The sequence below is a fragment of the Camellia sinensis genome, chromosome 8 (genome assembly GCF_055761805.1).
Source record: "Camellia sinensis isolate YWXY chromosome 8, ASM5576180v1, whole genome shotgun sequence".
NCBI classification, from domain to species: Eukaryota; Viridiplantae; Streptophyta; class Magnoliopsida; order Ericales; family Theaceae; genus Camellia; species Camellia sinensis.
In genome coordinates, this window is record NC_138968.1 from 33673800 (window position 1) to 33745888 (window position 72089).

Here is a 72089-nt window from a genome sequence, read left to right on the forward strand (position 1 = left end):
CCCCCATTGTATGCAACCATGGCCTTCCCAAGATGATATTGTATGGCGAGGGCGTGTCAATCACCATGAATTATGTCTTGATCTTCTTCTAACTGTTCTTGCATGATTCTATACTTAGAATATTTTGCATGTCTTATGTACTTTCCCTTCTTTGTGCAATCTTTCTCGGGGTGACACACCTCGGTTATGCCACCTCACATTTTACTTCGGTAACTACTTGTCCTGTAAATTGCTTACAAATTTCAACAAGGATAAACACATACTAGTTTAATCTCAACTTCGTAAACTTTTCTTAAGTTATAACAAGTGCTGAACAATGATCTACTTGTAAATTGCTACAAATTTTCACAAGTGTTAAACAATATATATCGGCTTAATTTCAACTTGTAAATTGCTACAAATTTCAACAAGCGGTAAATATCATTTCGGTTTAACCAACTTGTAAATTGCTACAAATTTCAACAAGTGAATGTAAACAATTATCTCGGCTTAACTTCAACTTGTAAATTGCTACAAATTTCAACAAGTGAATATAAACAATTATCTCGGCTTAACTTCAACTTGTAAATTGCTACAAATTTCAACAAGCGCTAAGCATTACTTTGGTTTAACTTCAACTTGTAAATTGCTACAAATTTCAACAAGTGAAGGTAAACAATTATCTTGGCTTAACTTCAATTTGTAAATTGCTACAAATTTCAACAAGTGAAGATAAATAATTATCTCGACTTAACTTCAACTTGTAAATTGCTACAAATTTCAACAAGCGTTAAGCATTACTTCGGTTTAACTTCAACTTGTAAATTGCTACAAATTTCAACAAGTGAAGATAAACAATTATCTCGGCTTAACTTCAACTTGTAAATTGCTACAAATTTCAACAAGCGTTAAGCATTACTTCAGTTTAACTTCAACTTGTAAATTGCTACAAATTTCAACAAGTGAAGATAAACAATTATCTCGACTTAACTTCAACTTGTAAATTGCTACAAATTTCAACAAGCGTTAAGCATTACTTTGGTTTAACTTCAACTTGTAAATTGCTACAAATTTCAACAAGTGAAGATAAACAATTATCTCGGCTTAACTTCAACTTGTAAATTGCTACAAATTTCAACAAGCGTTAAGCATTACTTCAGTTTAACTTCAACTTGTAAATTGCTACAAATTTCAACAAGTGATAAACGCATTCTTCTTCTCTCTGCCCCCCCAGTGTGAACTTAAAATCCACTTGGGTTCTCATCATACATGTAGCTTCGACCTTGTCGCCGAGGTTTAATTCAAGCCGAGGTTGTCGGCCTTTGGTTTCTCTATTGATCTTACTTGGCTCCAACCTGAGTTTGATTTTCGGCCTCGCATCGGCGAGCCGTTTCTCTTTTCTTGTTCCGACGCCTTTGTTCCCAGCATGTACTCCTCGGCCCTAGTATACTTCTCAATTCTGGCAAACTTTAGTCTGATCTTGTGTTTCCTTTTTATCTTCTGAGATCTGAGATCTGCTCATTGTGCTCTTCTATTCTCGGACTCAGGTGCCGAGATCTTATCTTCTAGAATCTTGGATCTGCTCATTCAGGTTGAGCTTTTCTTTTCTCGGACCTACTCATCTAGGCCGAGATCATGTCTTCTGGGATCTGGGATCCGGGATTTGCTCACTCAGGTTGAGCTCTTCTATACTTGAATGTTATCTCCTTGGGAGCGCTCATGCCCCTCTGTCTTTGCATCCCTTCTGGAAGGGTCTCCGTTTCTCCGCAGATATCTATCCTTCCATACCTGGAGGTCATCTTCGTTGTAGTATCCGCTTCGATCTGTTGTCTTTGGTGCGTTACCTTCCTGGCCGGCATCTTTCACTCCGTGACTCTGGTCACGAGTTTCTGTGTTGCGGTCGTCCCCTTCAACGTCGAGATCGATAGGTCTTCCACTCTCAGCAGGAGCATTGTCTCTAATCTGATCCTTCTGTCCGTCATTGGCCATCTATTCTTCTTTCTTTCCTACAGAATGTGCCAAATTGTGTGGGTGATTTTCTGACCACACTGCCCGCTTAGTAACCAGCTGGAGAGCACCGGCAGAATAGATGGCACCTGGCTGACCTGCAACAGAAAGAGAAGACTCCGGCGGTGGTTCGTCCACCCGGGGGCACTCCGACGATCAAGTCAGTATATTTCTCAAAGATAATCAAGTGCTAAACTCACAAGCTTGAGTACCAAAAGTATACCTTAGACCCATGAGGTGTCTCTCTTTTATAGCCAATACAATCCTAGTCCCAATAGGAGTCTAGCCCTAATGGACTTAGGATTATTGCTAATCTGGGACTCCCAGTGGGATTAGGATAAACTCTCTAAGAGTCTCATCTTTACCCAAACTGAAGTCTTCTCTCAATCTAGGACTCTTGTCCATATCCAGGTTGAGTTTCCTCTTCATTCTAGGACTCTTGTTCTTTATCTGCTTATCTCGGATTCCGATATCTTCGGAGATAACCTCGGCCTTGCCGAGATCACCTCGGCGTCACAACCAGGACACGTGGCACCTCGGCTGACACATCGGAGTCACCTTGCCACGTGTTGGTACTCAGAAAATACGTCCCCACACTTATTATATTTTTATATTATATTATATTTTATTGTGTGACTACCTTTATTTGGTTGTAATTTTAAATTATAATTTATTTGATATTTTGATAGCTTAGTTGGCTAAAAAATAGAGGCTTTTTAAACTACAATTTGTATCTCTTTTCTTTTTTTTTAAAAAAAAAAAAAACTTATCTGAAATCCCTAAATACATTTGAACATAAAAGTCTCATATATTTCGACTTAGTAATAACTTTTGAGGCATTATGAATATTTATATGTTAAAAACATTTTATGGATTATCAAAAGCTACACTGCACCTAATAGATTCACAACTTATTTTAAGTTAATAATTTAAAATTTCTCTTACAATTTATAACTATTATATGAGTCATGCCAAACATTAAACAAAGTTTAAGAAATACAAGTGCATTTAGGTTAGGGCCTAAGTTACATAAGCTTAATAATGACCATGCACATGGTACACTAACATGTGGATAGTTTTTTTTAAATAAATATTTGTCAAAATTTTGAATGAGAAAATTTTGCTTAAAAAATAGGTTGATGATTAGATTTAAAACATATTTGATAAAACTTAATTATTAATTTTTTAATATTAAAATTTTTAATAAAATATAAATTTTTTAAATTATGTAAATTTATTCATAAATATTAAATGTAAAAAATGCTAGGAGTTTTGAAAATATTAAATTTTCAAATGCGAAGTACATAATTTTTTTCAATAAAAATAGTTTATTAACAACGTCATTTCATACATATTTATAATATATCATGTCCATATTTTTTTAAAAGTTTGTGATTAAATTTATGAAATTCTTATTAGAAATGTGGATTATGCATAAATTTATTAACAAATGAGAAAAAAAAAATTATAAATCCACATATAGTCCATTCATTACCTTTTATTTAAACCATGCTAAAGTAGTCATTATAGCTCAAGCTACCCACTGTATAAATATCAAGGTTTAGGTATTATCCATCCAAATGGTCTAACACATTTTCAATCAAATACGCATAAAAAATTTAGGCCTATTCAGTTTAATTTATTCGTTTAGAGTATTAGTTTTAAGTTTTTTTTAATATAAAACAATTAAAAAATATAAAAAGTCAAAAATTAAAAATGACCTATAGTGGTGATCAAATTAAGAAAATGACTTTAGGCTTTACAAAATGTTCAATTGGTCTAACCTCTAAAAAATTAATAAATATAATTAACTAATTAATATTTAATGAGACTGTTTTAGATGTTCTACCTAACAGGCTAGTCGGATGGAGTGGATTGAAGATTAGAGTCACTGATACTTTTTTTTTTCTTTTTTTCTTTTTTATTTATTCTTCAATTTTGATTGATTGAATTTTACAAAATAGATAAGGTAATTGATTTTACATAATAGATATGATATAATTGATAAATTAAAAAACTAAAATTATGAAATTCATCAAGACGAAATATATTTATATTTTATCGTAAATGTAATTATTATATGGAAGCTAATTAATATTAAATAATTTTTCTTTTATATTATAATCAAAAATTTTGTTATAATTTAGTTTTAAAAATAAATTTTAATTATTTATTTTAATCCGTATATAATACAGATATTATGCTAGTTTTACCTAAAAACTAGACTAGAAAGGAAAGTGCAGGTGGTGAGGGGAAGGCAATAGAGGAGAGTGGAAAGATATTCATTTCTTGTTTGGTTGGGTAAAAATTAATAAAAAATAATAAAAAATCAGGGGAGGGTGGCATTCCCTCTTTTTTTTTTTTTTTTTTTTGGCTTGGTTAAATATTAGGGCTGCTCGCGGGTCAGTTTTGGCCGGGTGCGGGTCAAAACCGACCCTACCCGCACTTATGCGGTTGGGGAAAAATGGACCCGCAACCGCCCGTGATGCGGTTCGCGGTTTGTGCGGGCGGGTGCAGTTCGGTTTGCGGTTTAGTTTTTTTTTTTTTTTTTTTTTTTTTTAAACTTAAGCAAATTTGACATTTTTTGTTACTTTCTAAACACTTTTTTTTTTTTTTCAGAAGAGTTATAAATTAAATTACAAGATATACAATTCATGATCATAATAAATAGTCCACATGTTAGATCAGATGATATGGAACCATGCTTGAGGATAGTAATTAATCTTCCTCCTTAGCTTGCAAAAACAAACCCTTAAAAGTCAAACTAATAACACTAATTTAAATATGCAAAAACAAACCCTTAAAAGTCAAACTAGTAACACTAATTTTAATAGTGGATTAATCTTCACTGTTTAGTTTTTAATATGCAATAATGTGATAATAGAATGACAATTCAAAATATCACATTTAACTATGTCTACTAGACTAATGGAATATAATGATTTTTTTTATATATATATAAATAAAAGTCAAACTAGTAACACTAATTTAAATATCATTAGATCATGATAATGTATATAAGTGTCCATATAATAAATTTTACTTTCATCCAAAATGTAAAAATAAAAATAATAACTAGTTATCTCCATCCATCCAAAATGCAAAAAATAATAATAATAACTAGTTATTTTTTCTTTAAAAAAAAAAAAAAAAGATGCGGGTTGCGGACGGGTCGGGTTCGACCCGAACCTGATCTTTTGCGGATTTCTTGACCCGCACCCGCCCGCCTACTTACATCGAAACCGCCCAAAGCACTGCGGGTAGGGTAGGGTCGGGCGGTTTGTGCGGGCGGGTGGGTTTGTTGCCCAGCCCTATTAAATATTAATTATGAAGGGACAGGAGGCGTAGAAGCTAAATAATGCGGGAATGAAGGGTGGTTGCGAGTCATTATTGTTTGGGCGATGACACTACTTTGGTTTCACTTTAATGGTTTGAATAATTTATTTTTTAAGATAGAGTACGTATAATATTTTTAAAAAAATTTAAATTAATTAGATATCAATAATATTATGATCAAATCAATTTATATCGATAACACTATAATCAAATCAATTTTGAATAAGTAAAAATAAACGATAAATGTAATTTTAAGTATAAAATTGAATACAAAATTAATTTGATCATAATGGTATCAATGTTTGATGAATTTTATTTTTGTGCAGGGATGTTTTATTCGACCTATCTTAAAAAATTGAACAATTTAGATTATTGAGATAGGTCGATGTGAATTCCATCATCTAGGGATGGCAATTTGAAACCGGTTCGACGGGGACCTGACCCCGAATGAGACGGTTTTTCCCCGAAAAAAATTCCCCACGGGCCGGGGATGGTATTAAAAAATAAACCCCCGATCATTTTCGGGCCGGGGACGAGGATAGATTTTCCGGCCCCGGCCCGAGTAATCCCCGTATATATCCCCGAATATATATATATGTTTAGGTTACTTTTTAAGACTCATTTCATTTGAGCCTCTCCCACTTTCACTCTCTCTTCTCTCGGCCTCTCTCTCCCTCTCTCTGCTGCGATGCTCACGGCGATGGCGTCGGCCGCTCCTCCTCTCTCACTCACGGCATCACAGCGGCGGCTCCTCCTCCTCTCTCTCAATGGCGGCAGCTCCTCTCTCTCTCTCACGGTATGTCATCTCTCTCTCTCACTTTCATGGTATCTTCTCTCTAGTTTCTCTCTCTTTCTCTCGCTTTGTTTTTTGATTTTGTTCTTCAGATCTGGAAGTTCTGGTCACCGGTGCCAAGATCCGAGTTGAGGAGTGAACCAAACAAACCAAAGAAAATACAAAACAAAAAGTATATATGATCTGAAGAGACGAATCATGGTAAGGATTCCTTGGAGTTAGGGGTGTGCATAATACCGCTGAAACCGCCGAAATCGTCAAAACCGCACCGAACCGCACCGCACCGCACCGCCAAGGCAAATTCGTTATTATTTGTCAATCGAACCGCCGGTTTTTGGTAAGAAAAATGGCAAATTCTAGTGACACTTTCATCAATCCGCCGGTTTCTATTTTTCTTCCAAACCGCACCGACCCGCACCGCTATTAAATCATGTTTTATAGGATTCTAAAAATTCTTTTTTACTTAAGTTTGCTTGTTGTTCTATACCTTAGAATATAGTATTACATTACTGCTCGAGGGGAATTTTATGTATTGTATTTGATTATTGTAGCTTCCACAGATGCTTGTAATGAACTGATGGCATAGTCGTTGATATTATCATGTTGTTGCTACACTTGCTGCATCAGAAGAAACCTTCGCAAGATGCTTAACATCATGATATCTCTCGTCTTTTTTTTACTCTTTGATTTAAGTTTTGTAATTTGAATTATATTTTTTATAAACCGCCAATCCGCCCGAACCGCCAAGGCAAATCCGCCATTATTTGCCAACTGAACCGCCGGTTTTTGATAAGGAAAATGGCAAATTCTAGTGACACTTTTATCAATCCGCCACCCGCCATACGGTTTCTATTTTTCTCTCAAACCGCACCGACCCGCACCGCGCACACCCCTACTCGGAGTAAAGCAAACAGATTTTGTTTACTAATCATGGCAAGGATTCCTTGGAGTGAAGCAAACAGATTTTGTTTGGGTTTAGTTCACTGAAGAGACGAATCTGGGTGTGTTGAATTTGTTATTGAATATATGATCTGAAGTATTAAATCTGTTGTTAAATTTGTTATTGATCTGAAGTATATATCAGATCTGGAAGTATTAAATATGATCTGAAGTATTGTATATGATCTGAAGCTCTTTTTTATTTATTTATTGAATATATGATCTGAAGTATTATATATCAGATCTGGAAGTATTAAATATGATCTGAAGTATATATGATTTGGAAGTATTAAATCTGTTGTTGTTAAATCTGTCATTGAATATATGATCTGAAGTTTTTTTTTTTTTTGGCCGGGGACTCTTCGAGGTTGGGGAAACCCGATCCCCGTTAGGGGACGGGGGCGGGGGTAGTGACAGGTTCCCCGTCGGGGATCGGGGCCGGAGACGGGGGAATTTTCACCATCGGGGATCGAGAACGGGGAGGGTGATCCCCGGCCCCGCCCCGCCCCGCCCCGCCCCGCCCCGTTGCCATTCCTACCATCGCCCGAATGACAATTACTGTGATGTCATTGGCGCAACAGCCACCCTTTATCTATCTGGTCAAAAATATGTTATCTTCTTCTATTGTTGCTATAATTTATGCTATGAATATATCAATAATTTTTTTTTTTTTGAGAACGATGAAATCACCATAGATTAATAAGCAAGATAACAACATTACAAGTTATAGTAAACATGAGTACAAATAAAAGTAGAATAAACAAGCACCACCAAAAGAGTCCCTAGCCTGGTCCAAAAGCTCGACACCGAGGTGGCCTGAAAAGACTGGGATGAGAGTAGGAATCTTCAATTCGTGGCTCCCGTTTGCATTTACCAGCAGCAATGTCGAAGATCAATTTAGAGGATTTAGGACGACGAGGTATGGGAGCACGAATTCTTTTTGACCGACCTACACTACAAAACATAAAATTATCAGACAAAGAAGTTTTTCCAGAAGTCGGTTCTTGCTCTTCCATTTCACAATCACTAATAACCAAGGAAGGCGGTTGAAGAGTTGGCAAATTTGGTGGTGATGGTTGTAGTGGCTCTTCACAAGATTGGGAAGGAGTAGGTAGAACGTCCAGGGATGGGGCCTCCATCTCAATATCCACTACTGCAGCTTATAGAATTGGGTCAGAGTATCCACGAATGCGAACTTCAACAACCGACAAACTCTGTCGATGTAAAAACTGAAAGGGTCCACCGGATTGAAGAGCCTGACACGAGTTACGATCAATGAGGAGGAAATCCTTGCCCCAATGCACTCTTCTTGGACGCTTGACCTTCGGCGTGGGCTTATTAGCCTTGTTGAGCGAAGTACCATACACATCAACCTCACTATTCTTACTGCAACCAAACCCACTGTGAGGCCCCTATCTGATGACATTGCCATAAACCCACCCTGCTCCATTTCCTGGTCCATGATCCTTACACGGAGAATGACCACCCGGTTTAACAGCAACACAAGTATTAGAAGACCCAGGTTGTTCACGGCCTTTTGGCAGTGGAAAGATTGTATCATCCAAGCTTACTTTAGGCTGTAGATGTTCCAAAGCAACATCCCAATCAAATTGAAAATCATCACCCAGAGAATCCTGAATTAGAGCCATGTCCAACGGGTCCAAAACGGATAATAAGTTAGGGGATAAGGAACCCTGCAACTTATCCTAAGCACAAGCCCCTGACATGACAATGCCTTTCTCTTCTTTGGAAAGACGTTTGGGGACCACTTTAGAGTTAAGTAAAAAGCCTTGCTTGAGCATTGTTCCAAGCACCCAGAAAGTGTAATTGAAAGCTCACCAGAAAAATCCTTAGAAAACGAGTGGTCTCGCCATGAACCACCTGATCCACGAAGCGGAAACAAGCCGCAGAAATCGCCGGAAAACACAAAAAAGGACAGCAACTAGACCACCGGAAAACACCTATAAAAGCAGATTAAACCCAGATCTACCAACGAGACTGAGGGGAGGGGAAACCAAGTCAACGTCGAAAAAGAAACCCAGATCGACTGGATTGAAGCACTGTCGGCACAGAAATTGACCTTCAATAGGTCCCCCTCCTCCCTACGTGGAACGATCGGAAGAAAAGAAGAGAGAAAAACAAGATTTGAAGCTCGTCGAAAATCGCCGAAAACTGCAAGAGTACTAACTGATCTTAAGTATGCCTAGTTTAATATATCAATAATTATGTAAATGCAAAACCAAGCATGGAAAATTCTCTCCATATGAATGTGGTTATGCAATGGACGTACACACCATTTATTTTTATTTTTTTTGCTTAGGCTCTCAGATGTAGAGGGAGCATTCTTAGTAGGGATGAGCAGCGGATATACTGATCCGTCAAAACTAATCGAACTGAACCGATCCGCCGCATTTTGGACGGATGCGTGATAATGAGCAGGCGGTTACGGATTGATTTTCTCCAATCTGCCAATTTGGCAGACGGATGGCGGATTTGAGATTTCTTTGGCCGCAACCGAACCGCCAAACCGCGAGCACCCCTAGTAATTTATAAGATTTTGTGTTTTCAATTTGTTTAAATATTACGTTTGTGTTTTCAATTGAAAAAAAGTTTTCAACTTGAATATATTTTTTGAATTGAAAAAAATAAACGTATTATTCATCTATATTTTTTAGTTTTTAAATCTAACTTTAAAAATAATAAATAGAAAATATGATATATGTTGGTTGGTTTTTGTTTTCAAAAATATATATAGATGTAACAATACAGAGACATACAATCTCTATTACTGCTCTGTTCATGGTTCTGGTGGTTTGAATTGTTATTATATTTTAAGAACCACAGATTATAATACTTTATGTGGATGAATCATGCTGTGATTGTAATATGTGGATGAGGCATGTAGTGATCGTGATATTCTAAAGTTTTAAACTTTCTTTCTTTAGATAAGGCATACAGTGATTGTAATACTTTTTCAAGTCATTGACTGTAATTTTTTTTTCTTTTTTTTTTGAGGAAGTGCACAAGTTGAATTATGTTGAAAATTTATAAAATTTTAAACCGCCAAACTGATTCGCATCCATCCGCCAAACCGCCAATTCGCTCAATCCACATCCGCTGAATTCACGGATGGATGCGGATTGATTTTCTCCAATCCGCCAATCTGACGGACGGATGATGGATTGGAGGTTCCGTGGCCGCAACCAACCCGTGCCCACCCCTAATTCTTAGAAGCCGCTCCTAAGGCCTCGTTTGGCAAGTTAATTTTTAGTTAAAAAGTAAAAAAATTATTTAAAAAGTCAGAAATCCTATAATCTATATTAAAAAGTCAAAGATTTCATTTTCTCTCTACTTTTTACACATCTTTTCGTAAAAAGTTAAAAAGTCATCCCAAGCATACTAGCTTTTTTACCTCATATATTAGTCAAAATGTCCAAAAATTACTAAAATAACATATTCTCAAACGAGGCCTGATTATGCCCAATTCATTTTTGTTTGGCATGATCTAAAAAAGTCAAAAAGTCATTATCCTATTTAAGCCACGTCATTTTATTTAAGTTACATTACTTCAAACCCAACTCATACTCAACTCATATTTTATAAAAAATCAAAAAATATATTTATTTAGATCATACCAAGCGACCCATTAAATTGATCCATGAGATAATCGTTTTTGCTACGTGGCTGTGCCATTTGGAGGGGGAAAACAAAAAATAAAAATATGAATGGAAGATAATTATTTTTTTATTTTCCTCCTAATATCTAAACACAGCCTTTGTAATCTGCACTAGTCAACAAATTCCAACCGTGCAAAAAACTAGAAAAACAGAAAGACTGAGCTACTGCTTGGTTTAGTTTTTGTTTGGAAAGAGTTAAAATGGTCTAATTTTTGAATTTTTTTGACTATTTTAATATAGTTTTTAAGTCTTATTTGATTTTTATTTTTAATTTTTTTGACTTTTATAAGAGAAAAAATAAAATGATTATAATTTAAATATGACATTTTGTCTTATTGACATATGTAGCCAATTTTATATTTTGTACTCTTTTAACTAAAAAGCCAAAATCAAACATAGTTTTAGTTTTTAAATTAACATTTAAATTAAAAAATTGAAAAACATGTTTGATTTATCAATTTTCAAAATCCTTTTCAAAATTATTTTTTTCTCTCCTCTCCCATCTTTGTTTTTTATTAATAAATAAATCAATTATTTTTTTTCTCTCCTCTCTCTTCTCTTCTCTCTTATTCCTTCACATTCTATACATCAATCAATTAAATTTTTCCTCACATCTATCTATTTAACTAAAAATGAAAAATTATAAATCATCTCAAAAATATTTTCAAAACTCATAACTTAATAAATTTTCAAATTTTAAAACTCTTTTTAACAAATTTATCTTTCAAAATTGTAACAACCCTCATACCGTTTACCGACTTATGACTGATTGATTACCGATAACCATCGATTACCGTTAAACTGAATTGATTATGACTGATAATTGAACTGATTAAAGTACTGAACTGACTGACTGAAATTGGAAACCGAATTGATTGAGTATATGCTAGTTAAATTGCATTCTATCTGTTTGACTGTATGATTATCTGTTCATGCTTATATGTTTAAACTGCTAATTGAAGGCCATATCGGCGGCCGAATTAGAAACCGATTGATGTTCCATGACCCTCGTAATTAATGTGATTTTATGGTGTATTTACCTAAAAACTGATTAGGTATGATTAAATTAGATTAAAATAAGCCAATTAAAGAGTTGGACTTAATTACCGTTTTGCCATTGAGTGGGCCACTACCTCTATACCTTGAGCTCATTATACTTGAGCCAAAAACATTTTTCATCAGCCATTTCTCATTGTGCTTAGCCGACCTAGAGAGAGAGAGAGAGAGAGAGAGAATTGGTCTTCATCTTGAGGAATTGCTTGGAAATTGAAGAAATTGTTGAGGTTGATTGTTAATTTGAGCTCCCTTCTTGAAATACAAGACTAAAGGTAGCTCCATTGTCTTCTTGTTCATGTTTTAAGTTGACTCTTGCATGGTTCATGTCATATTGATGGAGTGTAGAGCCAAAACATGGTTTAGATGTTGAATTGAAGCTCAATCTTTACATGCATGTTAGTATTGTTGGATTTTGAGTTGAGTTCATGGCAAAAGGTTACATGCATGTTCATAATTTTGTAATGGTCCATGTTTTCACCATGTTTTGAAAAGAATTGGCTCCTTAGAGCATCACATTGGAGCTTCAAAATGGTTTGAATTCATGCATGTTGCATGTTCATATTGTTCTTGAAATTGGTTTGAAATTGGGTTTGAATAAAACACCCTTGGGCTTTGATTTTTCAAATTAAGTTTTGAACCATGTTTAACTATGAGTTTACATGTGTTTTCTGGAAATTTAGCCCAAGAGGTCGAGTTTTGATGCTTTTGAACTTGGTTTTGGAGCTTGGAGGTGCAATCTGGGTTTTCCAGATTTCGCACTTCCGCTCGAGCGGGGGAAGTGCCGCTCGAGCGTGGAATCCGAGCATCCAGCATCTCTCTGCACTGTTTTACAGTCCGCTCGAGCGGAGGATTGGGCGCTCGAGCGGAGTTTTGTCTCAAGCTCGAGCGGGCATCGAGCGGAGATTTCACCTATCCAGTACTTTTACAGTACGCTCGAGCGGGGAAGGTTACGCTCGAGCGTGTACCTTTGTTGCATGACCGCTCGAGCGGGGAAACGTGCGCTCGAGCGGGACTCTGTTTTTCTGAAAATGCTTTTAAATGTACATCTTTGCATCCTCATCCCACTCTAGGCATTCTTAGGCCTAGTTTAAGACATCTTGTTGAGGATATAGATGTAGAACACACCGAGGCATTAGGGATTAAGTTATTACCGTTCCCAATTGTGTAGCTTAGTGTGTGTTCAATCTGTTCACTGTGTAGGGTTGGCGACTGGGGAGACGCGCTCTAGCATACTGTAGCCCAGAACTCTGTGAGTAACAATTGTGTAAAGATATGTTCAACTGATATCTTTTGAATACTGAACTGAACTGTTTACTGAACTGGTATTACTGAATGAATGTATGTCCTTTATTTCTGAACTGTACTGTGGCATCCTTAGTACCTACTGTTTACTGTTACTGTTACTGTTACAGAGATCTCTGTCGGTTCCCTCGTGGAGCCACTACTGTTTACTGACTGATGGCCATCATTACTGTTCGGTCTTTTAAGACTTACTGTTACTGTTATGCTAATGGATATACCACATATGACTGTTTACTGTGCTGAACAACTGAAATACTGATTGAATTGAACTGTTTTCATTACTGTAAGGACATTCATTCTAAACCCCTTTACGCATTATGTTATTCACTGGGCTTTAGCTCACTGCTCATATATATATGTAGGTGTACAGGCACCAGATCGGAGTTAGAGGCGTCAGAGTAACTTCAGTTTTGTCCAGCCAGCCTTTGTGCCTCACTGCGAGGTTCCGAGCCTATCTGTTAAGGCTTAGGGGTGTTTTAGGAATTCCCCTTCTGTACTGTCTTACTGTTTTGTAGTAACTGAATGGTTCGTATAGACTGAATATTTTCTGTACTGTTATATAGGGATGGAGTCCCTAGTCTGAACGATTGTATATACTGTTCTGTACTGTTTGTGTATATATGCATGAAAAATCTTTTGGCATACAGACTGTCACAGCTCATTGGACATTGTTTAATTACTGTATTGGCTTCCGCCAGGCCCTGTACTCTGTTTTACTGTATTACTGTTCAGCTGGCCTTCGGTAATCTCGGATTACTGGCCGGTTACGGTGCTAAACCCATAGGGCCGGGTTTGGGTCGTGACAAAAATATAACTCAAAATTCTTTTAAAAAACTAAACTAAACGGAGCTTGAATTCGTATTTGGACGTGACTGAGGCAACTGTTTTTTACGAGTTTGGCGAGGTGATTGCGCACTATGTGCAACAGTGATTGTTGTATAGCTAATGAGATCTTTTTTGGGTTTTATCCTGACGATTCGAATCGTTCACTTTTTAGAAGATATCAAGTAGAATATGTCGGTAAAAAATTTAAATTAATCGAATATCGATATTCTTTTTATCAAGTCATTTTTATATTCATATTTATGTTTAAAATTAAATTTATCATTCAATTTTTTAGATACAAACATATTTTGATAAAAAGAAATATCAATATTTGATTAATTTAAATTTTTAAAAATATATTTGAGAGGGTAATTTTTGGTGAAAATTGGGCCGAGCTGTGAGATGGACTTTGTGGCCCCAAAGTACGAAGGACCGGGTAAAATGGGCCGAGAAGTTACTCCGGCCCATGAGAAATAAAGTTACTTCGGTCAAAAGAGATGAAGTTACTTCGGCTTAGGAATTGTAAAGCTACTTCGGTTTGGACAACTTGGAGTTAGTCCGGTCTCCGAGTTAGTCCGGTCATGGCGTATTCTGGATAGATCGGTCAAGACCTTACTACTCGGTAGCTCGGTCCCAACATATCATGGTTCATGCATGGGAGAACCGAGATGAGAAGTAAAAGGAAGGGCCGAACTAAGGATAGTTCGGCCTACCTTGTGGCTCAGCTTAGCCAGTTTACTTCGGTCAAATGGTAGTTCAGCCATGGTGAAAACCATCCCACTTGGTTTAAGCAGTGGGGGGGGTGTAAAAGGATAAGCATTATCCTTTAGGAGTATGAATCCTAGGAGGACTCTGCATGGAGAAATAAAAGTCCTACTAGGATTGTGCCACTCGAAACCTATAAAGCTCACAAGCATCACCTTGGAGGAGGTAACATAACACGATATACCAATTTTGCTTCCTGAATACATTGAGCTTTGTCTATTTATCAAGTTTGCTGACTTAGGCATCGGAGAGGTTTCCGGCACACACCCGCCGGCTAGCTCACGTTTGTGTTTTCAAGTGACAAAGCGACGTCGTACGGAGAAGCGTGGACTTAGTCAACAGGATTATACGAGGAGAATTATTTCTTCCCCGTACAATTGGCGCCGTCTGTGGGAAAAACTGACAAGAACAAAACCTCTTGATTAAAGCTTCTCCCCTTTACAATCAATGGCACACATTGAAGAATTGCCGCAGTCCGCCGTCGACGGACAAACTCCAAAAGGGGGCGCAAGGCGTTAAGGATTACCTTCTGTCCCTCCCATGGCGGATTTGGAGCCCCAACGACATACCTCAAGGAGAGATGCTAGGGGAAGGCGGAATAACAGCCCCCATCGCTCTCATTCACAAAGTCCAGACAAGCAAAGACGGAGAATTGACCCTCAAACTCTGGAAGACCGCGTGAAAGAACAAGATGAGTTGATAAGAAAGATGGCGGCGGACATGGAGGCCTTAAAACACCAGATGAAGAAAAAAGAAGTGGCGACAAGAGGGGGGCGCAAAAACAAGACGCCCCCTCGCCACTCAGAAAATCGTAGTAGGAATACTACACCCTCGCAAGGAGAGAGTAGAAGCCTCAGGACAGGCGACACTCAATCCTGGTCTTCCAGAACTCGTCACTCCAGGTCTGAGAGGACGAGATCTGAAAGGTTATACACTGAAGGAAGCACATATTGGCCCTCGCATTCGCACCAAACCAGATCTAAACAGACGGAATTACCCAGATCATCCGACTTACGAACCGTGCTCGAAGAGAAAGCACGATGCAAGGAGGATGCCAGGGCAAGGGATCCACATAGAGTCTCAACCTTGCAGCGGTTGGCTTCTCGGACGCATGGAAGCGTCGAGGTTGGAATGCCAATACCGCGCCCTGCCTATGAACCGACGGACAAAGCATTGGCACGACTACAAACTTCGCCGTTTGTTCCAGCAATCGAAAACGCGCCCCTACCATCAGGCTTCCTTCAGCCGAAATTCACCACATATGAAGGGAAGACGGACCCGTACTCACACTTGAGCCACTTTCGCCAAGTCATGGCTGTATACAGGCGAAACGAGGCCTTGATGTGCATATTCTTCCCATCAAGTCTTGGCGACCTAGGCTTGACTTGGTTCGAGAAACTTCCTGAGGGCAGCATAGCCTCTTGGGCACAATTGGCAGAGACGTTCGTAACAAGGTTCCGAACAAACACTAAAACCCCGGTGGAGATCGACCAGCTACTCTCCATCGACATGGGCGATAAAGAGACCCTAAGATCCTACAACAATCGCTACTGGGAGACATTCAATCAGATTGGGGACTGCCCCACCAATCTCGCCATTGCACAGTATAAAAGAGGCCTTCCAGTTAGGAACAGACTGAGGGACTCGATCACCATGACGCCACCCCTCACTATGGAAGCCCTGATGGAAAGAGTGCATCAGCACATCAGGGTAGAAGAGGATGGCGCACGAGCAAAAGCAAAATCTAGTGTGACCGCAGTACCAGAAAAGAAGACCTCAGCAAAGGTTAATACAGTAGATCGTCAGAACAAAAACGGGCGTGGCAGACGAGATAACGGAGAAGACCCGGATAAAAGATGGTTGAGAATCCGCACTGCCATAACCACGGTGTTCAAGAAACCGATATATCGGATTCTTAGCGAAATAAGAGATGAGCCTTTCGTCAAGTAGCCAGCCAAGCTAGGAGAAGCCCAGAAGGACTATGACGAAAAATCGCGGTGCACCTTCCACAAAGAAAAGGGACACCGCACGGAGAATTGCACACCATTGAGACAACACTTGGAAGAGTTGGTGGCAGCAGGCCACTTGGACAAATATATTGAAGGAGGGACGCAACCAGCCCCCCAAGATCACAATAACCCCAACGGAATGCCAATCGACGCCCCACCTCAAGGCATTATCAATGTAATACATGGAGTCTTTGAACCTGAGCGTGTATGCGAGCTCAGGGGATCAATCAAGAAGGCTGAGCACTTTAGAGAAGTGTTAAGTGCACAACCTGCCATCAAGAAGGGGAAGACAGAGGCAACGAATGTTATGTCTTTTTCGGATAAAGACTTGGATCGAATATACTGTCCTCACAATGATGCCCTAGTCGTCACTCTCCGAGTCAAGGATTTTGACGTCAAGCGGATTCTGATTGACCAGGGTAGTTCATGTGAAATCATGTACTACGATACATTTAAACAACTAAAGCTACAAGACAAAGACTTGGCGCCTGCAGTCTCTCCCCTAATTGGATTCAACTCCATGCCAGAGTGGCCCGTCGGCAAAATAATTCTTCCAGTCAGAGCAGGAAGCGTAACAAAACAAGTGGAGTTCTGGGTATTAAAGGTCCCCTCCACTTACAACATCATCTTGGGCAGAACATGGCTGCACGCCATGCGTTCGGTAGCGTCATCCTACCATCAGGTAATGCGGTTCCCCAACGACACCGGTATAATTGAAGAAGTATATGGAGATCAGATCATGTCAAAACAATGTTTCACCATGGTAAATGGCAGCCGCGCTGCCAAAGGATACGTTCATTCGGTGGAGGAACCTGAAAGTAATGAACTATTCGCGGACGTCGGTAAAGAAGCTGATCAGAAAGCGGTGGAGGACTTGGTGGAGGTAAAAATAGATGAGAAGAACCCGGATAAGTTCTTCTTGCTTGGCTCATCGTTGTCCAGCGCTGAGAGATTAGAGGTCTTGGAATTCTTGACCTCTAACATCGAAGTGTTTGCCTGGACGCCCTACGACATGCCAGGCATTGATCCAAACTTCATCAGTCACCAACTCAATGTCCACCCATCCGCCAGACCAGTCATTCAACGCACATGCAGATCGGCACTCCACTACGCCGAAATAGTGGCAGAAGAAGTAGGCAACCTGCTGGAGGCAGGAGCAATTAGAGAAGTGCACTACCCAAGATGGATCTCCAACACAGTCGTAGTGCCAAAGAAAAATGGCAAATGGCGAGTCTGCGTCGACTACAAAACAGTCAACAAGGCGTGCCCAAAAGACAGCTTTCCTCTACCGCGGATAGATCAACTAGTGGACCTAACGGCGGGGCACAACCGACTTAGTTTTCTGGATGTATACAGAGGCTATCACCAAATCGCCATGCATGAACCAGACCAGGAGGTCACATCTTTTACAACTCCAAGAGGATTATACTGTTACAAGGTCATGCCCTTTGGCCTAAAAAACGCAGGGGCAACATTCCAACGGATGGTCATCAAAATGTTTGAACCATTGTTAGGCAGAACAATGGAAGCTTACATCGACGACATGGTGGTCAAAAGCAAGGATGAGAATGACCATCTTAAGGACCTAGGCGAGATATTCCAGATCCTGAAGAAGCACAAGTTGCGCCTCAATGCGTCCAAGTGTGCATTCGGAGTAGGATCTGGCAAATTCCTGGGCTTCCTCGTGACCAACCGAGGTATAGAGGCACACCCCTCTCAAATCAAGGCAATCCAAGATCTGGAGAGACCGAACTCAGTAAAAGAAGTGCAGCATCTCACCGGCATGGCAGCTGCACTCAACCGGTTCATAAGCTGGTCGTCAGATAGACTACGACAATTTTTCCATGCCTTAAAGGCCAAGTTTGAGTGGGACGAAGAATGCGACCAAGCTCTGGAAAGCTTGAAGGAGTATATGTCCTCCCCACCACTGCTTGTTACCCCAGTACCTAGTGAAGAACTCTTCTTGTACCTGGCAGTCTCTCAGCACGCAGTAAGCGCAGTGTTGGTTTGTGCAGAAGGAATCCAACACTTGCCCATCTATTATGTCAGCAAGACACTGCTAGGAGCCGAAACAAGGTATTTGCCACTGGAAAAACTGGCATTAGCCTTAATGATGGCCTCCAGGAAATTGGCACACTACTTTCACGCCCACACCATAGTCGTCCTCACAGCTTTCCCACTAAAAGCTTTGTTTGAGAGGGCAAACTTTTCTGGACGAGTTTTGAAATGGGCAGTAAAGTTAGGACAATTCAATATCAAGTTCCAACCCAGAACCGCAATAAAAGCCCAATCTTTGGCGGACTTCGTCGCAGAGTTTACTCCTGGAAGTCATCATATCTGCCCGGTCGACCTAACTGACACAACCGAACTAGGGACGGAAGTTGACGCCGGAATAGCGCAACCCCTAGTAGAAGGTACTCATTCAAACTCCGAGGCAGACCAGATTAAGGACAACAAGGAAGAAACAAACAAAGGTTCACCAACAGTACAATCAGATGACGAAGGGCAGACAGCAAACATGGACCTTGAAGAAAACACCATCCTTGACCCCACGACATCATCTGACCCCTCCACATGCTGGAAGTTGTTCGTTGGAGAGATGTGGAAGCTCTTTGTGGATGGAGCATCCAACCGGTATGGTGCAGGGCTTGGCATAGTCCTCATCTCCCCAGACGGCTTGGTTGTAGAGCAAGCAATCAACCTACCTTGGCTTCCCAGCATCAAACAACGAAGCGGAATATGAAGCGCTTCTCGCAGGACTCAAATCAGCATGCTACATGAAGGCCACCGAACTAATGGTTTACAGCGACTCAAGGCTGGTGGTAAATCAAATTTCTGGCGACTATGAAGCAAAGGATGATAGGATGGCCAAGTATCAAGAGTTGGTCAGAATAGAAATCAAGAAATTTGAAGTAGTAAGGATAGAACAAATCGGCAGGGAGGAAAACAGCAGAGTAGACGAACTAGCAGGCTTCGCCTCAATGACAGATCCCTCCATACCTTATCCACTACTAATCGACTACCTACCTAGACCAAGCATAGAAGACCCCGAAGTAGAAGAAGTATGTTGCGCAGAATTAGGCCCCTCTTTGATGGATCCCATCATCCTGTTCCTAAAAGACGGCATCCTACCAGAAGAGAAAAAAGAAGCCAACAGAATAAGGGCGAAGTCACAGCGATTTTGGCTATCTCTATCTTTTGCATTATACAAGAAGTCATTCTCAGGGCCTTACCTAAAGTGCATTCATCCCAGTAAAGTAGAAGCATTCTTGTTTGAAATACACGAAGGAGTGTGCGGAAGCCATTAAGGGGGAAGGTCGCTAGCTTACAGGGCCATTTCGCAAGGTTATTGGTGGCCATATATGCAGGCAGACTCAGAGAAATATGTGAAGAAGTGTGAAAAATGCCAGAAATTCGTACATCAAATACATCAACCAGCAAGAGAACTCCTACCATTAACTAGCCCATGGCCTTTTGCAATGTGGGGCTTGGATATAGTAGGACCACTTCCAACAGCACCCGGCAACAGGAAGTTCTTCCTCGCAGCAACAGACTACTTCACAAAGTGGGTGGAAGCAGAAGCATTGGCATCAATTAAAGAAAAAGATGTGAAGAAGTTCGTTTGGCAGAATATCATCACTCGGTTTGGCATACCAAAAGCCCTAATCTCAGACAATGGTACTCAGTTCGACGGCAGAATCTTCAGAAGCTTTTGTGAAGAATACAAGATAGAGTTCTACAATTCTACACCGGCATATCCTCAAGCAAATGGCCAAGCAGAAGCATCAAATAAAGTCGTCCTGGATGGACTTAAGAAAAGACTAGAGAAGGCAAAAGGCAAGTGGGCAGACGAACTTCCTCATGTTTTATGGGCTTACCGCACCACACCTCGACGATCAACAGGGGAGACACCATTCTCCTTAGCCTATGGAATAGAAGCAGTAATCCCACTGGAAGTTGGCCTCCCCACAATCCGAAGCGAAAATTTTGATCCAGACTTAAATAAAGAAGCCATAGCGTTGGAACTCGACCTTGCGGAAGAAAGAAGAGAAAGGGCATTGGTTCACATCGCTTCATACCAACAAGAGTTAATCAGAAAATACAACAAAAAGGTACATCCAAGACAATTCAAGATCGGCGATTGGGTACTGCGCAAAGTAATGGGAAACACCTTGGTACCAAGAGATGGCAAGTTGGGGCCAAACTGGGAAGGTCCTTACAAAGTGGTTGGGTTAGCAGGCAAAGGGGCATACCACCTAGAAGACAAGGACGGCAAAGCAATCCCTAGGCCATGGAACACGGCCAATCTCAAGTTGTTTTATTTTTAGCTTTTTTTCTTTCAAACATGTAATTTCTTCTTTTTTCTCAATAAAACAACCAATTCTTTTTCAGCATGAGTTGTTCTTTGTAAAAGTCAGTTTTAGTAAAGATAGGAATATTGCAAATCTTTTGTTCTAAGTTAGCTGGGAAAAAACTAACTTAGAGGTTGGCTGGAATAAACCAACACCATTCCTAAGCCTTGGATATGGATCCAGGCTGCAGGACGTTTGGTCAGAATAACCAAACAATGTTCTAAGTTAGCTGGAAAAAACTAACTTAGAGGTTGGCTGGAATAAACCAACACCATTCCTAAGTCCAGGATATGGATCCAGGCTGCAGGACGTTTGGACGGAATAACCAAACAATGTTCTAAGTTAGCTGGAAAAAACTAACTTAGAGGTTGGCTGAAATAAACCAACTCTTAGTACTCTTCAGCCGAAGTAAGGGTGTGGCTGAAGAATGGTTGGCTGGAATAAACCAACTCTTTGTACTCTTCAGCCGAAGTAAGGGTATGGCTGAAGAGTGGTTGGCTGAAATAAACCAACTCTTAGTACTCTACAACCGAAGTAAGGGTATGGCTGAAGAGTGGTTGGCTGGAATAAACCAACTCTTTGTAATCTTCAGCCGAAGTAAGGGTATGGCTGAAGAGTGGTTGGCTGGAATAAATCAACTCTTAGTACTCTTCAGCCGAAGTAAGGATATGGCTGAAGAGTGGTTAGCTGGAATAAACCAACTCTTTGTACTCTTCAGCCGAAGTAAGGGTATGGCTGAAGAGTAGTTGGCTGGAATAAAACCAACTCTGAGTACTCCTCAGTCGAAGTAATTATTTCGGCTAAGGAGTGGTTGGCTGATAAGCGTAGTTCAACCATTTAAAACCGGAATAATAATTGGAACAATAGAAGACATTACAAGTGCAAGCACACATGAAAACCGGAATAAGAGTCCAACAAAATTTTCATTCATTGAAAATCAATTACAAAGAGGCATAGCTCGGTTACAAAGACAAAAGGTAACAAAAAAGAGAAAAAGTGCAAAATCAAGAAAAAAGATCTTCAATTTCGGCGTCAAAGGCAGCGCCGGCATCAACTTGAAGACCGGTTTCAGGTGGAAGGACGTTTTCAGTCGCAAGAGTGGTTTCGGTCGGAACCACGGTTTCACCTGGTTGTTCAATAGTTAGATCTTCCACCGTGGGCTCCGACCGAACTACCTGATCTACATTCGCAACCGGAGTATCCTCAGGGGCAGAGTCTTTATCAGAGTCTGAGCCCTCAAGAAACTACTGTTGCATAGCATTTGCATATTCTATGAGGGAGTTCGGTATGAAGTAGGCTGGAGGGTTGAAAACCTCGGTCTGAGGATCATGACCGAGCTTCTCAACGGCTCCCCTCCAGCCGCACTTAAAGAACAGCTCCTTGGCGGCCTCACACTGTTGGACATATATATCCTCTGCCTTCTTGTAGCCTTTCTTTTCGGCCTCTTTTGCGTCCTCCTTCGCCTGGGTTATTTCGGCATCTTTCTTTCTTTCTTGCTTCACCAGCTCGCGTAGGTACTTGTCTTTCAGAACAATGGCAGCCTTCTGCTTTTCGGCTTCGGCCGAACTAACCAGTCCGGTCAGTCTGCCAACCTCACCTCGTAGTTCGGCCATTTCCTTTCTGGCCTCCTCCAGCTCGGTCGCTTTTGCCTCAGCTTCTGCCGCTGCTTGCCTGGTTACTTTCCTAAGCTCCAACACTTTCCTATGAGTGATTTGGTTTTTCTGAATGGCCTGACAAAGCAAAAATTTCCCTTTAGCCGAAGTAGAAGTTGAAAAAAGAAAGTAGACAGAAAAACGACCGAAGTTGCTTACCAGAATCATGGATTTAGTCGTAGACCGAATGGCCTTCAGTTCGGTGTTTAACTGTTTGTGGTGGTGCTCTATGTCTTTGGGCAGACACACACTCTTGGCCAGATTTATGGCCAACAGGTGGTCTTTCTCAGCTACAACCGAGTCTGTATCTCGGATGTCTCGGTCGTTGAAAGTAAGTTTTGGGGCCCAGCTGCCGGTAGTTCGGTCAGAAGGTTCCGATTGGGGGCTCGGTGGCAAGCTCGGTGGGAGTGCAGGTTCTGCTTCATCAACCAAAATTTGTTCGATTTCAGCAGTCCGGGCGCGCTTGGTTCGGCGGGAAGAGGACGGCTGTTGAGAAGGGAGGGCCACAACAGCAGGTTGCGATTGGCTGGGTGGCGTTACTTCGGGCCTAGTTGTCTCGGTTAAAAGAGCCCTGACTCTGTTCTTTTTCGCCATCTCTTCTTCGGCTGTCAGTGGGACTAGTCTAATCTCGGGCAAGGATGGGTCCGGTTCTGGGGCGTCTTCAAGAAGGAAGTCAGTTACCCTGGCTTTCCGACGACCGCTGTATCGATAGGTCGGCTCGAATTGCAGCAACTTGGCCCAACTACGTTCAGGATACCGTAGTGCGGCTCGCAAAGCTGCAAGATTTGGATAACTGTACAAGGAATGAAGGTGAGCAGAATCTGCGAAAAAGAGACAACTGTTAGTTCGGTTGATAGACTAGCAAAACCGAAATAAAAAAATGCAAGGAACAAGACCGAAGTTAAATTACCGGGCTCCCCTTTTTTCCAATTTATAGGTCGGCCAGGAATTTGAGCTTGAAAATCCTCAAAGTTCCCAGAGACCCAGAAAAAGTCATCGTCATTTACGTCTTTGTCCGGTGTATATTTAATTATCTTCTCTCGGCGGCGGCGTATCCTAAGGTAATAGACCCACCCATCTTCTTTTGAGCCGATGGAGTATTGATGGAAAATTTCGGCCAAGCCAAGATTTAGTCCGGCTTGGCGGTTTAGTTCGGCTATTCCCATGATGATGCGGTAGGAGTTGGTGGACAGTTGGGTAGGGCATAATCTGGTCTGCGTAAGAAATTCACAGATCAACGGTTGAACCGGAAACCGTAGTCCGGTTTCTATGATGGATAAAAGGGTGAAGGGGACGAAGGCTTCATTGTCCCAGGGAATGACGTCTTTTTCGGCCAGGACCAGATGGACGTCGTCGGGTATTTGGTAGTCTTTCCTGAATTCGGCTACGCCGCCCGGAGTATTTACTAAATATCTATACTTCCCCATCTATCGTATAATTTAAGAATAAGTTATTTCGGTGCAAATATTGTGCTCAGTAGCTCGGTTGAGCGCACGCAGGAGTGCCTGGGCAACCTAAGTCTGCAAAATAAAAAACACAGGGGTTAAGCACAGATCATTGAACCGTGCTACAAATTAAAAGCGAGGTAAAAAAGTCCTACTTCGGCTTTATAGGCGGGTTCTATCTCGGTTCAGCAAAATGCTCGGTAGCTCGGTTTGAGCAAAGTTCTTATTGATCAAATCTTGCAAGGCATCTCAGCATGCTTGCTTTGGAGACGACTTTGTTAGGCCGGTTCGTCGTCTAGGGGCAGCTTTCTGAGTTCGGTCTAAAAAACTAAGAAAGCTGGCTTAGCCCCAAAGGCCTAAATCGGTTGAACTTCGAGTTTTGTTACTTCGGTTGAGCCTCTAGGGGCAGCTTTCTGAGTTTGGCTTAGAAGCTAAGAAAGCTGGCTTAGCCCCAAAGGCTTAGCTCGGTTGAAGACCGAGGTTCCTAGTTTAATGTCTTCAAACTTCGTTCGGTGATCTTATTTCGGCTAAGGTGAATCGGAAGTCGGTTATTTTTTGAAGCTGCTGTTATTTCTACAAGTTTTAGTTCGGTTATTTTCTATATTGATCTACCTATATAGCACAAAACAGTATCCTAGTTCGGTTGGGACAAGTTTTTGGATGAAAGACTAGTCTTCTATAGGATATTACATACACGCACGAGTTCAGTAAAGTTTTTCCAGTAAAATACAGAAGCAAAGTAGAAAATAGACTAATATGTTTCGCAAAAACATGGAAAGCAAAATACAAAAACAAACAAAGCAAGAAGGTTAGATTTGCCTACCAGAGTAAAAAGGAAGAAGCTAGAAGATGAAAACAGTAGCAGCAAATGAACACGAACTCAGGATTGGAGAAGCAGAGGCACGAAGAGAGAAGAGGGTGAAAAATGTGGGTGAATGATTCAAGGATGGAAATGATGTTTTGTGAACAGAACGAGCGGCAAAAAGGGGCGGGATTGTTCAAAAATTTCGTGGTACGAGGGCGGCGTGACAGCTACTCACAGCCTATTAGAGCCCGCCACGTGTCTTTGGAAAGGGAAGCGTTACAGTCGTGATTGAAGAGACGTTTTTGACCGGACAAAACAGAGCCCGGAGTAAAATTAGCTCGGCTTAAAAGGCTTAGGAGTTTTTAGCTCGGCTGGAGAGGCTAAAGGGTTTTTAGCTCGGCTGGAAAAACTTAAAAACTCCAACTCGGCTAGTAGACTGGTAATCCCAATCATGCTGTGCAGATGGAATTAAGGGGTAATTGAGAGGGTAATTTTTGGTGAAAATTGGACCGAGCTGTGAGATGGACTTTGTGGCCCCAAAGTACGAAGGACCGGGTAAAATGGGCCGAGAAGTTACTCCGGCCCATGAGAAATAAAGTTACTTCGGTCAAAAGAGATGAAGTTACTTCGGCTCAGGAATTGTAAAGCTACTTCGGTTTGGACAACTTGGAGTTAGTCCGGTCTCCGAGTTAGTCCGGTCATGGCGTATTCTGGATAGATCGGTCAAGACCTTGCTACTCGGTAGCTCGGTCCCAACATATCATGGTTCATGCATGGGAGAACCGAGATGAGGAGTAAAAAGAAGGGCCGAACTAAGGATAGTTCGGCCTACCTTGTGGCTCAGCTTAGCCAATTTACTTCGGTCAAATGGTAGTTCAGCCATGGTGAAAATCATCCCACTTGGTTTAAGCAGTGGGGGGTGTAAAAGGATAAGCATTATCCTTTAGGAGTATGAATCCTAGGAGGACTCTGCATGGAGAAATAAAAGTCCTACTAGGATTGTGCCACTCGAAACCTAGAAAAGCTCACAAGCATCACCTTGGAGGAGGTAACATAACACGATATACCAATTTTGCTTCCTGAATACATTGAGCTTTGTCTATTTATCAAGTTTGCTGACTTAGGCATCGGAGAGGTTTCCGGCACACACCCGCCGGCTAGCTCACGTTTGTGTTTTCAGGTGACAAAGCGACGTCGTACAGAAAAGCGTGGACTTAGTCAACAGGATTATACGAGGAGAATTATTTCTTCCCCGTACAATATTCTATTCGATATCTTCTAAAAAGTGAACTGTTCGAATCGTGGTAATAAAACCCAAAAAAAAGTTCCATCAGCCGTGCAACCTCCCCAATCCCAATTTTAGGCACACAGTACAATTTTATTTGGAAAAATGTTTGAGAGCCACAAAAAGTGTGGCTCAAATGGCTCAAAACTGTCAAAACGACGTCGTTTTGGGCAAATAAAATGTCAAATCGACGTCGTTTTGGCAGTTTTGAGCCATTTGAACCACACTTTTTGTGGCCCTCTACCATTGCTCTTTTATTTGAGTTTAGTGTATACTTGGAAAAGTAGTTACAGATGTATTGAAAAAACTTGTGTCTTTAATTATTAAAATACATCAAGTATATCATTATGTAATTATTTTTTAAAATTATACTAATTTTTTTGTTATTTGGAATATATTATATGAGTATATTTTTTTAAATTTTTAGAAAAAAAAAATGTATTTTTAAAATAATTTTTTATGAAAAGATATGTAATAAAATTAAAATGACCCTTCTATCTTCGTCGACTTTTTAATTTTTGGATTAAATTAAAAGCTCGTTTGTGAAGTGGGTTGACTTTTTAATTTTTTTTGCTATTTTAACCTGAAACTAAAAAACTTGATTTGAGAAGTGCTTTTGACTTTTTTGTGAGAGAATTAATGTAATGATTATAAGTTGAATGTGATATTTTGTTTTATTGAGTTAAAAAATTTATTTTATTTTTTATGACTATTTCAACCCAAAAAAACCCTTCAAACTAACTCCCAAATGGAATTTAATTAAGTAAGTACACTTTTTTTTCTTTCATAAGTACGTTTATTTGGATCACGTTAATCAATCATCTTTTTCTTATTTTTTACAAATCCGTTTATAAAATGTCAAAAAAATATACTTTCGCACGTCCCAAATCAATTTATTTTTTTTCCACTAACATAAAATCCATCGATCGATCGATCGAGAGAGATCTCTAGGGTTTGTAGCTTTCGTTTACAGTGGGGAGAAAGTGAAGCAGCTAGCCGCAGCTTCGCCGCCGTCACCATGGGTCGCATGCATAGTCGCGGGTATCTTTCTCCCTGTCTCCTCAATTCTCTCTCTCTCTCTCTCTCTCTCTCTCTCTCATTCTGATCCTGTGTTTGTATGTGCTCTCAGTAAGGGTATCTCCGCTTCGGCACTGCCTTACAAGAGAACTCCTCCCAGTTGGCTCAAGATCTCCTCTCCAGATGTCTCTCTCGAAACCCTAATCTCTCTCTCTCTATACGTATATGGTTTTGTACACATCTGATGATTTTCTACTGCTTTTTTTTTTTTGTATAGGTTGAAGAGAACATCTGCAAATTCGCGAAGAAAGGTATGACTCCGTCACAGATCGGAGTTATTCTTCGTGATTCTCACGGTATTGCTCAGGTCAAGAGCGTTACCGGAAGCAAGATCTTGCGTATCCTCAAAGCTCACGGTTGGTGAAATTTTCAAATCTCTGTTTGGTTCCGAGAGAATGTTGCTTTTGCATTTGTAACCATTCCTCTGCTTCTTCTCATTTTCGATAGGGCTTGCTCCGGAAATTCCTGAGGATCTGTACCACTTGATCAAGAAGGCTGTTGCAATCAGGAAGCATTTGGAGAGGAACAGGAAGGACAAAGATTCCAAGTTTAGGCTGATCCTTGTCGAGAGCAGGATTCACCGACTTGCTCGATACTACAAGAAAACAAAGAAGCTCCCTCCTGTCTGGAAATAGTAAGCCTGGTCTTCTCTAATTTTGTTGGTTTTAATTATCTTTATCTTTGAATTGTACTGTTAGTACGTAAACTATATATTTCTTTTGTGATTCGTATTATAGTGTTTGTTTGTCAGCTGCTAATCCACATTTGATTGCTTTTTAGAACTTTGGACAATCCACATTTTGGAATTGGAATTACTGTACAAATTGCTTTAATAAGACTGGATCTAGGTTTTGTAAGAGTATCTCCAACCCTTCACCAATTTTTTTGTTTAATTTGATTCTAAATTCGAGTAAAAAGCTTGATTTGATTCAGCTACACCAATTCTTTCATCAAATTTTCATCAAAATCTTTTAAAAATTGCCCTCTTATCTTATCCCAAATAATTTCCCTTTTTCGATGAAAAAAATATCTCTAATGATTTATCTTTTTAAATTTTCATCAAATTCGAATCTGACGTGTTCTCAATTTGATGAAACAAATGACTCTCATTTGATGATGTAAGGATTAGAGATGATTTTTGAGCATTTTTTCATCAAATTTAAATTTGATGAAAGAAAAGGTGAAGGATTGGGTTAAATTCTGAAAGGGAATGAAATTTCTTATACATATTTTTTTTTTTTTTTTTTTTTATGGGTAGGTAACAAAGAAAAGATTTGTTTTTGACAAATATCCGTTTATTTTCTTAGATTTTTCCTAGGAACTGAGAAAATAAATAAATTTTGCTTCTTCCACTTCATTTTCTTTCCATATATTTTCTTTTGTTTGTTTGTTTGTTTGTAATTTTCTCTCCACAATTTCAAGGTCCAAAGCATAGCAAATCTAAAACAATATGTTCTTCAATTCCAGTTTCAAAATGTTGATTCCATCCCTCCAAATGCATCATAAATTTAGGTAGCAAGTTTAAAATGTCTAGTCAAATTGTTCTAAAAGTTGTATTATACTTGAATATTCTGTTGACTGAATCGTGTTGTTCCTCACTATTTTTGCTGCGCAGACAATCTAAGCATCTCTAGCAATACTAGTCCCAATATCTAGCAAAAATCCCTCTTTATTACTTGAACTGGTCACTTTTTTAATGTACACTCCAATAGTATTCTTTATTTTAGTTATCTTTCTTTAAAATATTCATTTAATGAGAGAAAAGGAAAGAATAAATGGTTTAAGAATAAAAATTAAGTGGCTAGTGTTTAGTGGCTCAACACAATTAGCTACTGTAGCACGAAACTATTTTCTCTAGTCTTTTGACTGGTTTGTTGGAGGAATTTTTCTTGAGTTTGGCCAGCTATTTTAGCTAAATTGATGGTTTAGCTAGCCTTACTGTGGATGCTTAGAGCATCCGCAGCAGACTTGCTACTTCCTTTATTTTGCTATTTTGTCTAGCCAAAAGCTTTAAATTCATCTCCACGAGCGTTGCCTAAGCCTAGCGGAAATGACTTTGAGGTACATCATTCTGTAGCCTTACATTTTTTTAATTAGTTGATCTTCTTTCATTCATATTATCATTGCTTCAAAATATATATAATTTTTTTTGTTTTGTGCTAATTTTTGTCAATACAATAATGATATTATAATTAAATTTTTTTAATCATATTTTGTTTATTATCTCATGTGTTAATATTGTATTAGTTTAATAGGTTTCAACACTTTTTTCTATTATTAATATAGTGTTGACACATGAGATGATAAATAAAATATAATATAAAATAAACTAGTCTTTTGACGGGTTTATTGCAGAGATTTTTCTTAAATTTGGCCAGCAATTTTAGGTAAATTGATGATTTAGCTAGCCTCACTGTGGAGGCTCTAAGCATCCATAGTAAACTTGCTACTTCTTTGTTTTGCTATTTTGTCTAGTCAAAAGCTTTAAATTCATCTCCAAGAGCCTTGTCGCCTAGCGGAAATGACTTTGAGCTACAACATTGTGTAGTAGCCTTACATTTTTATAATTAGTTGATATTCTTTCATTCATATTATCATTGCTTCAAGTCAAGTTTGGCATCTCCTTAAAAAGTCAAAAAGTTACTTAAAAAGTTAAAAAGTTATCACTATTCACCAAAAAAATATTAAAAAATTAATTTTTCACACAAAAGTACAACTCAACAATCATGTATGTTCAGCGTTGTGTAGCGTTTGTTAAGAAAATTTGCACAGTTTGGGTGTAATTTTCACACACTGTTGTTTGACCCATGGGGGCCAATCATGGGTTTCGTTTTGATAATCTGAACCGCCCTCTGGCAAACTCAAACTCCGAAGCCCTCTGGCTGTTGCTCTCTAGCAAACTCAAACTCTGAAGCCCTCTGGCTGTTGCTCTCTAGCAAAATGAAGCCCTCTGGCTGAACTCAAACTCATGCCCTCTGGCAATGGGTAGCCCTCTTGCTCCCAACTTATCACTTCTGGCTAGAATTAACTCGTGCTGCCCAGTTCCTCGGCCACTGCCTTCACCCGAGTCAGCTATCTCCTCAAGCTCAATGATTTCGCCTTTCAAAGGCTCGCCGCTCCTACCACCCACAAAACTAGCCAACTCAACGAAGCTGCTCAAAACGGTGCGCTGATCCTGGCACCAACTCACGTCCTGACTTTACAAGTTGCCCCAAGGTTGCTCACTTCAAGTCCAGTTTGGACGGGGAGGTTGGTAGGCAGCACACCATACCCCCTTATAGTAGCTTGTTAAGCCCTTCTTCATCTGGCAGGAGGAAACATCATACATGTCTGAGGAGTCATAATGACTTATATGGGCTGTGGCTTTGTCTTTTGTTGGCTATTGGTGGCATACATGCCTTGGGCTACTTGGGGCCAATGTTTCGCTCGCAGTGGTGTGGCCATTTGAGTGCTCAAGAGTGGCCGTTGGAAGTGCCCCAACGTGGCCTAACATTGGCCCCAAGTAGCCCAAGGCATGTATGCCACCAATAGCCAACACAAGACAAAGCCACAGCCCATATAAGTCATTATGACTCCTCAGACATGTATGATGTTTCCTCCTGCCAGATGAAGAAGGGCTTAACAAGCTACTATAAGGGGGTATGGTGTGCTGCCTACCAACCTCCCCGTCCAAACTGGACTTGAAGTGAGCAACCTTGGGACAACTCAAGGGCGGGCTGTAGGCATCCAGAGGGGTGTCTAGAGTCTCCATGTGGGTTTGGGAGCCCCGTGGACGGTGCGAAGATGTAGGCATTGCGCGTCTCTCCTGGGTGAGAGGTCCACTATGTTGCTTCCACTATGCCACGCAATATGGTATCTTTGGGACTCGTTTTGGACCGAATGGGCTATCGAGGCACCACTAGAGGCCTCGTGTACCAACTCTAGTGCTTGGTTTGGGTTCGACCTTGCACGAGGGGATCCCGTGGCTTAAGCTAAGCGGTTCGAAGGCGACACCGCATATTTGTGGGCTATCGAATGAAGGCATCAAGCTATGCAACGACTATGTCCATTGAGGGACTACATTATGCTACGAGCAAGCTACGGATTGAGACGTCGCCTTACTCATGCTACACGTTGGTGCAACGCTAAGGTGCACAATGGCCTTAGGCGGAATCTAGCACGCGTGTTGGCACGGGGACTACGCCGTGGGCAAGAGATTGGCCCTCGGTGTCTTGTGGGCTTCGCATGACCAAGCGGCCATCCAATATGCATCTATTGAGGCATGCTAGACCCTGAGACACTTCGAGATGCTATTAAAGACCCAACGTGCAATGTTGGCTTGTCAGCTAAGTTGAGGACCTTCGCTAGCACATTGTTGTGTGGCTAGGCGCCTTGATGACATGAACCTAAGTTGGGCGAGCACCTTGCTTGAAGTAAGCTTGGCGCTATGAAGCGACTTATGCCGTGCTTGGTGCACTTGAGGCGTCAGGCCTACTTGTGGCATCCGGGTGAAGACGGAGCTTCCTTGTGAAGTTGTTTTGCTTGACAAAGCATTGGGACCTAATGTTCAAACGGGTGAGATCATCAACACTCGATTTGTCAACGAGCAATGGCGGGCTTAAACTTGGTGGAGTTTGAGCGCCACACAGGCAAAAATTGATCCGCTGCGCCTCTAAAGGAGTCGGCCTGTGACAGTTGGTATCAGAGCTAGATCACTCATTTGGGGTGAGTTCGATCTAGAGCGGACATGCAGCTATCTTGTGATATCATTCTTCCGTGGACCCCGATGCAGCTGTCTGAAGGAGTATGCATGAAACTCATCCTGGGGGACGTGCTTGACATCCTAGACTCTAAACAAGACCGCCGTTGGTTTTCTGGTCAGGTTTGAACTATGGGAGCTGATTGGTGAAGTCTTGGGGTATCCGTTCCTATTGTGCTATTCTTCAGCGATGCCTTGAATGCAGCAACCGTTCTCGAGGGTGCGAATTGAGCAGCACTGTGGCATCTAGTGTTTCCTTGCTAACTTGGTGTTTCCCTCTCGCTTTGTGGACTTGGTGAGCATTTCTACACTGTGGGCACACTGTGGCGCGAGTAAGCTACATTTGTGGACGGGTTGCTTCCTAACCAGCAGGGTTGGCATGATTGTGTTACTTTGTTGGCTACATGGGGATTTCTACTACAGTTTGGACATGTGGAATGCTTGTATCAGATTGTGGGCATGTGATCTTCAGCTATTGAGCCTTAGAGACGGATTTTCGTTGGCAGCCGTGCACGTGCTATGGCATTATCACTGGTTCGCTTCAGGGGGCCTATGTTTCGACCGGTCGTGGTGGCATTTGCAACTTGTGCTTGTCAGTGGTTTTGCATCTTCAGACGCATGGTTGTTGACTCTTAGAGGGTTCGTTCGGAAAAATTTCAGGACAAAAATTTGAGTTCTTGACTCCCGTGTGCAGAGGCACCGAGTGTACATGCTTGCTAGAGAGCGGGGTGATGGATGAAATCACCGTTGTTGGAGGACAACCGTGTAGCGGGATTGTAAAGTCAAGACATGAGTTTGGTGCCAGGATCAGCGCACCGTTTCGAGCAACTTCGTTGAGATGGCTAGTTTTGTGGGTGGCAGGAGCGGAGAGCCTTTGAAAGGCGAAATCATTGAGCTTGAGGAGATAGCTGACTCGGGTGAAGGCAGTGGCCGAGGAACTGGGCAGCACGAGTTAATTCTAGCCAGAAGTGATAAGTTGGGAGCAAGAGGGCTACCCATTGCCAGAGGGCATGAGTTTGAGTTCAGCCAGAGGGCTTCATTTTGCCAGAGGGCTTCATTTTGCTAGAGAGCAACAGCCAGAGGGCTTCAGAGTTTGAGTTTGCTAGAGAGCAACAGCCAGAGGGCTTCGAAGTTTGAGTTTGCCAGAGGGCAACAGCCAAGAGGGCTTTAGAGACTGAGTTTGCCAGAGGGCATCAGCCAGAAGGCTTCAGAGAGATGAGCTTGCTAATGAGCAGCAGCCAGAGGGCTTTTGTTTCGCCAGAGGGCACAATACAGAGATACTTCAGTTTATTGAAGATATCAGCCAGAGGGCTTTGAGCTTGCCAGAGGGCATTGTTGAATCATTTTGAGGAGCAATTGATGATTGCATTGAGTCGACGAGGGCGTCGACAACTCGAGTGGAGGAGGAAGTCGCGATGCGACAACCCACTGTGAGTTTGCTCAGAGGAGCTTGAGTTTGCTCGGAGGAGCATTGGCAGAGAGGCCATTTTGAGTTTGCTCGGAGGAGCATTGGCAGAGAGGCCATTTTGAGTTTGCTCGGAGGAGCATTGGCAGAGAGGCCATTCGAGAAGAGGGCTCAAGAGGAGCATTGCTCGGAGGAGCATTGGCAGAGAGGCCATTTTGAGTTAGCTCAGAGGAGCTTGAGTTTAGAGGAACATCGTCTAGTGGAGTCAGCTCAGAGGAGCATGAGTTAGCTCAGAGGAGCTTGAGTTTGCAGAGGAGTTTGCTCAGAGGAGCATTGGCAGAGGCCATTGGAGAAGAGGGCTTGGCATTTCAAGAGTATTGGCAAAAGGGCAGAGTTTAGAGACGCTCAGAGGAGCTTTGGCAGAGGCCATTTGAGAGAAGTCACCAGCAGAGGGTGCAACCAGCAGAGGGTGCAACAAGTGAAGTGCAGTTCAGCTGGGTTTGAGTAGAGAACAATGAGGGGAGCTTGGCTAAGAGAGTTAGACGTTGAAGGTAGGCCATCCACACAGAGGTGTTGGACTCATCAGAGGAGCCGGCACACGCACTGCAGCATCAGCTTTGTGCTACATCAACGAGGACGTTGATGGTTGAAGTGGAGGAGAGTGTCACGGGTTGCCTTGCAAGGCTAACTCCGTGACGTTTCGCTCGCAGTGGTGTGGCCATTTGAGTGCTCAAGAGTGGCCGTTGGAAGTGCCCCAACGTGGCCTAACATTGGCCCCAAGTAGCCCAAGGCATGTATGCCACCAATAGCCAACACAAGACAAAGCCACAGCCCATATAAGTCATTATGACTCCTCAGACATGTATGATGTTTCCTCTTGCCAGATGAAGAAGGGCTTAACAAGCTACTATAAGGGGGTATGGTGTGCTGCCTACCAACCTCCCCGTCCAAACTAGACTTGAAGTGAGCAACCTTGGGGCAACTCAAGGGCGGGCTGTAGGCATCCAGAGGGGTGTCTAGAGTCTCCATGTGGGTTTGGGAGCCCCGTGGACGGTGCGAAGATGTAGGCACTGCGCGTCTCTCCTGGGTGAGAGGTCCACTATGTTGCTTCCACTATGCCACGCAATATGGTATCTTTGGGACTCGTTTTGGACCGAATGGGCTATCGAGGCACCACTAGAGGCCTCGTGTACCAACTCTAGTGCTTGGTTTGGGTTCGACCTTGCACGAGGGGATCCCGTGGCTTAAGCTAAGCGGTTGGAAGGCGACACCGCATATTTGTGGGCTATCGAATGAAGGCATCAAGCTATGCAACGACTATGTCCATTGAGGGACTACATTATGCTACGAGCAAGCTACGGATTGAGACGTCGCCTTACTCATGCTACACGTTGGTGCAACGCTAAGGTGCACAATGGCCTTAGGCGGAATCTAGCACGCGTGTTGGCACGGGGACTACGCCGTGGGCAAGAGATTGGCCCTCGGTGTCTTGTGGGCTTCGCATGACCAAGCGGCCATCCAATATGCATCCATTGAGGCATGCTAGACCCTGAGACACTTCGAGATGCTATTAAAGACCCAACGTGCAATGTTGGCTTGTCAGCTAAGTTGAGGACCTTCGCTAGCACATTGTTGTGTGGCTAGGCGCCTTGATGACATGAACCTAAGTTGGGCGAGCACCTTGCTTGAAGTAAGCTTGGCGCTATGAAGCGACTTATGCCGTGCTTGGTGCACTTGAGGCGTCAGGCCTACTTGTGGCATCCGGGTGAAGACGGAGCTTCCTTGTGAAGTTGTTTTGCTTGACAAAGCATTGGGACCTAATGTTCAAACGGGTGAGATCATCAACACTCGATTTGTCAACGAGCAATGGCGGGCTTAAACTTGGTGGAGTTTGAGCGCCACACAGGCAAAAATTGATCCGCTGCGCCTCTAAAGGAGTCGGCCTGTGACAGTTGTTTGTCGAATACTATATGTTTATTAAAAATCACATTGAACGGATATCGATAACTACATGATCAAATTAATTTTGTATAAAAAAATAGATGGTGTTATAATTAACGATTGAAAAAAAACAAATCTGATCAGATAGCTATCGATATTCGATCAACGTTATATTTCATAGGCATATAGTACTCGACGAGTTCTACACATTGAATAGTTCAAATTATCAAAATGGAACCTGTGATGGCCCCCACGGGCCAAACAAAATCGTCCAGTGCAATGCCCGAAAATTAGCCAATAATTTCTTACCATCAATCACTTTTTGTCCTTTTGGACTAAAAAGTTGAGGAAAAAAATATGGATGTTTGGATTAATTTTTTGATTTTTTATGAAAAAATGTGTATTAAAAAATTGTATAAAGAAGTGTGTAGGAGAAGATTAGAGATGTGTGTTGTCCAACCGTGTAATTTGTATAGCCGGATTGATGGTAAGAAATTATTGGCTACGTTTCGGGCATTGCACTGGACGCCACTGGACGGTTTTGTTCGGCTCGTGGGGGCCATCATGGGTCCCATTTTGATAATCTGAACCGTTTAATGTGTAGAACTCGTCAAGTACTATATGTCTATAAAAAATCACGTTGATCGGATATCGATAGTTATCTGATCAGATTTGTTTTTTTTTCAATCGTTAATTATAAGACCATCTTTTTTTTTATACAAAACTGATTTGATCATGTAGTTATCGATATCCGATTAATGTGATTTTTTACAGACATATAGTACTCAACGAGGTCTACACATTAAACGGTTTAGATTATCAAAGCGGGACCAGTGATGGGCTCCCATGGGCCGAACAACAGTGTATAAAAATTGCACCCAAATTGTACAATTTTTTTGAACAAATGCTGCATCGCGCCAGCCATACATGATTGTTGAGTTCTATGGATGTGTGGAAAATTATTTTTTTAATATTTTTTTTAGTGAATAGTGATAACTTTTTGGCTTTTTGGGGAGATGCCAAACTTGGCCTAAATATATTTTTCTGTTGTTCTTGTTAATCTTTGTCAATACAATAATGATATGATAATCAAATTTTTTTATCATATTTTGTTTATCATCTCATGTGTTAATATTGTATTAGTTTAATAAAGGTCAACACTTTTGTTTAATACCAATGCAGTGTTGACACATGAGATGATAAATAAAATATAATATAAAATGGGAATATCATATCATTATTGTTATTGGAAAATGTCTTAAATGTAGCTGTTGAAAACATGACCCTTGAAAAATAATATAGTTGCAAAATTATAACTGTTAATAAATATATAGGCGCTGTTTGGGAAGAAAGGATTGAGGCTATTATAGTCTCAAATTACAAATAAGCCAAAAAGTCTCACTGTTCAAAATTTTTCAAAAAAAAAAAAAAAGGCTGCAGCTGCCGGCAGTCTAGGCACAGCCTACACTGTCAATTGACAAATTGTTACATCAGCTGGTAAATTACGATTTTACCCTTTTATATCAATTTTAAAAATTGTAATCTTAAGGACAAATTTGTCATTTTAACTTCAAACATCATCTCAACACATTTTTCAATTCAATAACTCAAATAAAAATTCGTCTCATCTTCCCAAACACAAAAATTAAAATAGCCTACTAAAATAGTCAAAAAGTCTCTAAAATAGTCACTTCCCAAACGAAGCCATAGTTGTATTTGAGAAAAGAAAGAATTTTTTTAAAGGAAGATAGTTAAAGAAGAGTCTTGTTGGAGTGTACAAATGAAACGAGACTAGCTAAAATAATAAAGTGAAATTTTGGATAGCTATTTCAGCTATCCCTGTTGGAGATGCCCTTACAAGGCATGTTCTTCTAGTTTGTAATGTTATCCCTATTTCTTCATATTCTATGACTGCTTGTTGAATTACATTGTCATATTTTAATAAATTTGTTATGATAATTTAAGGGAGTTTATATTTGCTCCCTTTTTTTTTTTTTTTTTGCAGTCAGTTTGTAAAGACTTGCCTCCTTATTTTAACTGTTTTCCTTGTTGGAAGTTTACCATGATACCAATAAATTCATAATTTGTGTGCGTCAGAATATAATATTCCAAGTAATATGAAGAGCCAAACACCTCCTAAGTCAAACCTAATTCATCAGCTCTAAGAACAAAAAAACATGTTTATATGTGTAACTGAACACTATCTATCAGTTCTAGCTGATGGGTAGTGTTTGGTTGTACCCATGTTTGGAGTTGGGTTTTGACTTTTAGGGATCTTAGGTTGGGTTTTGGGTTTTAGGTATCTTAGGTTAAGTTTAATTTAGGGGTGTTTGGCTCTACATATTGCTGGGAATGTTGTAAAGAAATTTTTTATTTTTTTATTTTTTATTTTTTTGTTTTCATTTTGTACTTCCGATATACAAAGATGTAAAGTTGTAATTATTTCATGCATGCTGTTTTTGCTTCTTCAGCTTTTAGCATTATTACTGTGTTTTTTTGAAATTTGGGCTTTTGTTTTTAACAATTTTGCTAAATCTTGGTGAGATCTTGTTGGATTGCAAAGAGGTGCTTATAGGTGCCATCTCCCAAAGTTGTTTGAGATGACCTAAATAAGTGTATTTTTGTCTTTTTATAAAAAGATATGCAGAAAAGTAAAGTGGTGATGTGATGGAAAAAAAATAAAAAGATAAAAAGATGAATTATTTTGTATATGCCAAACTTTTTAGTATTATTTTCTTGTGAGTTGCAATTATATGCATTTCTTTCTCCCCCTTGTTCTCTAATTTTATTGATGCTTCTGACCCGCATTTTATGGGGGAAGGTGAATGAACGCGTTATAATTCATGAGATGATTCTCCCTCTGCTTTCATGAAGATGATACAACTGGGAAACCAGAAGTTCACCCTGTCTTTATTTTTAGATCAGTGTCTATCAAGTTATCAGTCTCTTTTGATTTTTCTTTTCTCTGTGTCTTGTTTTATTTGGGGCAAATTACACTAGTAATCCCTATAGTTTGGGAGTTTGTGTCACTTTAGTCTCTGACTTTTCAGCATTTGACCATGAATGTTGAATCTTATTCTAAATAAGGACAATTAAACATACAATTACTTAATTTTAAGGGCAAAATCGTCAATTTGATGAAATATAAACTAATTTGACAAAAATAAATGTCAAAGAAATATTTTAAAATATTTTAAAAATTATTTCTATCCACCAAAAATAAAATTATGTAAAATTGATAAAAATTATATGATTAATTTTTAAAAATTAATTTTACATGATCATCATCTAAATACATAATAAAAATTAATTTGGTAAAAAAATAAATAAATGTCTAAAAGATTTAATAATTTTATATAATTTTATCTTTAGTATCTTTAGTAGCTAGAAATAATTTTTAAAAATTCAAAAATAATTTTTAAAAATTCAAAATTTAGGGTCAAATATGTCATGCCCTAAACTATAGGGACCGTTAGTGTAATTCACCATTTTATTTAAATAACTATTCTTTTGCTGATTGCTTATTGATTTTATGCTTACTCAAAGCTCCTCATTTGCAGTGAGTCAACCACTGCCAGCACGCTCGTTGCTTAGGTTAGCTCATACCAGCTCAGCCAAGTTTTGGGATTATTATGCGAGGCATGGGCGCCTTCTTTTTGCTCTTAATTACCCAAGATTTTTTTCTCTTAGATTGAAAATTTTGTTTAGACAAGAATGTGACTCATAATTTCTGAAGGATTTTGTTATTTTGATTGGGAATTGGATAACAGAATAGCAACTTTTGGATGTTTGAAATTAAATTATTACAGCATTTGTTCTTGTGCTTTTCAACTCCCCTTTGCTCTTGGAGAACGATGTTCTACTCGTACGTCTGCAATGTTGATTGGAATAACTCTTGCCTCATAGCCTAACTCTTTATGGTGGCTGCGGAGCTATTTGAAATTTGGTGCCTTCTCACAAAAAAATTGCTCCACACTTCGGTTTTGTTTGGTTTGTTTTATTCTTATTCTCTCCTTGTAAATTGTAGAATGTGCAAGTGAATCAACTAGTAATGGATGGATGATTTCCTTGATTTATGATGGGAACAGATTGTCTCTGGTCCAAAATTTGAATCATTACCTGAATCATTCATTTTGTAGGATTTTTGGATGTATAACCTTTGAAAAAAATTAATTGATCTGAAAATCAAAACTTGCGTACTTGATTGTGTTTGTTTTAAAAAATTTGGTAAGTATGTTTTTAAAAATATATGATTCAATTTTTTGATAAATAAACATGATAAATTGAATAATATATGATTATGAGATTGATATAATTTTTTTTTTAATGAATAATACATACAGAGATTTTTATAAAATAAGCGGTTTGAATCCATATAAAATAAGCGGTTTGAATCCATAATAGAATCACATGCCACGACAACACCTTATAGTTCAGATGGAAGCCCAGCTCTATACAAAATTATCTGTGACCACTCTTTTGAGTTATTAATCATATTACAAACTCACTTGTCAAAATTCATATCATTTAAATGCTTCGAGTTTGCATCAAATGGTGTTATATGAATGGGTTTACGTATGCTTTCAAAGAATCTTGAAACAATGATTGGAGATTTTGGGATTAAATATTGTAGAAGTCAATTATATATTGTGTGGGAGAAATTTTTTTACTTTTTAGTCACTCGCTTGTTTGGTTTAAGTTTTTTGAATTTATTTTTTAGAAAATTAAAACTTTTTATTTTTTGTAATTTTTTTTTCACTTATTTTTTTTAATATTTTAAACAATTTTTTTTAAAAATTTTTAGATATATCTACATAAATATACTCAAAAAGTATAATATTTATAAAAAAAAAAATCTTTAAAAAATTCACTAAATACCAAAAATTAAAAAATTAAAAATTCAGTATATTTTTCGTATTCTTGTGTATTTATTGATTTTTTTAAATATTTTTTTTACAAATATTTTACTTTTTAGATACACCTAAGTAGGTGCATCTAAAAAAAATAAAAATTGTTTAAAGTTTTAAAAATATTCACTAAAAACAAAAAAAATCGAAAAATTAAAAACTTAATTTTCAAAAAATTGAATCTAAAAAATTGAAACCAAACACAATGACTTGTACATTTTTCACAGAAAATCAAACACAGAATTAATTTAATTTTTTTTTTTTTTTTGATTTATAGAAATCTCTATTCATTTTCTCAGTTGTAACAAACAAAAGAAATAAATTCTCTTTTTTCTCTATCATTTTTCTTTTCTTTTCCCTTCCAAGAAAGAAAGGCTGGGCACTGCACTTAACCAAGTGCAAGGTAATGAAGCCTTTATCCCAACAAAATAATTCAGGACTCAAATCTAATCTTTTTCCATCTTAATGGGGCTTCCATCAATGGGGGATTTTGTTAGGAAAATCAAGAAAACACGTAGAAACACGTTTCGGTTTAAGGAGATAGATTCATAATTTAAATATTATGAATTCATATTTATAATACCAACGCTTAACATAAATTATTCTAAACTTATATATACTCAACTAGTTCAGCTAGTTTTTGAGATTAAGGTCAAGTTTGGGAAAAGTAAATAAGTACACTTTTTGACTTTTTATGAAATATGGGTTGGATTTGAGTTAAGTTTGAAGTGATATGTTAGAGAGGTGATGTGACTTTAATGAGATGATGTGACTTAAATAGGATAATGATTTTTTGACTTTTTGAATTTTTTAGAAGATGCCAAACTTGGCCTCAATAGAAATTGAATTGTGGGCACTTGGTGGTTGTTTAAAATTGGCTCTTCACTCCGGAATCACAGGAGTTTGAAGTTGAATCTGATGTTGGTTTTGGTGCGACGTCTCATCATGGGATACCCAATAGTAGCCAATCAATCCAGTAAATTTTTATTTATTTATTTTATTTTGAATGATTATACATGCCTTATGAATCAATCGAAAGCGATCACCATTATATATATATATATATATATATATATATATATGAGTAATGATTCATAACTCTAAAGCTATGTTTATTTGGATGGATATGAGTTTGGGATTGGACTAATAGTCCAATAAAATTATTAATCTAATGTTTGGTTAAACAATTGAAAAACGGATTAACAATCCATCCGGATATAATATCCCACATATAATGGACTATTGAATCCTACAGATGGAGGTGAGATATAAATTGGAGGACTAAGCCAAAGTGTAGACTATTAGTTCATCTCTATAATCCTAACTCAATCCAAACATAGGATAGGATACATAATCCAAAGAGATTCGTAGTCCTAAGATTATTAGTCATGGGAATGCTAATCCAACTTAATCTAATTCGTCCAAGCAAACATGGCCTAAATTTAAAACTCTAACAATGGTATTAATGATGTGGCATGGAGCAGCAAAAAAAAAAAAAAAAAAAGACACATACATAAATCAAACAAAAATGTTTGACAACTCTAAACTATCGGCAGTGATTCGTAACTCGAATCTTGTGGCTCGAGAGTGACTTGATTTTTGTTTTCAGCAGGAGAAGGAGGAGGGAGGAGGGAGGAGGAGGAGGAGGAGGAGGAGGAGGAGGAGAGAGGGGAGGGGGCCATAAAAATGGCTGGAGGAGGAGTCGGGGCCGGAGGCGGGGCTGCGACGGGCTGTGGCGGGGCTGCGACGATCGGAGCTTCTGTGACGGGCGAAGGCGGCGGAGGCACCCTCTCTCCTCTTCCCCTCTGTTCTTCTTCTGGTTTCAACGAAGAAGAAGAAGAAAAGGAAGAAAGAAAAAGAAAAAAAGAAAAAAAAAATCGAATTGCAAAACGACATCGTTTTGCAATTCGAGCCGATTTCGAGTCACGATTTTCGAGCTACCAGTCTTTATCCCTAAACTATGAGCTTTAAAGGAGCTTTTAGGGTGAACCCTACTCATTGATGTGATGTTTTAATCTTAAATTTATTTTTATTTTTTTGAATTTTTATCTCATTAGTGTTCAATTAGAGCTCTCAAATTAGAGGGATGAATCATTATTGTTCATCAAATTATCAACAATGCTACATACCACTAAATTTTTATTACTAACACCACCACTAATGATGTGGCAAGTAAAAAAAAAAAAAAACAAAAATTAAGACACAAAACACATGTAGCAGTGCCACATCCCTAGTGCAACCACTAATTAGTGGTCTGTATCATTTTTCTTTTTGTAAACATATTTATCAAGAGTGTGTAGATCTAACGGTTGAAGTGTACTCAATTTCAAATTTAATCTATGTTTTCTTTGATAAAAAAAAAAAAAGATAAAAAAAGAAAGAAAGAAAAATAGGAGACATATTTACGTTTAATATAAAAATGCTTTACATGGACATAAAATGAGAATTGATCCATGCTCAAATTGATAGGGTTTGTGTCGATTTCAAATTAGTTGACATAGTAAGGTCTCGTTTGGGAACGGATTAATTTAATAATTTTTTAATTATTTAGTTAAAATATGAACTAAAAAAAATTAGTATGTTTGAGATGATTTTTTGACTTTTTACGAATAGATGTGCAAAAAATAGAAAGAAAAAAAAATCTTTGACCTTTTGGTATGAATTGTTGACTTTTTAATTTTTTTTTAATAACTTTTTAACTTTTTAACTAAAAAATTACTTACCTAATGATTGGTCAATGAACGGACTTGACATAACCAATCCGTTCTGAACACATTAATCAATTTCAAGACGCTGATCTGAATTATTGGAATGCACGCCCCCCCTAATCGTAATTAGATTATAGATTAATGATTCAGGCCTCGAATTTGAGGCTCGAATTTGCCTCGAAATCATATATATATATATATATATATATTTTTTTTTCTTCTTCTTCTTCTTCTTCGCAGAACCAGAGGGGAGGGGAGGGAAAGAAGAGAGAGAGAGAGGAAGGGGTGGGGAGGGGGTCCGGATTCGCCGAAGACTCGCCATCGCAGCTCGTCGAGCTCGCCAGCCGTCCGATCATCGCCCGATCCAGCTCGTCGCAGCAGCTGCACCGCCGTCGCCTCCGCCTCCGCCTCCGCCTCCGCCTCCTCCTCCTCCCCCGGTGATTATGGCCCCCTCCAGTCTGGCCCACCGGCGGCTCCCTCTTCTTCTCCCTTCCTCTCTCTCTTCTTCCCCTCCCCTCTGGTTCTGTTCGAGCCAAATTCGAGGCCTCGAATTCGAGGCCTCTATCACGACTGTAGATTATAATGTATGCTGTATCTTTATATATTTGAACATGAAATCTTATTATCCTTTATACTTAAGTCACTATCCTATTTAAGTCATATCATTTTATTTAAATCACATTATTTTTTTATTACATCACTTCAAATCCAAATCATATTTCATAAAAATTCAAAAAATACACTTATTTAGAATATCTCAAACATGCTTTACTATCTTGATACATAAGTTTTATTTCCATAACCACGCGAATAATTGTCGGGTCTAGGTTGACTTAAAATTTAAAAGTATCATTTTTTAAGGATGTGTTTGTTTGGACGGACTGGATAAGGAGAATTGTGATCCATCAGACTATTAGTCTTGGGATACATTGTCCATGGACTATTTGGTTGGACTGGATTTGTATCCTATTTTTGTTTAGTTATGGGATTAGATGTCTGGATTGAACTATTTTTAGTAAATTCAATATTTTTTTGGGATATTATGGAGAAGGATAAATGTTCAAATGACTATTTTATCATTTTCAATTATTTACTAAGTAGTAGCAATATTAAACATAGTTTTAATATTTTAATTATTTTTAGCTAGATTAAATAAAAATTTATTTTATTTTATTTTTTGCACAATTAAATAATTTTTTAAAAAAATTAAATATCAATAAAAATATATGTTATTTTTTAATTAAAATTTTAAATAATAATAATAATTAAATAATGAAATAAAATAAAACATCTATTAAAATTTAAATAATGAAATTAAATAAAATATAAACAAAATTTTAAAATAAAACATCAATAAAATATTTATAAAAAATCATTTTAAAAAATTAAATAAATAAAATTAAAATTAAAATTAAAATTAAAATTAAAATTAAATTATTTTATTTTATTTTATTTTATTTTTAAATTGAGATATTTAAATTTTATTAAATTTTACTAAATATAATACATAATTAAATACCAGAGGGCAAAACTGTAATCTTATTAGCTAATCCTATGGGATGAGTTATCCTATGGTTATTATCCCACCCCCCATGGGATACCACAGTCTCACAAATATGGAACTAATAGTCTGGAGGGACTATTAGTCTGGAACAAAACTTTTGAAACAAACAACATAGTCTAATCCTATGCCCAATCCTTCCAAAACAAACACCCCCTAAACTACCAATGGGTTTTAATAATTGGGTTTAATTCCCATCAAGTTCTATTGAAAATAAGTCTTAGTAAAACTATCGTTAAAAATATTTTTTTGTGACAATCATTTGCATATGTCATTAAGAATTGACAATTAATGACTTTTTTTTTATCACGATTTTTATAAATTGTCTCTAAAATTTAAAATTAGTAATATTTTTCTCTGATGAATTTTGCAAACTATCGCTAAAAGTTAAAAATTAATGAATTTTTTATGACAATTTTTTAAAACTGTCACTAAAAATCAATAATTAGTGATATTTTTTAGTAGTATTTGATGAAAAATGCCATTAATTATCATAGGACCTATTGGACAATAAAATCCCATTCTTCTAACTTTCTTATAATTAACTTATAAATCATTTTATCTCTTCAACTATATGCAAAAACTATACTAAAATATTTTGACACAACTTTACAAAACTGATTTACATAAAAAAATAAAAATAAATTATTAATAAAAAGGGAAAATTACAACAACAAAAAGGTTTGACCCTTATAACAATTTAAAATGTGAGTTTTTAATTTTTCCAATTTAAACTCTAATATTTTGATTTATTTTCAATCTAAATCATCTATTTATTTTTGTTGGGTTAATCGACGAAAATATAGTATTTTAATCATTAAACTCAATGTAGATGTTCATGAAATGTCTAATATATATATATATATATATTGAGTTTAATGAATAAAATCTTTTTTTTAATTGATTTTACTTAATGAAATAGACAGACTGTTTAAATTGAAAACAAATCAAAATATTAAAAGTTAAATTAATTAAATTAAAAATTAAAAACTAAAAACTAAAAACTTATTTTGTTAGAATGATCAAATTTTAGGTTGCATCCTTACTATGCAATGAAACTTCAAAGGAACTTAAGTAATGCCTCTAGCTGCCATTTGTGTGGCCACCAAAGCGAAACCAGCTTCATGCTCTTAGAGATTGTCAACTTCCAAGACAGGTTTGGGAAGAGCTAATTCTCCCCTTGTGTTGGCTACACTTCTTCTCACTGTCACTTGTTAAGTGGATGGATAGTAACCTTTACCATAATGCTTGGTTTGATTCCAACCAATATAGCTGGTCTTTACTGTTTATGGCATCCCTTTCTTCCATTTGGTTTTGGCACACCAAAAAAATTCATTCTTCTGATTTTCCATGCCTCAACTTCCAGTTGCCTACATTCAAGGAACAGTCTTTGAAGTACAACAAGCTCAACTCAATCTACCTCATTCGAGTAACCGAGGTCCTGTTCATTCCCTATGGCTGTCTCCTTCTGGTTGGACCAAGATCAATGTTGATGATTCTGTTCTAACTTCGAAAGGTTTTGTTTGCCAGGGGCATTGTGTGATCGGAGAATGAGAAGTGGATTGCTAGTTTTTGGCATCAAGTAGGCAATGCTCCTATTCTCGTTGTGGAATTATGGACTATTTGGTTGGGGTTGCAATTAGGATGGAGCATAGGCTTTCGTAAAATCTTGGTTGAGTTTGATTGTGTGGATGCTATTCATATGATCAATTTAGCTAGTGCAATGAATCCACATTTTAATCTTTGTCAGGCCATTCGTGATTGGTCGCCCGTTATTGGCTTTGTAAACTTTGTCTCATCTGGCGTAAAGCGAACAAGCGTAGATTTTCTTGCTAAGAATGCTTTTCACCAGTCGACTCAGTGGGAATTTCTTGATGTAACCTCTTTGATGTTATCTAGTTTGCTTGAGAAGGATAAACAAAGATCATGTCTCCTTGAACCTCTTCGTGTTTAGTCTTGGCTTCGGTCCTCTTATAACCAAAAAAACAAATTTTAGGATTTTTTTTTCACTTCAAAAAAAAATAAAAATTCTAGTCAAACGGTTCATTTACATGAGGCTACAACCCAATCAGTATGTATAATGGGTTGTGCTCCAAGCACAACCCAATTACTTATTTGTCAGTCAACCCAACCTATTATGATCTCATACTTTGTTTCACATATCCTTAAAAAAAAATAATAAAAAAGTGGATAAATTGCACTGACAACCCCTGAGGTTTGGTCTGATAACAACTCACTCCTGATGTTATGAAAATTACATTTTTACCCTTATAGTTAATAGTCTTATTTTACAACCCTTACTTATATAAAAGTCAACAACTTTTGATAAAAAAACATAAGAAATTACATTGAAAAAAACAAGTAGAGCAAGTGAAAGGAAAAAATAAAATAAAATAAAAGAGGTAAAACAAAGCAAAAAAATAGAGGGTGTATGAATTCAATAGTTTTTGGGCAAATTACATATACACCCCTCCAAGTTTGATAAAATTACAGATACCCCCCTGAGGTTTGAAAAATTACGAATTCCCCCCTGAATGCTATATTTGCATAAGAAATTAGGGGGTAATTTGTTATGAAATATAAACCTCAGGGGGTAAATTGTTATGAAAATACAAACCTCAGGGGGCGGGATGTAATTTCCGAAACCTCAGGGGTATCTGTAATTTAACCAAACCTGGAGGGGTGTATATATAATTTGCCCATAGTTTTTTGATACCAACATTAATTTCGTTTAAATAATTACAATGATAGGGATCCTAAACATTAATAGGTGATATGTATTAAATCCAAACTTGAGGGGTGTGAGTGCAATTTACCCAAAAAGAAAAGAAATGAAAAAACCCTAACCCTAAATTGCACATATATATAAACTCCACACAGAACCTACCTAAATTGCATATATAGAACCTCCACGCAGAACCTATCACAGCTCCTATTGCTTCTGCAGAGATTCAAGCGGCTCTCAATACCCATCTCATTGCACCTCTCCTCTCACATCTTCAGGTCTCTCTCTCTCTCTCTCTGACCGAGGCGTCGATCTTGTGGTTATGCATCGAATTTTTTTAGTTTTTTTGGCTTTTATTGAACCATTTGGATCGTTGTTGTTGTTCGATCGTTATGTGGTGCAGAAAACAGAGGAACAATGGCGTACGCAGCGATGAAGCCGACGAAGCCAGGGTTGGAGGAGTCTCAGGAGCAGATTCACAAGATCAGAATCACTCTTTCCTCCAAGAACGTCAAGAACCTCGAGAAAGGTTTTGATTTCTATCAAACCTATATATTTTCTCAGGCATTTTTAAATTAGTGATTAGCTTTTATAATGATTGATTCGTGTTGTGTTTTTGCTTCAGTTAGTTAATTAGATATGAGCAGCTGAATATAGCTTGCTCTGCTGCATTCATGTTGATTCTAGTTTCTGAATTGATTATTCTTTTCCAAAAATGATCAAACATGTCCAGTGATTTGAGTTCCCAGTGGCGACGCCAGGAAAAAAAATTACAGTGGGTTCAATTTTCAAGCTTTGATCAAAGTTGTTAAATAATGCATTCTAGCAGAAATATTATGTATTCAATAAATAATAATTAAAAATGTATTAAAATTTTAATTGATGAAGTGTGAATAAAAAATGAATCCCATTCGTACATTACACATATCAATTTATGAACATTTTTTATAAATAAAAATCTTTTTAAGCTTGCACCTAAGCTAGATGACACTAATCCAACAATAAGGTAGTGTTTGGTTACTCGGAATATAGTGAAATGGAATGATCATTCTATCAAAATATTATTTTTCATATTTGATTGACTAAAAGCATAATGAAAAATACATTGCAAATAAATTATTTGATTATATTCCATCTCATTCTAGTAAATCAAATAAAACACTTTGATATTAGGCTCACAAGTTATACCTTGGCACTAAATTCAATCAATGAGATGGAAACTAATTGTAACATATTCTAGTTCCAATATTAAAATATAATAGAAAGCACAATATTTTAGAATTATTGAAGAAAAAAAAAAAACCAAACAGAAAACACAGGACGGCACTTTGGAGTCATCAAATCCAAAGTTCCAAACAGAGAGAAGAGGGTTCAGGGAGAAAAAAACAGGGGGTTCAGTTAGAGCTATCACTCCATTGAAACTTTTAAAATATTACAAATTTAATATTGATCTTCAAAGTTTAGGGGGTTCGTTTGAAGTCACTAACTTCTACTTGCCGTTGCCCTTGTATGTGCCATTTATGTGTATTTACATGGAGAATGAATCATACCTGTCTGTACCGTAGTAGTGGAGTTCTATGGATAGCCAATCTAAACATGTCACATAAGTAAATTTCAGAAACATTGGGCCACACAATAACATTTTCCCCTTCCCTGATCTATATTTTCAACTTTTTTCCCATCCCACACCTGTCATTGCCCCTACTACTCACAATTGCAAACACCACCATCCATCATTCATGCAAAAACTTGATAGTTGATTCGTATTGAATTAAACATAAGAAATAAGATTCAAGAAAACATTGTCCCAAAACACCAAATCATTCACCAAAAACCCAACACAAATTCCCATTTGATGTTCTTTGAATTGGATTCCTTTTTTGATAAAAACCACCAGCACTGCCAAAAAAAAAAATCACCTTTACTGAAACTTGTCACAAATTCAAACACCATCATACAAAGTGTTTTTGTCAAAATACGTGCACTGTGAGTATGACTATGGGTTCAATTGGAAGATATGGTGATTAACTACAATGGATTCTTCCATTTGATTGGCCAAAGAATTTGGTGGGTTGGGGTTTTAGGGAAAATGATTTGAGGTTGTGGTGGGGGATGAGCGGGTTGGTTTAGGTAAGAGGTGGTGGAAAGGGTAAACCAGAGGGAAAAATTGTTGTGGAGTCTATTAACTGGAAAATTGTTGTGGAGTCTACTAATTTTTGCTTATGTGGCAATTTTTAATTGGCTAACTGTAAAATTGGTGTTTTGCAGTGCGTCCTTGCAGAATTTAATCTCATTTATGTGTTTCTAGATGCTGAAACTTATCTGAATTTCAGAATTTTGGTGATTTTTTTTAATGGTAGTTCTGTTAGTGAAGGTTGCTTGTGAAAATTTTCCATGAGGTGTTGATATCCTGTTCTTTGTGTTTGTTTGTTTGTTTTTGACTGATAGTGTGTGCGGATTTGGTTCGTGGTGCCAAGGATAAGAGGTTGAGGGTGAAGGGACCTGTTAGGATGCCCACCAAGGTTCTTCATATCACTACCAGGAAGGCCCCGTGTGGTGAAGGTACTGATTTTAGAAATATCTTAATCTATTTCTTGAGGTTATTATAGTGCTTGATTAACAGGAAAATGCCTTGAAGATAAGTTTTTTTAATCCTTTGCCCAATTCACATGACGTTTTTTTTGGAATAACAATGTGCATTTGAGACATGTAATCATGTCGTGTCCTCGGGCTTCTTTTGTCCCTTTTTAGTAAGATGATGCATATGTGACTGGCTTGTCTTTTGTGTTTTGAAGCTTTTGAGACTATGTTATATAGTTTTTCTTTCGTATATCGCTTACCATGGATATACACAATTTTTTTCAATTTTTTGGTAATGCTTTTTTCTTATGCTTAAGGTATGTATTATTTATTTATTTTTTTGAACTAAGGTATGTATTATTTTATTCTCTTTTTAATTCATCTTTTCAGCATCCAAATAGACTCCATTAGCCTTTGGTAGAAGTTGATTGTTCTGTGAATGAATGTTTTGATTGGATTTACATTACTGGTTGCAATATTTCTTGCATCTTGTGGTTGTATGCATTTGTTTACCTAACCCAAGGAATTACAAAACTTATTGCTTATATGCGAGTTGTTTTGAACGAACTTCTCAAATTTAGTTTTTTTTAAGCACTGTTTCAAAAAAAAATTACAATAAGTTAATTGAAAACTATTTCACAAAGCAACATGAATTTGAGAAACAGGTACAAAATTGTTTGGGTTTGAAAATTTTGTTTTAAAATGACATGAGTTTGGTTAGAAAACTCTAATTTTACCAGGTTGTCGCTAGACTTGAATGTTCTCGGAATTTATCTTTTGGAAGCTTTAGGAACCGGAAGCCTTTTAAAACATGAAATAATCTTTATCTAGTAGTGTTTTGTTAAACTTTGTATTTTAGTACTATTTTTGTAGAGTTGTTACTGTAGTTGAGCATACTCGGACCAGCATTTAGATGATATTGAAATTTGCAGTGTGGCATTGACTGGAAGAGACTCGTTAACCCTTAATATTTGTGTTGACAGGAACCAACACCTGGGACAGATTTGAGCTCCGTGTCCACAAGCGAGTGATTGATCTCTTCAGCTCCCCAGATGTGGTTAAGCAAATCACCTCCATCACTATTGAACCTGGGGTTGAGGTTGAGGTCACAATTGCAGATTCTTAAAATTGTTTAGTCTGGGAACCTTTTTCTTTGATGTCCTCTAACATGGGAACAAGATTTTTTGGGAAAGTTAGTTAGTAAGAGTTTTCTAAATTACAATTTTAAAGTTTAATAGTCGAGTTTTATGTGGCATATGCCTTGTTTAAGTTTATTTTTAAGAAATTCAAATGCATGCTATTTTTTGATCTGCTAGTAATTGGAGTGGAAATTTCTCTTGCAGTATTGATGTTTGAAGATTAAGGGTTGTGAATTAGTGATTGTTGCTCTCGCTGTTTGATTTTTGCATTTTCTGTAGACGCATATTCAAAGATTAATAATAGTTGATGACAATATATGCTTTTATGTACTTATCCTGTCCATGGCGAGCTCTAACACAAGCCATGTCTGAATTGCCAGTTTATGACATTTGTTCCTGTTTGGACCAGTGATTTTGTATTTCAGTTTTATGACTTGGCATAGAGTGATTGATGTAACTTGTAGAGTGATTGATGTAACTTGTTGCTTGGCATTTGGACTATCAATGTTGAAAGAATTGCTTTCATTCAAAAATCAACTATTGAACCACTAGTTCTATTTGTTTTCAGAGATAGAATGGAGGAGATTTATAGTGAGGGAATTGTTAATGAGGGGATTAATAGTGAGGAATTGTTAAATTATTTTTATATAAAATAATAAAATAAATAAAAAAATATAAAAAATTAAACATTAATATTTTTAAAAAAATTTTAATATATAAAAAATATATTTTTTTTTAATCCCTTTATTATTTTTCTAATTCTTTATCTCCTCTTTACCAATCTTTCGTCCAAGGAGACTATTAATATCAAGAGATTAATAGTTTTCTTTCTATCTCTCAAAATAAACATCCCATTAGTAATATCAGGGGATTAGTAATTCCAATCCCCTTCTTATAATCCCAAATAAACGGAGTCCTAGTGTTTATTGTGATTTCATCCATCAAACAAGTGTTAGTGGTTTACTTGGATTTCATTCATCAAACAAGTATTAACTTGTCAGGGATTTGCAGAGCTCAACATCACATTAGCGTAGCGCAACAACATAAATTATTTGACACTTACACTCAACGGAACGAACTAGTTTTTGAGACTGCATAGAAGTTGAACTGGGGCACGTGGCTCCCTCTGGAATGACAAGAATTGAAACTGAATCTGGTGTATGTTTGGTGCAACATCTCATCATGGTGTACCAACAATAGCCAAATCAATTCAGTAAATGTATTTATGACCGTCATGGGTGGAATACTCTTGTTTGATGTACTTTAAATTTCGGTTTAATTTATATTTTCTTTAACTAAAAAAATAGAAGAATATGTTTAAATTTATGTTTTCTTTAACTGAAAAAATAGAAGAATATGAGATTTTTATGTTGTGATTAATTTATGGAAAAATTTACAATGTGCACATTCTAAAAAGATATATGATATGCACCTATTGTGTGGTTTATATTGTGCTACGTTATAAATAGTAACCTACTAAACAGGTCATTTAACAAGTTACATGAAAGAATCATAATTTTTTTTAAACATCATAACAATTACTACAATGAATTATAACAATGTCATAATATATACTGCGGTGTCATAACAAAGACATTATTAATCATAATAATATGACAACGACTCATAACAAATGTAGTTATTTCTAACAAATTATCGTAACATTTGAATCGTAACATTTGAATCGTAACAATTTTTATTATGATTCACCATAACAAATCATAACTTTTGCTAATGAATCATAACCATAACACATTGATTGTAATTTTTTTTTCCACAATCATAACGACATTAGCAAAATATCATAACTTTTACCAATGAATCATAACATAGCACGTTGATTGTAATTTTGTTCCGAAAATCATAACAACATTAACAAAACATCGTAACTTTTAAAATTTTAAACACAATTAATTATGTAATCAATTGGTATAGCATATAAGAGTGAATGGAAAATCATAATTGATTGCCAACTCGATTGGATTCAAAGACCACAATTGATTATACAATCGATTAGTAGCTAGGGTTTTGAACAATCACAATTGATTGTACAATCCATTAGAATATAAGGGAGATTCAAATATCCCAATTGATTGTAGGGATCATTGATATAATAAACATAATTGATTCAATAATCAATTAGTTTTCATAAGCCATACTAAACTAATTAATTCCCAACTTATTCATAGTTCCCAATCAATTAATAAAAGCCTAATCATTACTATCAATTTAGTCAAGATTCAAATAGTAATTGATCAGTTAATTGGTCACCATTTTTATGTAATTATGTTGTTGTGTTGCCATTACCTCAAACATTATCACTAACAAAAACGCATGACACTCCAACTATGTTTCTCACTCTACGATTCTCTCTCTCTCTCTCTCTCTCTCTCTCTCTCTCTCTCACACACATTATCTTCAATGTTAATGTTACTTGAAATGTTGTTGCTATGACTATCTCATCGACTCTCACTTTTTATTTCCTTGTCATTATTAGTGAATTAGACAACAATGTTATTGTTACCAACTTCAATTAATCACGCCCTTTGATCCACTGAAACACAACCATCATCATCGACTTAGACCACTATAATAGCATTGTTGCCGCTACTAGTGTCATGTTGTCGTTATGTCCAAATGATGACGTTAGCTATAAATCACTGTGACACATTTATGACTCTAGCATATACTAGTATCAGTTCTTGCCTATTTTTTTGTAGCCTGTCACTACTTTTTTACCGTCACTCCTTTTTAAAAATAATAAATTGTATTTTCATTCTTAGATATATATTGTTTGTCATTGTACCCACCTCAGTCCCTATATTATTTGTCTTTTCTTATTTTGGTCCAATTGCTAACTTCTGAGGGTAACTTTAGAATTTTAAAAATTAACTTTCTTACTTTGATCACTTAGAAAACTTTTCTTTCCTACTTCAAAATAGATAGGTCACGGCAAACGAGAAATGGAAGTGTTCTACGATGGAGAATTGCATGTTGAGGTGGTCTATAGAGGAGGTTTTCGTACAAATGAAGGTAAACTTGACCTATGCCGCATTTTCCGTCACAAAAGTATAACATTTGTTACAATTTGGACCAAAGTGAAGAGAATATTGAAAAACCTAAGTGATTCATGATTCAGGTTAAGATTAATTGCAATAATTCTCAAACAAGAAAAACAAACAATTTAAATCATCTAGCACATACGAAAGTGATTTAGATTGTTACTTCAAATCAATAAATCGGCGCAACTGATTTTTATGTGGAAAAACCACAATTGAAGCACCTCCAATTGTGATTAAAAAACCATAGGCGAAACGCCACTAACCAATCCACTATGAAAGAAAGAAAGAATACAAATTTACCAAACAAATTACCCAAAGGCAATCAATTTGTCTTCAATAATCTGTATCTTTTTCACCACCGTCTTCGTCTCAGAATTGGTCAGTTTGATGTTGAATCCACAACATTCGTGTCGAATCAATGACTGCGCCCATCTTCGACCTCCTTCGAATACTCTACGCTTGAATCTCTAGATTCCACTGAAGAAGAACACTATTGAAGTTGGACAATCAAACAACTCTTTGATGTATGCTTGTCAAACCATAAGTATAATACTCAATCAAACATCAAAGAATTCTAGCAAAATAGCCCTAGAAAAAAACCATAGAACCCTCAAAGAAGATCTGGAAGCCGTCCCCTAAAAATTTACAGAACCATTGCTTTTATAGTGAACAGATTCGCGATCCCCGCTCGAGCGCAGAACTTGCCACTCGAGCAGTGTCACTAAAACGCGTGTGAAAAAACAGGGTCTATGCTCGAGCGCTGAAACTTACGCTCGAGCGTAAAATCACACCTCTCAGTATTTTTGCAGACAAGCCAAACTACTAAGAATGTGAAAACTTTACTCGAGCGGAGCTTTTTCTGCTCGAGCGGGAAGACCGAAAAATAGGAAAAACTTACAACTCAATTAAATCAAGCTTGTTTGTGGAATTGGCAACAAGTAGGGATCTAACAATCTCCCTCTTTGTCAATTCCCAGACAAAACTTTCTAATAATTTTTCCTAACATCCACACACACTAGACACACTAACAATCACAAACAAAATACTATAAACTAACAAAAACCACAAACCAAAAATGTCAACTCGATTAGAAACACTTTGTGAACAACCCACCTGTTGAAAAAATACCACACAAACCAAAACTGTAGAACAAAATAAGATAAATAGATAGAAAGAAAGAAATAAGCAAACGAGCCCAAATATGTATGTCCAAATCCATCTATCTATTCCAATATATCATACCAAATATCCAAATGTATGTGTGTGTTCAGTATTATCTAAACCAACCAATAATAGCTAAACCAATATCTACAATAATAAGCAAAAATAGCTACTTCCCCTTTTTTGTTTGGGAGACAAGATAACCCAGCCAACAGTAATAAAAAACATGAGAGATAGAAGAAAGAAATAAAAACTGTCCAAGAGATAAATTAATATTGTCCAAAGAGTAACAAAATCAAGGAGCCGGGGGGCGGTGGAGGGGGTTGCTGTAACTGAAGCAAAGAGAGAATCTGATTAAGCTGAAGTGTAGTATGTGCGGCTGACTGCTTGAGATGGCCAAGCTGACCATTGAAGGCATCAAGTCGAGCATCCTTGTGATCCAACCGCTGAGTCATGGTGTCACAGCCCGAACTCGCCCCTATGGGTTAAGGCCATAACCGGCCAGTAATCACGAGATTAACTACGACCTCAAACCAAATAAGACAAGACTCATCAGAGTAAAAGGGGCCAAACGGAAGCAAATTTAAAACTTTATCCATAGAGCCGTGCTTATATGCACACCATAACATTCCATATGTACATATGTTAATAACTCACAACAGAAAGTGTAATGACATAAGATTCTATACAGACAGGATCATCCAAACTAAGTCAACCCATGAAAACTATATACAGACGTATTCAACACTTCGCCAACCTGACAAAATGTAAATACATAACAAAAGGGCGAAGACGGGTCTCGTGCGTGAGACACAAGGGCTGACTCTCTCAAAACCTTAGTTGTTCCATACAGACTTCACTGAGGCTGGGTCTGGACTTCTCTTGGCTCACCTACAAACACATGAATGAGCGTGAGCGAAAGCTCAGTGAATAACATCAAATCAAATATAGAAGTTACATAACAATGTAGAACAACATGTTCCAAACGGCCTTAGGCCCAATTCATATTTCTATTTAACAGATATATAACTATACGAAATTCAAATCAAATGACTATAGTTCTAAACATTCTGGCCTTTGGCCCATTCAGATTTCCATTCGTGTCAAAACGGCCTTCGGCCCATTCATTTATGTTAAAACGGCCTTCGGCCCATTCATTTTTGTCAAAATGGCCTTCGGCCAATTCGTTTATGTCAAAACGGCCTTCGGGCCATACATTCGTGTCAAAACGGCCTTCGGCCCACTCATTCATGTCAAAACGACCTTAGGTCCATTCATATATGTCCAAACGACCTTCAGTCCACTCATTTCTATCAAAACGACCTTCGGTCCATTCATTTCTGTCAAAACGGCCTTCGACCCATACATTCGTGTCAAAACGGCCTTCAGCCCACTCCTTTATGTCAAAACGACCTTAGGTCCATTTATTTCTATCAAAACGACCTTTGGTCCATTTATTTACGTCAAAACGGCCTTCGGCCCATACATTCATATCAAAACGGCCTTCGGCCCACTCATTTATGTCAAAACGACCTTAGGTCCATTTATTTCTATCAAAACGACCTTTGGTCTATTTATTTACGTCAAAACGGCCTTCGGCCCATACATTCATGTCAAAACGGCCTTCGGCCCGCTCATTTATGTCAAAACGACCTTAGGTCCATTTATTTCTATCAAAACGACCTTTGGTCCATTTATTCATATCGAAACGACCTTCGGTCCATTCATTCGTTCATGTCAGACTTTTGTCCACAATCCCAATTAGCAACTCATAAAGCTTATAAGGGAATAAACAGTTGGACATTGCTAAGCTTTCAAATATCGATATTACTCACAGTGATTGGCTTGTGGATTTGCCCTGGAGTTTGACCCTACACATTTCATGAACACAAAAGGGGTCACTAACAGTTCAATCTGTTCTTTAATTCACATATTCCTCTTTAGGCTTTATTCTTATCTCGTTAACTCATTTACAATGCTCAATGCATGCCTAAGAGTGCTTACAAGTGAAAGAGAACGGATAAATGTAACACATAATGCATTTTTAGAGTTTCAGAAAACAGGGTCCCCGCTCGAGCGTGGACTTCCCCACTCGAGCGGACCCTTAAGCCTGCAAAAGTGCTGGTTACCTCAAATTCCCGCTCGAGCGTGAACTCGGCCGCTCGAGCGGACTGCCTGTCTACATAGCTTCCCACTGAGCATAAACTTCCCCGCTTGAGCGGGCACCATGCCTGTCAAAAATGCTGGAACTCGAATTCTCCGCTCGAGCGGCACTTCCCCCGCTCGAGCGGACGTCAAAATTCTGGAAATTCCAAGTTGTGTTCTTGAGCTCCAATTCAATTTTTAACCAACAAAACATGCATGTTATGGCTCAAATCTCAAATATAATTATACTAACATGATGTAAACCTTAAATCACAACCCAATGAAGCTCAATTCACTAATAATTCACATGTATGCCCCAAAATATGTCAAACTCATCACCAACATGCTCAAATTCAAACACTCAAGACTTATTCTCCCATAATTTGTACATGCATGTGGGAGATGCTCACCAATCTCAATTCATTTGATGAAGAGGTGGTCAAAACATGGGTTTCCTTTAACATTTCACATGGATTATACATTTTTGTGCTCAAACATGCGATTTCAAGGTAATTTCTTACATGCATGCACATATTAAGCTTCAATTCAACAAAATTAACCCAACTCATGCTCTTTCTCCTTGTTCAACTCTGAATTTACAAATAGCAAACAAGAATCCATGATTCAAGGGATAATTACTCATCTAGGAGCCTTAAACACCCAAGTTCTAGCCAAATCTTGAGCTTAATCTTCAAATTCCCAAGTCTTGAGCCCAAATTACACAAGTCTCTCCCTTTCTCTCTCTATAACCGACCCTTCCTCTGGTTTTGAGTCCAAGGTCAGTCAAAATACAAGAAAGGAGGGAATTGGGGTGTAATGCTCCTATCCAACAAATCTCACTAAGTCCCAATTTAAGAATATTAAACAATTTGAGCACAATGCCATTAAATGAATCAATTTAATCTGACCAGAATCAATTTCTAATTAAATTTCACCATAGGCTCTAAAAATCACGCTAATCACAAAGGCGTAGTCAATTTTGGGTTCTGTGGCCGATAGGGCCCTCAATTTAATTCCCAAGGCAGATTATTCAACAGATATTCCTACGGTGAACAGATAGAACTTCAAAACCACATATTTTCACATAATGGAACACAAAATCATATCAAAATACATAATCACATCATGTTAAGGACCAATTAACATATTACGGAACAGGGGTATTACACATGGTCTGCTCAAATCGACGAAACTGGCCACGAAATGGTCCAAGGATAGACATTCGGATCCTCGGCACCGGCCGCCGCTGCATAGAGGTTAGCCTCCTCTGCTAGAAGATCCTCATCACTTGTAGAAGAAGGACCCGCCCGAGACAACTCCTTATGAGCCCGACTTTGAGATACAGTTTTCTTAGTAAAGGTTTAATTGGAGTGGCATACTCATCTTTCTCGAAGACAGGAACGTCAAGTTTGGACAGGAGACGGTTGATCAGACAACCATAGGATAACCCTAATTGTTTGTTTCCAATAACTGCAATCATTTTGTGGAGGATAAAAGTGGCAATATTGATGGGCAACTAGTGATCAATGCAGTACAGGGTATAGCCTTGGTCTTGGTTGATTTCTGAGCTATGGGTGGTGACAATGAGATTAGCGCAAATGATGAGATTAAGCAACCTAAATTTAGGAAGGAGTTCATGCTGTTTGATAAGGGCACCCTGGATCCAAGTTTGGGGTGTACCACATAATGTAGTGGCCAACTCATTGAAGTCACATGTGGGGCGGACAAAGAAAGGAAATCGAGCGTTGAAAACAGAGCCAATGCCGAGAAGAGATCGAATGAGGTCCAGGTCAACTACAATTTCCTTAGAGCGAACCCAAGTTTTGAAGAACGAACCTACATCATCAACACTTTCTATGTTACAGTAAAACTCCCTGACCCAATCCAAGTGACGCTCGGAGAAGAGAGAACTAGATCACCTCCTAGGGGCTGAAACACAAACCTAATTGGGATAGACTCAAAGGCGTTAGGCTGCACATGACGCTCTAGATGAACGGTGTGGGATAGGTAGGCTTCACGAAAATTCTTGGCTTTTTCTGCAGAGGGGAACCAATTAGAGTTATACTGAGGACGGTTAACAGTGGACTTATGATGTTTAGAAGTAGACATGGTAAACCCAAGAGCAGAACCAACACTAACCAGACAAAGCCCCCCCTTTAAAAAAAAGAAGACCAACAACCACAAAACAATAGAAACAGAAACTCATTAGTGACAAAAACCAATTAGAAAAAATTCAATGAAATAATAACAATAACCAACACAGTAGAACTAAATCCCAAATGACAAAATGGAAACACAAGATAGCATAATCCATTAGTAATCTAAAAGACACAATCATATACCATAAGCAAAAGTAGTATTGAGACAGAGTGGAGGAACAATACGAAGACAAAGAAACAAGAGTGTGAACAAGATAGTATGGAACAAGATCAACAAGCCTTAACCCTCAGTGTAAGTGTGTGAACAAGTGAACAATAAGAAACAAAAAAAACACAGATGCTGCAACAAAAACCAAACCCTAACTTAGACAGAAAGAGAGAGAGCAAAAAATAAAACCAAAATACGGTGGGGGACTTACCATTGACGAATTAGAGGAGAAGAGGAAAGAAGAAACCACCAAAGCATAGTCCAAAACACGTCACAGATGAAGCCCTAGACAAGAGAGAGAGAGAGGGAGAGAGAGTCGCGAAAAGGGGGGGAGAAATGAGCCTGAAAAGACAGGTTGAGCAATATATACTAGGGCTTACCGCTCGAGTGATAGACTCAACGCTCGAGCGGGCCCACTTACACGCGTCTTACCGCTCGAGCCAAGAAAAAGGCACTCGAGCAGGGTAGAAAAAACAGCAAAGGCATAATGCAACCTTTTGAGCAGAGAAAACCAACTCACACTGTCAAGCGGGACCTGAAACAAAAAGAGGTGAGCACAATAGCAAGAATGTGATACTAAGATGAGATAATTCACAAACCACGAAGCCTACAAAATCATAATTGTGACAACATAAATCATAGTATCATGAGCAAATTAGGTAAACATTGATCAATGAGCATAAGCTACATGGGAATACACAACTCAAAGACAAACATAAGAGCTCACATAATGAATGTGAGTGTGTGCAATCCTTGAGAAGCCACATAACTAGAGTTAATCCTCGTAGTGATCGGATGGCTGGAACTCCGGCAAGAGTTACTAAACATCACTGAGAAATTCAAACCACTAGAAATCAAGGGGTATTTGTTGAGTAAAAACGGAGGTTCCCCCTCAATCAATGAGTCCTTCATTTTATTTTTTTTGTTATTTATTTATTTTTCATTTGTTTTTTGACTTTTCTTATTTGTGGGCACTCACTAGTGGCATACATGCTCAAGAGTATGGAGACTAAACCAAAGAAGCATGGAATCAATAAGGATGGCCTAGTTGGTGCTTTTCCTAATGCCCGGACTTCAATGAACTGAGGGAGGAACCATGAAAGTGAAAAATGATGGTAGAGGGTTAAGAGACTCAACATCACCCATGATATGCCAGTATAGGTCAATTCCTCTGAAAATGTATAAGAGATACGATTAGAGGTCCATAGAGAACTTTGATCACTTGTGTGGAAACCCCTGCAACAGTTTATCTTAAGGATGTGTACAGAATGAGATCATGAAGTCAATGAGTATGAGCATTCAGAATGAGCTATGAACAAAGAAGAATGAAATGTTGCAAGCAGCATGAGAGGTGTTCAAATGAGTCTAAATGTATAGATGACAGGAATCAATGACAATGAGATTATAGCATTCAAGTACACATAAAGCCAATCACTCTCACCCACTTAAGTAACAGGTCACACCCTAGTGACTGAGCACTACACCCAAGGTCTTTCTAAGGAACTCAAACCTAAGAAGACCAAGGGATTTTGTAAAAATATCAGCCTTTTGATGCTCAGTGGGTATATGTTCAAGAACAATAAGGCCGTCTTCCACTAACTCTCGAATGAAATGATGACGAATGTCAATGTGTTTGGTGCAAGAGTGTTGGACAAGATTTTTAGAAATGTTAATGGCACTTGTATTATCACAGAAAATGATGAGAGTGTTTTGGTCTATACCATAATCATGAAGCATTTGTTTCATTCACAACATTTGTGCACAACAACTCCCTACAATAATGTACTCAGCCTTAACGGTCGAAAGAGAGATGGCATTTTGCTTTTTGATATACTAGGCAACCATATTATTCCTAAGGTAAAAACACCCTCTAGATGTGCTCTTACGATCATCAGCACATCCTGCCCAGTCGGTATCAGAAAAACCAGTGATTTCAACGGTAGTGTCGGTCGTGAACCAAATCCCATACCCCAATGTCCCATTAACATACTTAATGATGCATTTAACTGCAAGCAGATAAGACTCGTTAGGATAGGCTTGGTAACGGGCACAAACACCTACACTAAATGCAATGTCAGGACGACTGGCTGTGAGGTACAAGAGACTCCCTATCATACTCCTATAAAGGGTAGGATCAACATTAGTACCATAGGAATCTTTGGAAATGTGAAGACTAGTGCTCATAGGAGTACGTGCATGTTTGGTTGACTCTAGACTGAACTTAGACACAAGATTTTTGGCATACTTGGTCTGAGAGACAAATATACCCGAAGGAGACTGTTTAATTTGAAAACCAAAGAAATAAGATAACTCTCCTATCATGCTCATCTCAAACTCATATGTCATGCAATTCGAGAAATATTTCATAAGATAATTAGAAGTGGATCCAAACACAATATCATCAACATAAATCTGAGCAACAAGTATATGAGACTTAGTATGTTTCACAAATAAGGTGTTGTCTGCACTACCCCTTTGAAAATCATTATCAAGAAGAAAGGTAGTAAGTCTATCATACCAAGCTCAAGGGGCATGTTTCAACTTGTATAACGCCTTGTCTAATTTGTAGACATGGTGTGGACATTGTGGGTCCTCAAACCCTTTGGGTTGCTCAATATAAGCCTCTTCTTTCAAGTACCCATTCAGAAAGGCACTTTTCACATCTATTTGGAACAATTTGAATCCAAGAAAGCATGCAATATCAAGTAAAATACGATTAGATCCGAGCCGTGTAACAGGGGCAAACGTCCCATCATAATCAACATCTTGTACTTGTGTATACCCTTGAGTAACCAATCTCACTTTATTTTTAACCACAACACCATTCTCATCAGATTTATTTTTAAAGATCCACTTGGTACCTATCACATTTATGTCTCTAGGTCTTGAAACAAGAGTCCAAACTTTGTTACGTTCAAATTGACGTAATTCTTCATGCATAGCATTAACCCGACTATCATCTAGTAAGGCTTTTTTTATATTCTCAGGTTCAATTAATGAAACATAGCACATATGAGATACCTCTTCCCGAATTTATTTTCGGGTTTTCATTCTATCTGAGACACTTCCAATCACCTGCTGAGCTGGATAATTCAATTTTACCCTTACTAATGGTATTAACTCTGGACTGGTAGTGATGGAAGCATCAGAGGTGGTGTCTATTTGTGCACTCTTTGGACTCTGACTTACCATTGAAGTTGGTGCCGACTCACTTGCTTGGGCTTGACCCTGTGCTTCTCCTTGTCTTTGTGGTTCAGTATCCAAGATTGGAGACTTACCATCTTCTTCCTCATATATTGCTGGCATAGGAGAACCTGTGTCATCTATAACCACACTGATTGATTCCATTAGAGATAAAGTACGCAAGTCATAGACACAAAAACCTTTACTAGTGGTTAAATACCCTAGAAAAATACCTTCATCACTTTGGGAGTCAAATTTGCCCAAAGGCTTTCTATCTTTGAAAATATAACATTTACGCCCAAAAGTTTTGAAGTATTTAACATTAGGTTTCAACCCTTTCCACAATTCATATGGAGTTTGTAAAGTGCCAGGCTTTAAATATACACGATTCACAACATAAACAATGGTATTTAAGGCTTCAGCCCAGAACATAAAAGGAACTTTCTTGCTAAGAAGCATGACCCTAGCCATCTCTTGAACTACCTTGTTCTTCCTCTCAACAACTCCATTTTGCTATGGAGTAATCGGTGCAGAAAACTCATGCTTAATTCCATGCATATCACAAAAAGCTAAAAACGAACTATTTTCAAATTCACGACCATGATCAGTTCGCATTCTTATGATACGCCCAATAGAAACACCCTGTTCATTTTGGATTTTAAGGACTAAAGCCTGGAAAACATCAAACGTATAAGATTTTTCTCGTAAAAAATTAGCCCATGAAAAACGAGTATAATCATCAACAGTTAAAAAAATGTATCTTTTACCTCCAATGCTTTCAGTGTGAGTGGGTCCCATAAGATCCATATGAACTAGTTCAAGAGGACGTTTGGTTGTGAAGTTGTTCACCTTTTTATGAGGGGCACGAGTTTGCTTCCTAAGTTGACATAGTCCACACACATGGTTTACATTCTTTCCCATTTTGGGTACTCCTCTCACAAGCTCTTTGTTGGCTATCGTAGTTAGGTCTTTGAAATTCATGTGACCTAATCTTTGATGCCACAAATCAAGATTACTTATGATGGCTAAGTGGCAGATGAGATCATTTGTGGTAACAATCCCATAGCAGTTATCAGATGTGCGGACCCCATACATGACGGTATTTCCCTTCTTATCCAAAATTTCACATTTATTTTTTGAAAATAATACTTCATGGTGGGAATCACACATTTGACTAATGCTCAAAAGATTTGCTTTAAGGCCATCAACAAGTAATGCATTTCGAGCTTGGAAAGACCGGCCGCACTTATAGAGCCCTTACCAATTGTAGACACCCCATTTTTAACCGACTTTAAGACTCAGACGTCACCGATTGAGCGCTCGGTGATGTTGCATATTGTGCTCGTTCAGAGGTCGCGGAGTCTCGGCCGTGAGCCTTGCCTCTGGATTTCCGAACTCTTTTGTGCTTTGCCTCGGTTTACGAATCAGGTCCCGTTTTCTCTGTCTTCTCTTCCCGAAGGGAGGGAGAGGTCTCGTAGATCATCTCTCAGTGGCCGTAGGCTACGTTTCGTGGTCGTAGGCCGTTTTTCCCGTTTCGGAGCCCGGTTCCCGGTTTTCGAAACCGTTGGCCGTGTGCCTCGGTTCGGGACCGCTTAACCACCTCTGTTTGCTCCGGTTTTTGGCATGCATCTTATTTGCTCCCTTTTGAGGGACACTGTGGCTCGAAAAACCAACTTCGTGGTTGAACACTACTTCCGGTGCCTAGCAGTCAGTTTTCGGGGCCTTGGGTTGCGCGTTTTGGCCCCCGAACCTTCATTTTGCATCGGTTTGGGTTCATTTTTGGCGGGGACCTCTGTTTCATTGTTAGAAAGGTCGTAGAAGGTGGAAGGCCAGTAATTGTTCTGACAACCAGTTTTATCCCTCCATCGCCCTCCGTCGCCCGTTTTTTTCACTTGAAAGCCAATGTTGACCACTCTAAGGCCACTTTTTCTTGCCCCAAACCACATATTTGTGTTGTACACACCTGGAAGGCCACCAATATCATATGGCCGGCCAGTAATTCTGCTTGAACCTTTTGAACCCCTCCTAAAAGTGGCCTTTTCTCTCTCTTGGTTCACTTTCTCCAGTTTTTGACTACATGGTTGTGTTGTGCACACATGGGAGGCCCTCTTTCTGGGATGGCCAGCCACTAATCATGATTGAACCTTTTGACCCTTGGCCGGCCGGCCATGGGGAGAGCCGGCCGGCCACCTGCAACCTCAGTAACCAGCCGGCCATGATCCTCTCTCCAGGTACATTACAGAAGTGTATTCTGTTTCCCCCCAGAATTTGTATCCGGAGGGCTGCATTTTTTGGGAGAAACTTGAATTCTTTCCCCCCCATTTTCCCCCCCTTTTCTCCCCTTCTTTGGCCTATATATCAGACCCTCCATCTCTGTGTTGAGGGTTACAAAAAATTGCTCTTAGCCTCCTATATTGTATCTCCCTCTCATTCTCTTCCAAACACCAAAACCTCTCCAAACCCTACACCATTTACCCTACACCCCTTAGCACAAGGCCTCCACCCTCCATTCTAGTAGCTTCAAGGTCATTTCCAGAGCTTAGGAGCACCCAAACTTGGTCCAAAAGGATGTCAAAGATTGGTCTTCAAGGGTAAGCCTCATTCTCCTCCTTTTGGCTCTATTTTTGCATACAATCTAAGCCATACTTGCTTGCATATTTGGGCTCCGACCCTAACTGAAAATAGTCATGTTTTGATGTATTTTTCATGTTTGTTTTAGGATCCTTCCATGTTTAAGGTCTCTAGCTACTACTTGCTTCTTTACCTCTCTTGTATGCCTATTTCTTGCATAGTATTTTAGGCCTATTTGTAAACTGTTTTGAGCTTTTCTATAAACTGTGAGTTGCCTTATTTTGAGCCCCTCTTCAACATTTTTGAAGGGCTCTTCACTGTTTGAGGCTTCCTTTTGGCACTTGCCTCTTTATCCCTCTTTTGGCCTCATTTTTGCATGTTTTGTTAGCCCCTTGTGCTTATATTTTTGGGCTCTGGTCCAAACTGTAAATAGCCTTATTTTGACCCCCTCTTCATGTTTGATCAAGGGACCTTTGCTGTTTGAGGTTCCCTTTTTGCTCTTTATGTTTAAACCTCTTTTTAGGCCTTATTTCGCATAGTATTTTAGGCTTGCATGTGCACTGTTTTGGGTTTGGTCATTACCTATAAAATACCATTTTTTTGGCCCCTCTTCAACTTTTTTGAAGGGCCCTCTTCTTTTTGAGGCCAGAAACCATCACTTGCTTCTTTGTCTCCCTTTTGGCCCATTTCTTGCACAGTATTTTAGGCCTACTTGTGTTTGTTTTCGTGGCCTGTTGTAAACTGTAAAGTGCTTCATTTTTAGCCCCTATTCAACTTTGTTGAAGGGATTTTGGCCATTTGGGGACAGCAGCTGTTACTTGCTTCATTACCTCTCTTTTGGGGCCATTTTTGCATGCTAGCTTAGCCCTATTTGTGTCCATTGTTTGGCCTTTCTTAAAACTGTAAATATGCTTGTTTTGGGACTGTCTTGTTTCTGTCTTCACACTTCATGTTCAAATAATGCATGCTTTGCATAGCCATAGGTCATTCCATATGCCTAAATTCATGTTTCGGGTCCCATTCCATGCATCGGGAGCCATGTTTCCATGTTTCGGGATCATTTTGCATCGCATTTCAGTGCTGAAACTTGCATGCTTATATGTCATATTTCATGCCTTTCCATGTCTTGTTAGAGTGGCATTTGTGCCTTAGGATCGGTCCTCGGTTTGCGTGCACGTAGGCACGCATTTCGAGTTGTCTCATTTTCATCTCATGGCCTCTTATGTGAGTGTGGCTGAGGTCCACTCATGTTGGTGTAAGTCCATTATGCATTGTGTATGCCATTTCATTTCATAGCATTGTGTATGCTAGGTTGTATGTTAGCGCATTGTGTATGCCATGTTACCTCGTGCATCGTGTATGCCATTTCATAGCATTGTGTATGTTAGGTTGTATCTTAGTTGCATTTCATGCATATCATGCATATTGCATTGTGCTTGGAATAGGTGTTAGCCCGAGCACGGGAAACGAGGGACGTTTCGTACTTCGAGTGACGGAACGTGTCTCAATTCCCAGTCACCGACACTCCGGATTATCCATGATGGAGTTTAGGTTTTGTTGTGTTTATATGTGCATTCATTTCATATTGAGTCGTGCAATTCGACTCCTCGGCCATTATGCATCGATATGCGTGATTGGTGGCACGAGGATCGAGGCATGCATACATTTACGAAAATACATTGCCATGCTCCTTTCCTGCTCTCTGTTGCAGCAAATCAAGAATCAGCAGTCTTCCGGGGCTTGGCGCGCTTTCCAAAAAATTATTGCAAAACAGAGGCTAACCGGGGCATCGCAGTGGATTTCCACACAAAGTAACCCAGACATGCATCATTCGTCATCCGAAGCAGCGTCGAGGCAGTCCCTGGCTTGCATGCCAGTTTATTGTTTTCTTGTTTAATTTGTTAATTAATTAGGATTTTCGTACATATTTGGACTGTATTATTTATTTGGACTGTACTATTTATTTGGGACTGTATATTATTCTTTCGGACCCTTCGCGTGAGGGCAATATTGTAATAAGTGTGCGTGTGTGTGATGTATGTCTTCCAACCCCACGTCTTTCTCCCTTTTATTTACCAGCTTATGATGGTTAGATTAGGGCATGTTTCAATTAGCATACAGTATGATAGCATGTTTGCATTCATTCATCTGTTTTGCATGCACTGGGCTCGGCGCATCATACTAACTGTATTGTATTTTCAATTCCAAGTTGAATACATGCTAGCTGTAGCATTTCATATGCCATGTTTAGAATAGCCGAGCCTGCTATAGTTGCATTTTTGCATGTGTTGCATTAGGCATTTCCGTATAATTAGGATCATGCATGGATTTCTAATTAGCTTCTGTTTTGGCTTGGAGTACCCGGTAAGTTTTATGCTTTAGCATCCTTGCATGCGTGTGAGTGAATGCCATGAATAGCATGCTTACCATGAGGCTATGTGCTTATGTGATATAACTGCCTGAATGCCTGTGGGTGAAGGTTAGGTTATTTGGATTGGAACAATTCATTCACTGTGTGTTTTAAGCCCACTAGATAGTGGCAAAATCATATTTTCTAAGTCCACCTGAGGGTGGCAAATCCTCGTCTTAGCCTACTTGCGAGTAGCACCATCAAACCATTTTCAAACAAACAAACATGAAATGTTTTGTTCCAATTCAGGCGATCCAGTCTATACTTGTATGCTGCGCGCATCACATAGTAAATCTAGGCTAATAACCGGAACAAGAACGCATAATGTTTTCAAAAATAGATATCATGGTTAGTAGAGGCCGATCTTTGATCGGACGAGCGGGGGTGCTCACGAAGTGACCTTCCCCAATCGTACCCAAGTTCCCGAGCCGAGGCAACTTTGGTGATGACGGATACGTGGCCTTAGGCAAACGAGTTAGGGTTTCCTAAATTTCCCCAAAATAAAATATTTAGGTGGCGACTCTGTATCTGGCAAAGCAGTCCATGTTTGGCACTTCTTTCAAAATCTGTTTTCTCAAAACGATTTGCCGGATTTGGACTCTTTGGTTCAGATTTAGAACCGTGACAAATTTTAAAGTCCTGAACGGTAGTGAGCCCAATATCGAACGGAACGGGGGACTCGTCCCTTCCGGGGCGTTCGGGGGACGTCTACAGTTTCTGGCGACTCCGTTAGGGATTTAGAGAACTTGACTCGAACTCATGATATCTTGTTTTGACTACACTTGTGTGTTTCTTTGTATTGCATTTGCATTGGTGCGCCTAGGACACCGTGTTTGCCATCTGCTATTCCTGAACGGTTTGCCGGAGGCTTGTCTTGTCAAGGCATGACCATAAGGCTGACCGGTTGTGGGCTCTGCCAGTATGGGAACACAAACCCCGATTTTACCGGGACACCCTTTTTGACCATTCGACCTAGTGCATATTCGGATCCATAGTGACCATTTCAAACTAGGACAGGTTGCTTACCCGTTTATAGGTTGTTTGAAACCGCTGCGTGCGTAGTGAAACCCTAGCTCCTGACAAAATAGGACAGGGAAACCCTACCCCAACATAGGGGTGTTTTGGCTCTCAATTATCTGTTATGTGCTGTAAGAGTGCGTCTCTACAGGGGAAGATGCATGTATCAGTTTGTAAGTCTAGGTATCAGGTCTGCGGGCATCAGAATTTGAAGAATCAGTTTTACCCAAGGGTATCAGATTTGAGGCAGAATTTTGGGGGCAGAATTCAGTAGAGGGCACAGTCATCCTACTATGCTCGTATCTGTTTTGGTGAAGTTAGGCTGAGATGCTGCATGTTTTCTCTTTTGCTAGGTAGTCTGGGAACCATAACTTCAGAAGGCTCCGATATCCCCCGAGGTTCATCGAACTTGTGCTGATAGACTTTGTCAGGTTAAAGATTCAGTTCAAGGGCAATCAGTTCTCCTTTGCCAGAGGCAGGGTAAAAGGGCCAGTCAGGCACAAATCACCAGTTTAGCAGTTACCAGATCAGTGGCCCTTATCCACCCCACCAGTGAACAGTCAGGCTGAGGTCTCAGTTTCTACTGCAGGGATAGATACCAGTCAGTTAGATAGATCAGTAGAACACATCAGGGATGGAGGCAATGATGCGCCAGATGCAAGAAAGTATGAAACTCATGCAGCAAGATGCTGTCCGCCAAGCTGAATTCGCCAAACAGCAAGCTGCGGTCATGGCCCAACAGACAGAGCTAATCACCAGATTGCAACAGCAAAACGGAGCATCTGCTTCGCATCAAGCTCCCCCCCACCAGTAGATCCAATACCCGGAGAGGCGCCAAATGTCCAAGAAGGTACGGACATTCCGATAGGGCCGGCTCCGCCCCCAATCTTACCCCAGCTGTCTAAAGCACCAATCAACCCATCGGACTCTCCCTTTGAGTTAGAGGTAGACCATACAGCGTTGAAGTTGAGCAAGCTTGAAAAGTTGTTCAAGAAATCCCAGGGGGTAAAGTCCATCCCGGACATTGAGGACGGGTACACCGACGCAGCTGTGACATTACCGGACAGGTTCAAGATGCCTCACATCGACCGTTTTGACGGGTCAGGAGATCCCATGGTCCACTTGAGTTTGTTTTCAGATGTTCTGTGCCCGATGGGCTTGACAAGATTACAGAAGCTTTCCCTTTTTGGCAGGACCCTGTCGGGTATTGCGGCCATCTGGTACGCCAAATTGGAGGATTCAGTGAAACGAAGCTGGGAGGAGATGGCCGAGGCCTTCGTCGCACAATATTCATACAATACCCAAATCGAGATTACGACCTGTGATCTTGAGACGACGAGACAGGAGCCTAAGGAGAGCTTCTCAGAATTCGTGGCCCGCTGGAGGGCCAAAGCCTCAATGATGACCATTAGGCCAACGGATAAGGATCAAATACGGATGGTTGTGCGCAACCTCTAGCCCAAACTAATGCAGAAAATGATCGTGCTCCCCTTCCCTACCTTTTCAGATTTGCATGAGATGGGAGTACAGATCGAGAATGCTATGAAGCAGGGCCTCATTGACCAGGAGAAGGAGCAGCCCAAGAGGGCGTTTACCCGCAGTTCGAATGTGACCACCAGTGGTGATGCAGCTGCAAGATCTTCTGAAGTGGGCATGGTCACCACCACCACGTCAAAAAAAGTTACCCCATTCACCGGTGCGTCCGAAAGTAGATCACAGACGGCCAAATATCCACCCCTAGTTAAGAGGGTTTTCACCCCACTTTATATGCCTTTGTCAAAGGATCTAGAGGCCTTAATTCGGAAAGGACATCTGAAACCATTGGAACAACGGCCTTTACCTGATCCTCTCCCTCTAAAGCATGACCATACTAGGTACTGTGCATACCATCAACAAACCGGTCATGACACTGACAGTTGCTTTCGTCTGCGCCATGATGTACAAGATCTGTTTGACAACAGGGTCATCCCCGCGCCAGTCTAGCAAAGTCTATCGGCACTCGACCAGTGAACCTGTGGGGGATAATGTGACGTGATCGAGGGATGAACTACCTGCGGGCGGCGTTCAGTTTATTTCAGATATGGTGTATGGCATGCACTGTTTTGAGCATTTGCCAATGCTAGCTTTTGTGCTTTCTGACTTGGGTATTGGGTCAGTCTTGTTATTTTGTTTTGAGTCTGTCTTTTTGTTTTGAGTCAGTCTCTTTTTGTTTTGGGTCTGTCATTGTTGTATCGAGTCAGTCCTGTTGTATAGGAGTCGGGTGATTCCGGGGGGTGTTACCACGGGCATCACCATTTTGTTTTGTGTTTATCTTTTCGTTTTGTTTTGAGTCTGTTTCTGCCAGGGAACCAGTTGTGCTGACAGATTTTGAATGAAACAGCAGTGATTTTCGCGCTCTCATATTTGCTTCTGCCTTGTGCCAGTTATGCTGGAAGTTCTGAATGAGATGGCAGTATTTGACTAAGAACTCTGCCTTTTCTGTGCTTTGAAGTCGTTGTAATAACCTGAGTTTTTCAAAACTTTTTAAACGTTGCGATGAAAACAAAGAGGGAGGAATTCCTCGGGATTTGCAAAACTTTGATCAAACTGAGAGAAAGAGAGGCGTGCTAAGCCCTTAATGAATGAAATCATGTTTGTTAATGTGAGTACTGAGAAGGATCCTGGCTTGATCCAGATTGGTCCCACACCGTCTTCAGCGCGAGCGATTAGTCGCTTTCTTAAATGATTTCAAAAAAAAATGTTTTACGCGGTCCTGCGAAGACCTGTGTGGAATCGTTCTTGAGATTGTGCAGCTTAGGATCGCTCTCAGCCTCGAGACTCGACTCCTCATTTTCAAACCTTGGACTAGAACTCAGAAAGTTCAAAGGTCAACTACAATGTAAGGCTTGTGTGGCCGGATCCAGAGCAGCTCGTGAATTAGCGGCAACAAAGTCAGATCAAGAAGCTTGCGAAGCTAGATCAGGAACACCCCTCGAACTAGGGGTAAGAATTTCAAATGTGCTCAAAGGGTCCAAGATGAAGATCAGCAAGAATGCCAAACCCCAGAAGGGAGGAAAGGAGAAGACATTGTTGAAGGACAACCGAGTTCCTATCCACAAACACTAGGGGCAAATTCACCCTCCATTGGATGGACTCTTGCATCGTCAGCGAACAACTGCCATTCTC

The 72089-nt window shown here is 39.0% G+C and overlaps 2 protein-coding genes across 2 annotated transcripts; both read left to right on the forward strand.

Moving 5' to 3' along the window:
- Nucleotides 1-27121: 27121 nt before the first annotated feature.
- Nucleotides 27122-39219, forward strand: LOC114291643 (small ribosomal subunit protein uS15). The gene is made up of 5 exons (XM_028235496.2): nt 27122-27268; nt 27357-27429; nt 27522-27660; nt 27752-27938; nt 38949-39219. The coding sequence occupies exons 1-5, from the start codon at nt 27246-27248 to the stop codon at nt 38980-38982; spliced, it is 456 nt and encodes a 151-aa protein (XP_028091297.1). The 5' UTR covers nt 27122-27245; the 3' UTR covers nt 38983-39219.
- Nucleotides 39220-47269: 8050 nt separating this feature from the next.
- On the forward strand, nt 47270-51211 carry LOC114291634 (small ribosomal subunit protein uS10y). Its single transcript, XM_082882435.1, has 4 exons — nt 47270-47567; nt 47693-47818; nt 49738-49851; nt 50853-51211. The coding sequence occupies exons 2-4, from the start codon at nt 47707-47709 to the stop codon at nt 50993-50995; spliced, it is 369 nt and encodes a 122-aa protein (XP_082738561.1). The 5' UTR covers nt 47270-47567; nt 47693-47706; the 3' UTR covers nt 50996-51211.
- Nucleotides 51212-72089: the final 20878 nt, after the last annotated feature.

Bases quoted from the DNA above. Each gene is read 5' to 3' on its own strand.
- LOC114291643 (XM_028235496.2), top strand. From the start codon at position 27,246: ATGGGTCGCATGCATAGTCGCGG. The intron at 27,661-27,751 runs GTTGGTGAAATT...CATTTTCGATAG, and splicing joins GCGTATCCTCAAAGCTCACG to GGCTTGCTCCGGAAATTCCT. The intron at 27,939-38,948 runs GTAAGCCTGGTC...CCTCATTTGCAG, and splicing joins CTCCCTCCTGTCTGGAAATA to TGAGTCAACCACTGCCAGCA.
- LOC114291634 (XM_082882435.1), top strand. From the start codon at position 47,707: ATGGCGTACGCAGCGATGAAGCCGACGAAGCCAGGGTTGGAGGAGTCT. The intron at 47,819-49,737 runs GTTTTGATTTCT...TTTGACTGATAG, and splicing joins CGTCAAGAACCTCGAGAAAG to TGTGTGCGGATTTGGTTCGT. The intron at 49,852-50,852 runs GTACTGATTTTA...TTGTGTTGACAG, and splicing joins GAAGGCCCCGTGTGGTGAAG to GAACCAACACCTGGGACAGA.